We start from the raw sequence: 72,089 nt of genomic DNA, 5'->3' as shown, positions 1-72,089 counted from the left end.
CGAAGAGCCTCACTTTCAAAGAGAATGTTATACGTGGTAAGGAGCAAGAAGGTGTACGCGTGCAAGATGAATTATGCATAATGATGCAAGACAAGGGGAATGAAAGAAATGTGCGGGTAGATGCATGAAGTGTGAGGCGTTGCCCATCTTTAAATGGATGGATGGGGGACACAGAACATGCATTATAAGATGTTTTTCATGAAATAGATAGGGGACATGAATAGTTGGGTAGAACCTGAAACACTGCCTACCTCCGAGAGGATGAGTAGCAAATACGAATGAGATGTAGACTAGATATGTCGATGATTGAGGAAATAATCTTGTGCATGATACATTACCTAACTTTTGATAGATGGGTATGGGACACGGATAATCATAATATCGTGGAAGGGGTAAGACTTAACACATGTAATATGAAGCATTGCCAATCAATCTTCAAGAGGATTGATGGGGGATGCGGATGAATGACTATGAGATGTTTTTCGTGACAAAAATTTCATGACATGAGGGTATGCGAGAAATGATGAGAGATGACATGAGATAATCTAAAGAATGTTAAGGGCATTTTCGACTCCCACTGTAATACCCCATACTTTTATGGTCCTTGTAGGGCTGACACTTATTGAGTATATATATCCATTTTAGCTAGTAGACAAGTTTTAATAGTCAAATTTGCGGTTCAAAAATATTAGAATTAACATCAAGTGATTCAGGGTGGATTATAAGTGTTCGAGATTCATTTTGGAGTGTTAAAATTACTTAGAAATGAATTTAGATCGATTAGGATACGTTTTAGCAAAAAAAGTATAGGCGATAGGGCACTGGGCCTATCGATCGACATTCATCACTGGAGTTCTCTTAGTGCCATGCCGATCGATCGGCTCCCCTGGACGATCAATTGACCATAGAATAGAGGCACGGGCAAGTTCTTAAGAAAGACATCGTTTCATTTCCTTTGTATCCTTTCACCCAACTTCGATCTAAACACTCTCCAAACTTCATTTTTTCTCGAAATCTTTATCCCCATCATCCAATGTTCATTATCTAAGGTAAGATTATTCAAATTTGAGTTGTTTTCAAGTTCTATTTTGAATTCTTTCTAGATTGCATGTTTTCAAGTTCTCTCTTTTGTCAAATTTTCAAGGTCGGAATCCAAACTCTAATCCTTGAGTTTTTGTATCTTTAGAGGCCTAAAGTAAACTTGAATCTCTTTTTTTTTTATTTCTACACCCTTGAGAAGTCTGTTAAACCTAAAAGCTTGTAATTGGAGATTTGAGTTTTAGGGTTCATAGGTATTTTCGGAATTTTTGGTTTGAATCAATTATTTTATGTCGTTAATGATAAATTGTGTTGTCTTTATGGGTATTGACTTAATGGATAGCACTCGAAATGTACATTAGAGAATTATTTTTATTCTTTTTATTAGTCCTGTCAACAATATATCCATTGACAAGATCTCAAGTAGCTTCTATATATGTTGCAACTGTAGTCGTTGAACTCACTTGAAATTTGAATGAATACAAATTTCTTTCTCAACCATCTTCTTCTTCATCTAATTCTCTTCCGCAGGCACTTTGAATAATCAAAGTTTGACGGATTTAAGGTCAAATATAATTTTGAGGGAACTCTAGAAAGATATAAAGTTAGGTTAATAGCTCAATGTTTCAACCAAAATGAAAGATTTGATTATAAAAATACTTTTGCCCTTATGGTAAAGATTACTACAGTGAGATTATTTCTAGCCCTAGCTAGCATGTTTAAATGGCATATTCAACATTTATATCTTCACAATGCTTTTTTGAATGGAGATCTAGAAGAAGTTTACATGAACGTCCCACTTGATTATGATAAACAAGATTCTAAACTAGTATGTAAACTTAATATGTCTATATATAGACTTAAACAAGCTTCTAGACAATGAAATATTAGGGGTCTGATGATGTCTAAAACAGGTTTACCCTATCAGACAAATCAGCCAAGTCAGACTGAGCTGGAATAACTAATTTCTCCTTTGCTGGTACGTGATCTCTTCCTTCCTTCCTGCACAAGGAGCGAACGTAAGCTTCGGTAGGGCCCCGAGGGTGTACTCGGGGGGACCTCTCCGACGCTCAAGTCAGTACGGTACTAAACTTGGGAGGATGGCTCGTTGCTTCGAGCGTTGCCTCTTGCTCAGTAAGTATTTTAGAGTGTAGGAGTTAGATAGCTTATCTGAGGGCAGAGGTTCCCCTTTTATATGAGTTTGAAGTGTTTGAGTTGTAGTAGGAGTCAGACTCTCTCTCATTGGTTTTCCAGAGGGTTTCTCGGATGGTAAATTCCATCCGTATACCTTTCCAAAGGGGAGTAAGACTCTGTCTAGAATTGGCGTCCTATGAGGACTCTCCATCAGTTGGACTTCGTGCGTACATGCTTCTGTAGTAAGGTTATCGAAGTGTGGTCTTCGGTCTGATAGTGCAGAAGTATACACTTCGGTCGAGTACCGAAGTGTACCCTTCGGTACGTCACCCGTATTGTCCTCACCGGAACTTATTCTGCCACGTGGCCTTCTCCCATTAGTGGGGGTATTTTGGGAATATCAGTTGCCCCCCACACTCGTACCGAGGTATCTTAATGATGAACTGAGTATGAGTGTAATAATGTTTGTTCGACGGTTCATCTTTGCGGACAAGATCGAAGGATGCAGAGCGTCTCAACCTACGCACCGTTAGATCAGATCTTCCTCCTATATAAATAGGTGGCCTGCAGTTCTCTTCGATTTTTACTCGCCTCATTTTTACTATTTAGAGCGTTTAATCTGACTGACCGACCGAAGCCTTCCTTTGCAAAACCGAACATACTTCAATCTCTAGTTCTCTCAGTTTCCATACCATAAGGTCAGTCTTTACTTCCTTCTATTGTTTTTGTTTTTATTATGTCTCTAAGTTCCTCCACTTCATCTTCCTCTTCGGGGAACGCGTCCTCTTCCTCTACTTCGAGTGAACGGACTGCGTCTGACTCTGAAGTGAATATCATCGATTCTCCTACCCCCGGCCTTAACGAGGCTTCAGTCCTTCAGTTCTCTTATCCCGAAGTTGCTGATCGAAGTGAGCTTCCCCCAAATCAACAAGCGGGGGGAGACGAGGTTGATTCCGAACCGACATGTTTATCCGGTTCAGGATTGGATGATCATGGGGTGTCAAATATCAAGAGGGACTTCGGTATCCCCTGGGCATGCCGTCGTATACCTTCAGACGAACACCCCCTTCATCCAAAGGAAGGGGAATTCGCCGTCTCGCTCCATTCCATAAAATACGGTGCCAGGATTCCATATCCTCCTGCATTGACAAGTTTTTTCCGTATCTTCAATATTTGTCCCGCACTTCTAGCCCCGAACTCCTGGCTCTTCCTTAATACCGTTCTTAACCTTTGTGTCAAATATACTATACCCTTCAATTCTTTTATCATCCAACACGTTCTCAGATTAAGTCGCCATGGTAGGGAGGTCGGTCTATACTACTTCCAGTTTCGGCCACCCATTGAGTCTCCTCGTTATCAGGCTTCAATCAGGGATTGGAAGAAGGGTTACTTCTTTGTGAAGGCGCCTCTTCAACCTGGAGAACACCTCCCTTTTCGAACTGAGTTCGGCATTCCACACATCTTTCATTTCAATAACCCTCGCGAGCTAAGGCATGAGACAGATAGGGATTTACTGGACCGACTAAAATCCTACCTTCCTCCCAACCCTTCGGTCAACCTATCTTTTAGTAAGATTGACTCTACGTATACCTACTCTTCGGTCATTCTTCAGAGAGGTGTGCTTCGGTTGGTCTTTTTAGACTTAGAGAAATTCACTTGTCTATATTACTTCTTTATTAACATGTTCGGTCATCCCTTGTGCAGATATGGCGAGCATGGAGGACTACGTCAACATGTTCAGCGCTGGGGCTTCGAAGGGCAAGAAGCACGGCATTGGTAAGGGAAACAGGAGGAAGCCGAACCCGAAGCGTTCGAGGAAGAATACAACGGGAGAGACTTCTGCTGCAGCCAACGTGCTCAACGCTCCCACAACTATTCACAGTTCGGTCAGGGTGACTCAACTGAGCTCGAACCCCTCTCGGACTTCAGATTATGTCAACATCCCTCTTCCAGTGACCCAACCTCCACGAAGGATGGATATTGAAGATCTCACTGTTCATACCCCGAACTGGGATGTTCTGGTGAGTGATTCTGCCAATAACCCAACCATTGCGGGTAGGATGGTTGCGAAGGCTCCAACTCCGGCTGACTTCAGTCGATACGAAGCGCTTGCTTTGTCAGACAAGGTGTCAGAGCTGAACGTTGCAGCTATGAAGGTATAATAATTTTATTTAACTTCGGTTCTCCTTTTTGGACTTGGTATTTTTACAGATGAAATTGGTCCCGAAGTACTGAAGTTTATTATGCCTATGAAGGTTGTCTCTGTTCTTGCTACACTTCCTGGAGGCATAGCGAACATGGCTCACAATGAAACGGCAGCAATTGAAAGGGCCGAAGCAGCTGCCATGGCGAAGGCGAAAGCTGAAGCTGAGCTAGAGACATTTCGGGCCGAACTGACTGAGAGGACCGAAGCTCTAAATGCTGCTAACGCCAGGGAGCTCAAATACCGTAAGGAAAAATCCAGGCTGGAGGCTGAGGTTACTAGGCTTTCAAAAGCTGCTGAAGTTGACCGAGTGAAGGCGATTGCTGAAGGCAAGGCCCTGGGGGTCCGGGAGTTCAAAGCTTCAGAGGAGTTCAAATTGACTCTTCGTCAAGAAGGCTACTTTGGTGGTCGTGGTGCCTTCAAGATGGCTAGGAAGGCTTTGATTGATGCTGGGCAGGATCCAAGTATTCTTGACAAGCTTTGCCCCGTTCTTGTTGGGAAGGATGGACTGGAGGAATCAAAGGAAGACATATATGCTGAACTTGCTAGGGCTGAGGATGAAGTACGTGGCCAGGCTGAAGATGAGGAGGACTCTGAAGAAGATTTCGAGGAGGGGGATGAACTCCCTTCAACTGTTGACCTTACCGCAGTCACATTCGATGAAGATCCTCCTCGTGTCATCCCTGCTGAAGGTGATTCTCCTATTCAAGCAACTGAGCCAGGTGAAGTTCGTGCCTTTACTCTTGAGGATGTTCCTCCTTCAAATCCTCCTGATCTTATCCAGCCTGAAGCTAGCCTGCATGAGCCTTCAGAGACTGAGCTGCCTCCTTCAGTTGAAGATATTTAGCTCCCTTTTTTTTTTTTTTTTTTTTTTTTTGTGTAAACGATTAAGTATCTTTTGGTAATGATATCTTTCTCTTTTCATATTCAGTTCGCTCTACTTTGTTGTGAATGCTTGAAGTGTACTTCGTGCGTGAAGTACTTGTCGTGGCCGAAGGGTTGGCTTCGGATGAAGTATACACTTCAAGACCGAAGGGTCTAAGGGCCGAAGTGGCATAAATTTGAGACTTAGAAAATTTTTCTAAGTTTTGGGCCGAAGGGCCTGTTTGGACCGAAGGGTCTTATGTGGACCGAAGGTCTTATTTGGACCGAAGGGTCTAAGGGCCGAAGTGGCCTAATTTTGAGACTTAGAAAATTTTTCTAAGTTTTGGGCCGAAGGGCCTGTTTGGACCGAAGGGTCTTATGTGGACCGAAGGTCTTGTTTGGACCGAAGGGTCTAAGGGCCGAAGTGGCCTAATTTTGAGACTTAGAAAATTTTTCTAAGTTTTGGGCCGAAGGGCCTGTTTGGACCGAAGGGTCTTATGTGGACCGAAGGTCTTGTTTGGACCGAAGGGTCTAAGGGCCGAAGTGGCCTAATTTTGAGACTTAGAAAATTTTTCTAAGTTTTGGGCCGAAGGGCCTGTTTGGACCGAAGGGTCTTATGTGGACCGAAGGTCTTGTTTGGACCGAAGGGTCTGAGGGCCGAAGTGGCCTAATTTTGAGACTTAGAAAATTTTTCTAAGTTTTGGGCCGAAGGGCCTGCTTGGACCGAAGGGCCTTATGTGGACCGAAGGTCTTGTTTGGACCGAAGGGTCTGAGGGCCGAAGTGGCCTAATTTTGAGACTTAGAAAATTTTTCTAAGTTTTGGGCCGAAGGGCCTGTTTGGACCGAAGGGTCTTATTTTGGGATGAAGAGATTATGCAACAACTTCTTAACTGTTGTTTTATTAAGCTGATTAACAAGTAACAACTTATTGAAAAAAATTTTGTTCAACTAAACAAAATATCTGCGTAAATTATCAGCATTCCAAGGACGCATCTTCTTCCCAGGGTTTTCTGGGTCTTCAATCCTGTAGGTTCCTTCCTTGAATGCTTCAATTACTTTGAAAGGTCCATCCCACGTCTCCCCTAACTTTCCGGGGTGTTGTCCTGCGGCCTCCTTCTTTCTTAAGACAAGGTCCCCTGGGTTGAACTTTCTTTCTTTGACCCTTCGGTTGTAATACCGGGCCGTCCTCTGCTTGTACGCAGCAGTTCTGATTCGAGCCTCTTCTCTAACTTCCTCCACCAAGTCTAAATTATTCAGAAGTGCTTCATTATTCTCTTGGATATTGAAGTTAATGATCCTTGTAGATGGGATTCCAATTTCTACAGGTATCACGGCTTCGGAGCCAAATGCCAGGGAGAAGGGTGTTTCTCCAGTAGAAGTCCGTGCTGTTGTTCGGTAGGACCATAGCACACTCGGTAGTTCTTCCACCCATCTTCCTTTGGCGCTATCCAGTCTGGTTTTCAAACCTTGGAGGATCACTCGGTTTGTCACTTCGGCTTGCCCATTAGCTTGTGGGTGACTGACCGAAGTGACTCTGAGATCAACCCCCAATTCTTCACATAACTTCTTCATCTTTCCTCCAACAAATTGTCTACCGTTATCAACAATAAGGGCTCTTGGTATCCCATATCTACAGACAATGGTTCTCCAGATGAAGTCTATTACCTTATTCTCAGAAATAGTGGCAAGTGGCTCCACTTCTACCCACTTAGTGAAGTAGTCCACGGCTACTATAAGATATGTCCTTTGACCCGATGCTGGTGGGAATGGTCCTAGAAGGTCCATACCCCACTGAGCAAATGGACAGGGACTCTGAATGGGCACCATCTGACTAGGAGGAAGGTGGGGTACGTGAGAATGCCTTTGACATTTATCACACTTTTGAACAAGCTTTTTGGCGTCCGACACCATTGTAGGCCAGTAATATCCACAACGTAGCACCTGATAACTTAATGTTCTTCCCCCTATGTGACTTCCACAAATTCCTTCATGCACTTCCCTTAGGGCATAATCGGCCTCTCTTGGCGCCAAACATCGCAGGTATGGAAGTGTGAAGGATCTTCTGTATAATTCTCCATCAATCAGAGTATATCTTGCTGCCCTTTTCCGGAGACTCCTTGCTTCATTCTTGTCTTCAGGAAGTTTCCCTTCAAGCAGGAATTCTCTGATTGGGTCCTTCCAACTTGGTTCAGCTTCAACCGGAGCAACTTCTAGTTCAGCCGAAATACTTGGTTGAGGAAGTACTTCAATTCTGACCGAAGTAGGTCCTTTGGCTGAACAGGCTGAAGCTAATCGAGCAAGGACATCTGCTTTTGCATTTTCCTCCCTAGGTATTCGATTGATCTCTACCTTGGGAATCTTGGCCAGTAATTTCTTAACCGCAGCTAAGTACTTGACCATATTTGAGCCTCTCGCCTCATAGTCTCCCTTCATTTGTTCAGTTACTAGCTGAGAGTCACTGTTGATCAACAAATACTTAACTTCAAGTTCGACAACAAGTCTCAATCCAGCTAGTACCGCTTCGTATTCTGCTTCATTGTTTGACGCTTTGAAGTGAAAATGAAGTGCATGTTCAATACATATGCCCCCCGGACCGAAGAGGAGTACTCCGGCTCCGCTACCCTCTTGGTTAGAAGAACCATCAACGTAAAGGTTCCATTTTGGGTAGTCCTCTTCGGTTAGTGTCACTAAGGTTGGGCGACGACATTCAACAACAAAATCTGCTAAGGCTTGAGCCTTAATCGCATGTCTTGGTTTATATTGAATGTCGAACTCACTCAACTCAATGGACCACTTTATCAATCTTCCTGATGTGTCCGGCTTCTGCAGTATGTTCTTCAATGGTTGGTCAGTAAGAACTACTACAGTATGGGCTTGGAAGTAGGGTCCTAATTTTCGAGCCGCAGTAACCAATGCTAAAGCAAATTTCTCTGCCTCGGTATAACGAGTCTCAGCATCTATCATGACCTTACTGACATAATACACTGGCTTCTGAATTTTATCTTCTTCCCGGATAAGGACTGCACTTACTGCTTGATCTGTCGTAGCAAGGTACAAGTACAATACCTCTCCATCTTTTGGACATGTTAGTAGAGGAGGATGTCCGAGGTATTCCTTTAAACCCTCAAATGCCTTCTGACACTCTTCAGTCCATTGAAATTCCTTGGCCTTTTTTAAGGCCTGGAAGAAGGGTCTACACTTATCACCCGACCTAGCAAGGAATCTCCCAAGTGCCGCTGCTCTTCCCGTTAATCTCTGAACCTCTTTCGGAGACTTCGGAGGTTCCATCTGAAGAATGGCTTCAACCTTCTCTGGGTTTGCTTCGATTCCTCTACTAGTGACAAGGAAGCCCAGGAATTTTCCTGAGCTTACTCCAAAAGCGCATTTGTCTGGGTTCAACTTCATTTGAAACTTATCTAAAGTGTTAAACACTTTTTGAAGATCTGAAGGATGATCTTCCGCCCTTCTACTCTTCACGACCATATCATCTACATATGCTTCTACTGATTTTCCTATCTGATCAGCAAAGACATGGTTTATCAACCTTTGATAAGTGGCACCAGCATTCTTAAGTCCGAAGGGCATAACCTTATAGCAATATGTCCCTTCTGGAGTTATGAATGAGGTGTTCTCCTCATCTCTTGGGTTCATCTTGATCTGGTGGTACCCCGAATAAGCATCCAAGAAGCTAAGGAGTTCGTGGCCTGAAGTTGCATCCACTAATTGATCAATCTTAGGAAGAGGATAGCAGTCCTTAGGACAAGCTTTGTTTAGATCCGTGAAGTCAACGCACATACGCCACTTTCCATTTGCCTTCTTTACCATGACCACATTGGCCAACCAATCTGGATACCGCACCTCTCGGATGAAACCGGCTTCAAGTAACTTCCCCACTTCTTCTTTGATAGCAGCTTGTCTCTCTAGGGCGAAGTTACGCTTTTTCTGTTTGACCGGTTTAGTCCCCGGTATGATGCTCAAACTGTGGGAGATGACTTCCCTACTAATTCCTGGCATCTCATGCGCACTCCATGCGAAGTTCTTTATGTTAGAGAGGAGGAGCTTGGTTACCTCCTCAGCTAACTTATTATTTAACAGAGACCCTAGAAATAACTTCTTTTCAGTTCCTTTCTCCACAGTTATTGGAAGAAGTGCTTCAACCGGTGTTGGCTTCAGTATCTTCTCTTCTTCCCGAACATCTAAGCTTCCAACTGATATGGAGGTCTTCTTCTTGTCCTTCAAGTCCGTATAGTACATCATTCGAGCTAACTTCTGATCCCCACTCACTTCTCCTACCCCATTAGAAGTTGGAAACTTCATTTTGAGGTGGTAAGTAGAGACCACCGCCCGAACCTTGTGCAGCAATGGTCTGCCAATGATGGCATTGTAGGGGGATTGAACATCTACTACAAGAAGATCGATCATATGCATAACCGTCCTTGGATAGGTTCCCAGAGTAACAGGTAGGGATATGACTCCCTTGGGAACTATGGATTCCCCTGCGAACCCATATAAAGGAACCGAAAAGTTCTTCAATTTTTCTTCTGAGATCTTCATCTCTTTGAAGGCGTGATAGAACAAGATATCTGCTGCACTTCCATTATCCACCAGAACCTTTTTCACTGTGAAATTTGCGATGACTGCTTCTATCACTAGGGCATCATCATGTGGATCCTGGATACCTTCAGCATCTTTTTCTGAGAAAATAATTTTTTCTTCATCCCTTCTCAGCTTCTTTCTTTCCTTACTTACTGCATTTATTCGAGCATAAGCCCTTCTAGCGGAGGAGCTTTCTCCTCCTGCGGCCAGACCTCCTACAATAACTCCGATTGTCCCAGCAGTCCCCCTTTGGTGACGAGGAGACCTATCCCTTCTTCTTTGTCTCCTTCGGTCGTTATCCCTATCATCACCATCGGTTCTTCTTCTCTTTTCTTCTCTATCTGAAGTGAACTGCTTCAGGTAGCCTCGCCTTATGAGGCCTTCAATCTCATCCTTGAGATGCCTACATTCTTCAGTGTCATGACCATGATCCCTATGGAACAGGCAATACTTATCTGAAGTACGCTTTTCTGCCGGGGCCCTCATTTTCTTAGGCCACTTCAGTATATCCCTGTTACTTATTTCAAGAAGGATATTATGCAATGAATTATTAAGAGGAGTATAGGAACTATACCGAGGGACTGGACCCTGGTCAGTCTTCCTACTAGATTGATCATCCTTCCTTTTGTCATTCTTTCCTTCTACTCTTCCTTGCTTCTTGCTTGGAGGGGGTAAGTCTTTCTCCGTCTTTCCCAGGGCGCTCGAGCCTTTTTTGGCAGGGGCCGAGGAAGAAGAGAACTGAGAAACTTTCATCATGTCCTCTGACTGCATGAACTTATCTCCTCTAGCGTAGAGTTCTCCCATAGTCTTCGGGCGTTTTTTCGTTAATGAGCGTACATACGCTTCATCCCTTACTGTCCTTACCAGGGCCGAAATAGCTACTTCTACCTGGACATGTGGGATTTCCAAGCATGCTCTATTGAACCTTGCAAGAAATGATCGAAGTGATTCTCCATGCTCATGGTCAAGATTCATCAAATCCAAACTAGTCTTTGCCGTCCTTCGTGCGGCGGAGAAGTGAAGCGCAAGTTTCTCGGACAAGTCTCCAAAACTAGTCACACTGTGTCTCGGTAATCGATTGAACCAAGTTCTTGCTGGTCCAAAAAGGGTTGATGGGAATATCTTACACATTATCAGGGCATTTGCCCCCCGACACTCCATTATTGATTTGAAACCCTGGATATGATCACAGGGGTCAGTTAACCCTTCATACTTCTCCAGCTTTGGAACAATAAGGTGACGCGGCATTTCAGCTTCAAGTATTTCAGGAGCTAAAGGGGTCAACGTACTGTCCCACACTCCCTCCATTGGGGACACTCCCTGTAGTGCTGCAATCTTCTTGTTCATCTCATCTAGGTGTCGACCGACATCTTCATTGTAGGTAGTTCCCCTTTTAGTACTTTCTCCAATGGTACCATCGGGATTCACCCTTCGGCTTGGTTCTCTAGACCTACCTGAGTGTGAACTTCGCACCTCCTCATTGTGCGGGATTTCTTGGTTCACTTGTGTCTGTTGGTTCATGATTAGTTCAGTCAACATTTGCACCTGCTGGGAAAGTTGTTGGAATTCTTCCTGAGTGCAAGGTACTTGGGACGGTCCAGCGTCCTGGTTATGCTGGTTGGTTCGGTCAGCAACATCCCCCTGGTGTTCTACCTCCTCATGATGGGGGTGTTCACCCTGCCCCCGGTCGGGAGCACTAGGGTCATTAACTCGACGGCTTGTTTCTGAAGTAGAAGCGACATTCTTTCTCAATCTGACCATGGTGAGTTTCTTTAGGGAAGTGTACTTCTTTCCCACAGACGGCGCCAAACTGATGATGTCTAAAACAGGTTTACCCTATCAGACAAATCAGCCAAGTCAGACTGAGCTGGAATAACTAATTTCTCCTTTGCTGGTACGTGATCTCTTCCTTCCTTCCTGCACAAGGAGCGAACGTAAGCTTCGGTAGGGCCCCGAGGGTGTACTCGGGGGGACCTCTCCGACGCTCAAGTCAGTACGGTACTAAACTTGGGAGGATGGCTCGTTGCTTCGAGCGTTGCCTCTTGCTCAGTAAGTATTTTAGAGTGTAGGAGTTAGATAGCTTATCTGAGGGCAGAGGTTCCCCTTTTATATGAGTTTGAAGTGTTTGAGTTGTAGTAGGAGTCAGACTCTCTCTCATTGGTTTTCCAGAGGGTTTCTCGGATGGTAAATTCCATCCGTATACCTTTCCAAAGGGGAGTAAGACTCTGTCTAGAATTGGCGTCCTATGAGGACTCTCCATCAGTTGGACTTCGTGCGTACATGCTTCTGTAGTAAGGTTATCGAAGTGTGGTCTTCGGTCTGATAGTGCAGAAGTATACACTTCGGTCGAGTACCGAAGTGTACCCTTCGGTACGTCACCCGTATTGTCCTCACCGGAACTTATTCTGCCACGTGGCCTTCTCCCATTAGTGGGGGTATTTTGGGAATATCAGGGTCGTTTGGTGTATAATTTTAACAGTAGCATATATAGCAAATAATAAATGGTTGTAATAAATGGTTACAGATATGATTCCTGAAATGTTGATAGGTGTTTGATGCTCCTTTTGCTGGTAACTTAGATGGTGTTAAAATTATTGTGTAAATTACATGAAGGGGCATTATTGATTTAAGTTCTAACATATTTAAATAAATAGCAAAATAAATTATACACAATTTATAAAACTAATAATAACATTATTTAATAAATTATAAATATTATGAATATAATATAAATTATTGTTAAGTATAAATTATAATACAAATTTTTTGTGAAATAATAATATAAATTATTTTTTAATTAAATTACGTGGGACTAGGTCAGTTTATTTCTTAAGAAAATAAACAATTGATAAAGTTTGCAATTATTATGTAGGACCCACGTAAGTTTTTTTGAAAAAAAATAAATAAACGTGTTTCCCCTCACGAGAAGTAAATGGAAGGCGAGGATCTTTTTGGTCCCGAAATTGAATAGTTGAGGGTATTTAAGTAAATGGAAGGTAAAATGGTTTTGAAATGGTTCAATTCTTCACAATTTGGAAATGGACAATAAAATGTCAGAAAAATGCTTCGGTTTTTGAACCCCCGAATTACCGTTTGGTAGATGTTTGCCATATACTGTCTTAGAACAATAAATTGTGGATAAAAATTATTCACCAAATGGGGTGTAAATGTAGAAAAACTTTACTAAATTTCGTCTTTACTCATTGTAAAGCTGATTACTCCCTTTTCTTTTATTCCACTGGTAACAATATGATCATATTACTATCATATGTAGATGAGTAAATTGATTACTCCCTTTTCTTTTATTCCACTGGTAACAATATGATCATACTACTATTATACGTAGATGATATGAAATGATTTTCAATTAATTTAGAAATTTAAATACTATATAAAATATTTCTTAGGTTTGGAGATTGAAAGGACAGATTCTAGTATAGTTTTAAGTCCAAGAAAAGATATAATGGATCTTATTGAAGACATGGACTTTTTAGAAGCTAAAATTTATAATAGTCCTATAGAAGTTAATCTCAAATTATCCAAATACATTGGTCAACCATTAGAAAATCCTTTACAATACAGAAGACTTATAGGAAGACTTATGTACTTAACACTTACTAGACCTGACACAAACTACTCAGTAAACATACTTAGTCAGTTCATGAAAACACCTACATATCAACACTTAACAGCAACACAAAAATCATAATATATTTAAGGGGTGCCATAGGTAAAGGCGTATTCTATCCTAGTACTAACATTTTGTAGATTCAAGCATATTGTGATGCGGACTGAGCATCTTGTATAGTAGATACAAGAAGATCAGTCACAAGAATTTGTGTTAAGCTAGGAGATTCACTCATCTCCTAAAAATCAAAGACACAAACCACGGTTTCTAGGTTATCTATCGAAGCAGAGTACAGGGCAATAGTCGCTACAACAAGTGAACTGAGTTGGTTATCCAATTTACTCAGAGAACTACAATTTTCGCCCAACTATTCAATGATATTACATTGTGATAATCAGGCAGTGATTCACATCGCAAACAACTTTGTTTTCCATGAACGGCCTAAGCATATTGAATTCGATTTACATTTCATCAGAGAAAAGATTCAACAAGGCACAGTTCAACTTAAGTACATGAAATCTGAGGAACAACTAGGTGACCTCGTAAGCAAGGTGTTATCTACTCATCATCTTCGTCATCTAATCTCCAAGTTGAATATGATGAATTATCATCTTCAACTTGCCGGGGGTTTTAAAGATTGACTCCTTCGTAGATATCTTTCCTTCTTGAAGATTCTTCAGTGCCCTAGCTTCCTCTGAAGAATGGTTCGTGGGTTGATCAGTCAAATGTTGGGCTTAATATCAGTAACTTTAATATACATTACAGAATTATTTTTATTATTTTTATTCGTCATGTCAACAACATATCCGTTGACAGGATCTCAATTCTCAAGTAGCTTATATATAAGTTGCCATTGTAGCCGTTCTACTCACTTGAAATTTGAATGAATACAAATTTCTTTCTCAACCTCTCTTCTTCATCTAATTCTCTTCCACAAGCACTTTGTTATCTCCTGCTTGATGTATGTTCTTGATTTCTTCAATGGAAGAAAGCAGTACATGCATTCATTGTAATGGCCCATCCCGCAGGATCCAGCCGGGCCCATGGACCGCTACCCCCAACCCATCACCAGCTGGACCAGCCGCACTGAAATCCCCCAGACTGTTAGGTTGTTGTGCGACTCGAACACAAGACCGCACCTTTAACATGGATCCTATTACAAGGCTTCACATGCTACCAACTAAGCCATGTTGTTACGGGGACGGGGATGGGGACGGGGACAGGGACGGGGACGGGGAAGGGTTCGGGGAAGGGGATGGGGACGGGAATAGCATACCCGCCCCCGCCCCGCCCCGCCCTCCCCGCCCCGTTGTCATCCCTAGTTCTGAGCAAAGGATCACTCTTACAGCACCATCTGAATAACGTATCTACATATTATGCGGTGTAAGACTCTGTATATCTTATGCATCCCGAACCCACCCACAGCCGAAGGCTTATCAAGTGAGTATTTTTTTTTCAGGTGAATGGAAATCAAATTGTACTGCGAAGTACCACTTTACATTTCAAAATGAATTTGGAAACTATAGGGGTCTAGAACAAAATTCAGCGTCGCAAGAAACCACGACCTGGTGTATTGAAGTCACATCAGCACCCTTTCCATATTAGTAAGTGGTTTCTTTGCAATCTTGAAATTGCCAGAGAAGGCATTGTTAGTTTTCAAAACATATTCCCTGATAAAAAACTCAACCCCACTACGAAGAGTTTCGAGTTCAGGAGCAGCAGCTACACGAGTGAATATGTTTGTTCCATATGAGCTTGTCAGTGTAGTTAAAGATGGTCTCGAAGATCATCCGAAAATGCATGATCCTTTTTGGAGTAAGAATCTTGGGATCAATCAAGTCTACGGTTTTCAGGACCGCAAGAGAGTGGGTGAAAGAGCCAACCATTTCTACTACAAGCTTTGCTAGATGCATTAATCTTAAAAGTTGCATGGACTCCAGCTCTTTAAAGTGATCCCAGACGCAGTACTGCAAAACCGCACCACATGAATAGAATCAAATAAACTTAAAAGTTGCAAACATTAAATAAGGGGGGCAAAAAAACCACCTCAGTTTTGATTTCTTAATAGAATGAGCATCTCAATCTATGAAACAAACGAAAAATGATACCCTACTAAAAACAATAATAGAAAATGAAAGAATATAAGAGAGAGAATTCAACGATTATGGGCACAATCCCACCCCAGTTGTTTTGCACCAAATGATATATAGAAACAATAAGCATTGGTGCAATTTTTATGTCTATCGAAGGAAAAGACTTTTCCTTCCAAAAAAATTCTTCGGTACGTCACTATGAGTTTGTCATCACAACATACGAAACAGATAAAACATTTTCATTCAAAAAGTCCACCAGCAAATGAAATTGAATCTCCAATTATCAACAATCCATATGGAAAGAACGTAAAACCAGAATTTTGTTTTGGTGCAAATGGAGTTCCATTCCACTTAAGCGTACAATTGGTCAATACACGTAATTAACAGAATCTTAGTGTGACTGATAACGTACCCAGACAGAAAAAGTACTAAACAACAAGCATTGCTCAGAAACTCATAGTTAGGACCATCAGTGCGATAGTCATAAGAGAATACTTTTATTGCACCTTCAAATGAATGAAATAACCATTCTTTTCTCTGTGATGTCAGAGAAACCTTAAAATTGTGTCTATCTAACCTTAAAATTGTATCTATCTAGTAATATGTAGACCAAGTTCAATGAAGATAGTTTCAGCAACACAACTACAATCCTTCAACGTAAAGCCAAAGGTCATACACTACTGCTTGCAACCTTTTCCATGTGAACACTCAACACCCCCAATTCCCCAAAAAGAAAAAAAAAATCTTCCTTTCGCACCGACAGTCTAAAAATAGGTGAATACTTTGTTCTGCTATATGCACATAACTTGTGATTCTACCAGAGATAACTTTCATACTGATAGTTTCATCTAGTTAACCCAAAATGGAGAAAAAGGAATACCTGTAAGGTAAACTTGTGGTTTTTATTATGTTCACACAACTTGGAAGCCAAAACTGTGTAATACTTGTTAAAGAAAAAAAAAATTAAAAAATTAAAAAATTAAAAAATTAAAAAATTAAAAAATTAAAAATAGAAAAAATTAAAAAAAATTAAAAAATACAATATTAATAATAATAATTCAAAAGCCCGTTCTGGAGCCTGTAAGCTCACAAAAAAATTCAAAGTCTATTTCTTGGACCCACAAGCATGCAAAAAATCCTAAAGCCTATTTCTTGGACCGTAAGCCCATAAAAATTTTAACCCAAACCCAATATAACTAAACCCTAGAAAATATCTAAAAAATAGGAAAATTAAATAAATAATAAAGAAAATCCTTAAGAGGGAAAGGTGGTTCCTTTATTAGGGTTTCACAAAAGTAGGGAAAATACAAGAATGTTAGTCTTGAGGGTTTTTAAGAAAGGAGAGGAAAATAGGGTTTAAAGGGCAATGTTGACATTAAAAAGAAAATCCAAGTTAAAGAAAGGGGGGCCGTCGCACAAGAAAAGAGAGAGGGCAAGATAGCAAAAAAAGAGGAGAAAAGGAGGCGGCACAACTAAAAAGGGGGGAAGGATTATTTTCTAGAAAAAAAAGGAGGAGCCGCCGTGAGAGAAAACAGGGGAGAAGAAAAGAAGAAAAAGGAAGAGCAGGGAGGAGATTTTGGGGAGAATAATCGCAGCCGCCGCACACTAGTAGAAAATAAGTTTTGAGAAGTGGATTCACGGCTGTTAGGAAAGAAATCGGGAGGAGAAAGCCAAAGAGAAATAGCAGAAAAATCGGGAGGAGAAAACCAAGGAGAAATAGCAGAAAAATCGGGAGAAGGTAATGATCCATTCATACTTTAATCCCTGGTATATCTCCTTGCTTCTTTTTCTTGATCCCATTTCTATATTGTTCGGGTCCCATTTCGGTTTTGCTTCCTTCTACTACGTCTGATCTTGATCTATGAGACTCTGTTAGCATAATGGTGATGCCGGTTTTCTCTTGATTTTAAGGTTTGATCTGCATGTATTTGTTTGCATGCTGTGTTCATATTTGTCTTTCGTCTATATTTGATTTTAAAACCTGCATTGATACCCGGTTTTGGCATTAGTATTCATTCTTTGGTTCTGATTTTTTTGGTTTGGATCTGTTTGATGCCTGGCTTCTAATATAAAAACTTTAATACTTGATTTGGATATTTGGCTTTAAAGATACCGATTACTTACTTTGTTGAAAGCTGATATTGATATTTGATTATGATTTTCCCGGTTTGGGTCTTATTCGCTTATGATACTGAAATCTGGACTTACATATTTGCTGAAATGCCCGGTTATAATGTTGGGGTTTTGATGGCTGGCGTGTGATACTAGATCTTGAAATCTGGTTTAGATAAAATTATGCTGATAATGATGAATGGTTAAGCTGTTAAAGATTGAGGTTAGGTTCATATTTATATTGACTTTATGGGTTTAAATCTTTGTTGGATCGTGCTTCGGGTGCTTCTGTGTGTGTATATATATACGGTGTACATGTATATGTGGTGTGTGAATGTGTGTGTTGTGCGTGTATATATATACAGTGGGTGTATGCACGTATATGTATAGTGTATTGTGTTTGTATATGTATATGTACCAGCTTGTGGATGTGTTTATATATGTATATGTGCATACATGATATGGTTGTGTATGATATTGTATATGTTTATATGTGTATATGAATCTTTAAATATGGAAGTAATTTGATATTATATTTGAATATCTATTTGACCTTCCTCTTGTTGAATTTTGAATGTGGATCGGGGTCGACTCCGCTCGGGCCGGACTTGACTTCATTTGGGTCGGAACATATATTTTGAGATTGGATTGGGCTTAAGTAATGGACCGGACTCCGTGGTCATATTTGTATTTGTAATTTTTATTATTTATATATTGTTATCTTGTTTTCATTTGTATATATCTTTGTAAATGTAAGCCATGTAATAGGATAGTGGAAAAATAATGGAAGTAGTGTAGAGTAGTGTAATTTATATTTATGTATGTTAGGGGTTGTTAGTTTAGAATACATGTTTAGAATGTATATTAAAATTGTATGCGTAGATCATTTTCCGCAAATCCGTCAATTCAACAACCGCGTCTTTACCAAATTTTCACATAAACAAATTAATGGATACTACATTAAAGTCAATTAGGAGGAGAACTTGATGACATTCAGCTCCTGCCTAGACTTTAATTTTGCTATCCTTATTTAAACAAAATGCATATGGTAATTTAATTTACTAGATACCTAAATTAAAGTTCATTAGGAGGAGGACTTGATGACATTGAGCTCCTGCCTAGGATTTAATTATGTTATATTTTCAAATTAAAGTGTCATTTGTATTTCTAAACACAATGATAAATTAATTTACTAGATACCTAAATTAAAGTTCATTAGGAGGAGGACTTGATGACATTCAGCTCCTGCCTAGGCTTTAATTTTGTTATCTCTTCAAATTAAGATATCATTTGTACTCAAAAAAATAATGGTAACTAAATTGAAGATAATAGGAGGAGGACTTGATGACATTCAGCTCCTGGCTATGCTTTAATTACGTTATCTTTTCAAATCAAAATATCATTTATATTGGACAAAAAAATTTTCAAGAAAAAGCACATAGATCAATCTAGGTAACCTTTTAGGGAGTTGTGGGGTGCCTAACACCTTCCCCACACTCAATAGACCCCTTACCCATTTTCTGGTTCGTAGACCATTTTTTAGTGTCCAATTGCACTTAAATCAATTGGTGGCGACTCTAAATCATTTTTCATCCTTTCATCGCCGGTTCGCGTCGTGACCCTGGTTGTGACAACACCTTTTCCTGTAAACAGCACTCTACAAGGAGCCGCATGATTTCCCTGTCCTGTAAACATGTAGAAATAATCAATGACACAAAAGATTGAACCAGAAATATGCACATGTGCTTGGGTAGTATATAATGAAAGCAGTTGACAGAAAAATCAGCACACGCCTACCTGTTTCCCAGGCAAATCCTGTTAAGCCTGATGCCTCTGTTAAAATCTATTTTAGTTCTATATTACAGGTTGTATACACGACACCGTTTAGTTCTCACTATAAGAAGTCGTTCTCATTTAGGTTCTTGCCCGTTGCCTTGATGTAACAGGTGATTGGACTTGTCTCTTTTCAAATCCTTGTAACGTTCTTCTTCTTTGCACAGCTCTTATAAGAGCTTGTATCTGGCTTGTCTTAGGCAAGCAATCTGTATATCTTATTCTTCAAAATCTATGAAACCTTTTTCTTCTTAAGCTTTCACACTTGCTTCCTAATTTTATTTCACGGTATCAGAGGCCACAAATGGATCCTCTAGAAACTACTGAAACTCCAGATGTTGATGCCATGCGTATAGAGGCTACAAATTATATGAAGGGTGTTTCGTCAATCTCTCAAAGTGGTGCAGTCACACCACAAATTTCTTCTCAAATCACCCAGCCATCAAACCCTTTTCGAAATCCATACTATCTTACCCATTCGGATTTCAGTTCAAATTTGATAAACCTACCCCTCACAGGGAGCAACTTCCACTTATGGAGTAACCAGATCGAAACAGCGCTCAAAGCAGGGAATAAGATGTGTTTCATTGATGGTTCTTTGTTGGCGCCAGTCGAAAATCATCCAAATTCCCCAGATTGGATTCAATGCGACAGCCTTGTTCGAACTTGGATTTCCAACTGCTTGACTCCGGATATCTTAATCAGTTTCTCGACAGCCAAGACGGCAAGGGAGCTTTGGATCGATATGAGGAATGGGTATTCATCTGAGAATGCAACAAGGGATTTTGTGATCACCATATCAATCTCAACTATTAAGCAGAGTGGTAAACCCATCTTAGAGTATTATGCAAAAATTAAATTGCTATGGGATGAACTTGCTCAAACCAAAGAAGTTCTCAATTGCAAATGTGGAAAGTGCACTTGTGGGATATCAAAGGCTGCGTTCACTCAACAAAAAAAAGTAAAAGTTCTTCAATTTCTCATGGCACTCGATGAGTGCTTTGAACATGTCATTAATCAAATCCTGATTATGGATCCTCTTCCAGATATCAACAAAGTTCTTGCTCAAGTTAGTCAAGTGGAGAGGAAAGGAATGGTCTGCCAAAACAAGAAGAAATCAGTTTCTACAGAAATAACTACTCCTCAAGTGCCTATGGCGATGCAAGTCTCTGATAGGAATTCTCTTCCACCTAACAGAAATGGGAGGAAAGAAAGAGAAAAACTATTTTGTAAGTACTACAGGAAGACCAACCACACAATCGATAAATGTTTCAAATTGGTGGGGTTTCCTGCAGAAAATGAAAATCAAGCAAAAAGGCAGAAGCAAAGCCATGGCAATTTCAATGACAAGAGAAATGTGAACCTGGTGGAGGCTAATACTCAAAATTAAGGCTCTTCCATGACTTTATCAGGAGACCAATGCCAACAATTACTTGCATACATAAAGGCAAATGTGACTCCTTCAAACACTGGTAACCACACTGCATCTGTCTCTGCAGTGAGAGGTAAAACAATTTTAAACCTTGACTGGTTAATTGATTTTGGAGCTTCTGCTCATATAGTTTGCATGCGTGATTATCTTCATACATCACATAAAGTTCATGATTGTTTTGTAACATTGCCTGATGGTAGGAAACATAGAATTAGTCACATAGGTGATGCAAAACTAAGAAATGGAATTGTTCTGAAAGAAGTATTATGTGTAGAAGAATTCAATTTTAATCTTATTTCAGCAAGTAAGCTTGCTAAAGGTCGAAATTATGCATTGGTTTTCACTGAAGATTCTTGTGAATTGTAGGATTTAACCACCTTGAAGAAGAGTGGGATAGGAACCATGCATAATGGCCTATACTTCTTACTTGATGAACTGACACCAGAAGTTGGACATTTTGGAATGATAGGCTTTGTTTTGAAGAATGATTTATGGCATCGAAGATTATGCCACCCATCTATTAGGGTATCCCACATGTTAGGAACTGATTTTGTTCAAACTTGTGAAGATTGTGATGTATGCTTATTATCTAAGATGAAGAGAAAACCCTTCTCTCTTAGTGAAACAAAGTCTTTGGATGTTTTTGAAATTATTCATGTGGACATTTGGGGTCCAAATGGTGTAACTTCTTTTGATGGATATAAATACTTTATGACTTTAGTGGATGATTTTTCAAGAGCAACTTGGATATTTTTGATGAAATCGAAATCTAAAGTTAAGGAACACTTAGTGTACTTTAACAACTATGTCAAAAATCAATTTCAAAGAACTATAAAGATTATAAGATCCGATAATGGTGCTGAGTTTAATATGACAGATTTTTACAAAGAAGAAGGAATAATACATCAAAGAACTTGCCCTTATACCCCTCAACAAAATGGAGTTGTTGAGAGGAAACACCAACACATATGAAATGTAGGAAGGGCTATTAGAATACAAGCTAATATGCCAGAAAATTACTGGAGTTCATGTATATTAACTGCAATCTTTCTCATTAATAGGCTTCCATCTAGAACTCTTGATAAGAAGAGTCCTTACCACATTCTTTATAATCAGACACCTACTTATGAAAATCTAAGAGTGTTTGGATGCTTGTGTTATGCTAAAATTAATAAACCACAAGGTTCAAAATTTGAACCTAAAGCTAAAGCATATGTCTTCCTAGGTTATCCATCTAATGTTAGTGGCTATAAATTATTAGATACAGAGACAGAACAAATTCACATCTCCAGAGATGTTCATTTATTAGAAGATACATATCCTTTTAAGGACTATAATGAAGAAACAACAAACCAGGCAAGAGATATTGTCTCTGAACCTGAGAACAATGTTCCAACTGTCTTAGATAAGACAGTTTCTGTTTCTAAGAGACAGAAAAATTCCAGCATATTTAGATGACTATGACTATAATACTTTGCATGCATCTGCCTCTATTTGTCATTTTGATGTTCATAAGCATTTCTTAGCAACTATAATATCACATCATGAACCTAAAAATTATGTTGAAGCTTCAAAATCAAATAGATGGATTGAAGCTATGAATAATGAAATGGCAGCTTTGAATGCAATCAACACTTGGTCTATTGTGACACCTCCTAAAGGAAGAAAAGCAATTGGATCAAAATGGGTGTATAAAATAACATACAACCCTGATGGAACCATAGAGAGGTACAAAGCTCGTCTTGTAGCTCAAAGTTTTAGTCAAACACTTGGATTTGATTATCAACAGACCTTTGCACATGTAGTGAAAATGGTGACTGTAAGAATTTTTTTTGTTCTGGCTGCTGCATATCGTTGGCACATTCATCACCTAGATGTTCATAATGCATTTTTAAATGGTGACTTAGATGAAGAAGTGTATATGAAAATGCCACCAGGGTATAACACAGACAATATAGATCTTGTTTGTAAATTGAACAAATCCATATATGGCCTCAAGCAAGCCTCACGACAGTGGAATGAAAAGTGTAAGAGTGTTCTACTAAAATTTGGTTTTGTTCAATCTAAATGTGATTATTATATGTTCATTTACACAAGAAACACATCAAAGGTCTTATTGCTTCTATATGTTGATGATATGGCCATTGGTGGAAATGATATTGTATTAATAGAAGAGATCAAGTCTTACATTGCTACTTGTTTCAAAGTCAAAGATCTAGGCATTTCAAAATATTTTCTTGGCTTAGAGGTTGATTATACTGACATGGGACTAACTATGTGTCAAAGAAAATATATTTTGAATCTTCTGTTAGACTCTAATTTCAAGGACTGCACAACCATCAGCTCTCCTATGGATACCAACACAAAACTTTCCATCCATGGAGGAAAATTACTAGAAGATCCACTCGTGTACAGAAGACTGGTAGGAAAGCTGCTATATCTAACTTCAACCAGACTTGACTTATGCTACACAGTTAATACCCTCAGTCAGTTCATGAAGGCACCAACTGATCAACACTTCATAGCAGCACAAAGAGTTCTACGATATCTGAAAAGGACTACAAGCAAAGCTCTATTATTTCCCAAGGAAGTTCCTTCTAGCATCCATGCCTTCTGTGATGCTGATTGGCTTCTTACCTAGATTCAACAAGATCAACAACTGGTTTTAATATTATGATTGGAAAGGCTTTAGTAGCCTGGAAATCAAAGAAGCAGCAAACTGTCTCAAAGTCTTTTGCAGAGGCAGAATATAGGTCCATGGCTTCTATCACTAGTGAGATAACTTGGATCAATGCTCTATTACATGACATGAAGATCCCCATAAAGAAACCAGTCCTCCTGTTTTGTGATAGCAATGCTGCCATCCACATAGCAAATAATCCTATCTTCCACGAACGTACCAAACATATAGAGATCGATTGTCATTTTGCTCATGAGAAGGTGGAAAAGAAACTAAGTTGCTTCACATTCGGACAGCTAATCAACCTGCATACATGTTTACAAAGCCTCTGTCTGTTGCCCAAATTCATCAGATGTTGTCCAAGCTCAACATGATTGACACTCATGTAGATCTTGAGAGGGGGTGTTAAGCCTGATGCCTCTGTTAAAATCTATTTTAGTTCTATATTATAGTTTGTATACACGACACCGTTTAGTTCTCACTATATGATGTCGTTCACATTTAGGTTCTTGCCCATTGCCTTGATGTAACAGGTGATTGGACTTGTCTCTTTTCAAATCCTTGTAACGTTCTTCTTCTTTGCACAGCTCTTATAAGAGCTTGTACTCTGGCTTGTCTTAAGCAAGCAATCTATGTATAATTCTTCAAAATCTATGAAACCTTTTTCTTCTTAAGCTTTCACACTTGCTTCCTAATTTTATTTCAAATCCAACTTCAGAAGCTTCTCAAATGCATCAATGTAGTCCTCTCCACTCATTATAATGCAAAAGATTGCCCTTCTGGCATCTGTGTTCATCCTCTGCGCAGCACAAGCTGAAGCATTTTCTGAGCTTCGAGAACCTCTTTGTCAATTGTGCTGGCAACCACTTCAATATTATTTCTGCTTGCAGCCATATTCCCAGACGACCACCACTGGCCTTTCTTGTTGGGATCAAGCAGCTTGCTCCATTTGCTCCACTTCAACTCTTAACTGGAGCATCAAGAAATCCGTTTATATGTTCACAGTGACTAATAAGAGACACACAAAACCTCACATGCACTAGAATGACAAAGAACTTCATTAAGTAAACATCATCTAACAAGACATTGGTTCCAAATCCCGAAGCAATCAAATATAGACATGTCTCACTTTTTTAGAAAACCAGCGGAAGGTAACGTAGAAAACTGAAGATATTATACCATTCAATGAAACTAAGTTGACAGAATGTTGACTTCTACTACTTCAAAGACCGAAGCAATCAAATATAGACATGTCTCACTTCTTTAGAAAACCAGCGGGAGGTGAAGTAGAAAACTGAAGATATTATACCATTCAATGAAATTAAGTTGACAAGAATGTTGACTAGGACTTTTGGTTTTTTAACACAACTATCAGCAACTCGATCTCCTTAGTAAGCTAAAAACATCTTGTATTTAGTCCGAAAGATATTCTAGACCTGCATGATGCAAGTGATAAAACCTAAGGAAAAGAACATTGAAGAAAAGAATCAACTGACACGACCTAGCTTCTGTAACCATTTTTTAATTCTTGTGTGCTGTACTGTATCCTCCCTAGACCTTTTCTTGTTGTTTTTGATGTCACAAATGGTTTCAAGCATGAATTCCATCTGCAAAAACACAGCATGCTTTAGAATTGTCCATCAGAAGCAAAAACAATATCCAAGTTTTCAAAGCAGAACCCGAACTCAAGCAGCAACTTACTCGTTTGCCATTTATTTTTGTCTGCCCTTCTTCAAAGCATGCCTTCAGCTGATTCACCCTACTCTGAACGGTCTGAATGAAATTTATCATGGCAGCAGGATCATCAACTTTTATTTTCATCCCACAGCCTGCGGTCAGTGATGTCATATTAAACAGACTCAGGTTTCAATAAGTATGTGGGTGGACAATCTTCCAGTTAAATAGTATACAATGATTATGTTTCCTGGCATAATGGGGTAAAAGGTCATCCCAATAACTTTTCACACCAGTTAAGTGTGTCTAACACAGGGGAGTAACTCCATTACCTTCAAAAATGAGGGTAGCTTGTACTCTAGGGTGGGTAGGGTAAAAGGGCTGTAAAACAAATTATAGCCTCGCATAACCCTATCTACCTTTCACTTTCTACACCACCCATTTACAGTTATACCCAGAACCATTTACAGTTGCATTATATCAAATATAGTTTATTCAAAACAGGGTAACAGTTACCCTACGTTATTTTAACATAGTTAACAAGCACTTGATTTCCCCTTAAATGTTACTTGGGTAAATCTTACCCCTATAATCTTATACCACATTATTTTTCATAGAGCTCACAACCAAATACATTAAGATCAAACACCATATAGGTTGAAACAAAGCTTATTACACTGTAAAACTGTCAGGATAGTAGAGACATCAATTTCTGTCAACCGCTTGCTCAACACGATCAGGAAATCGTATATCAAATCGCTGAAAAAATTGCCAAGAAATAAAACTATCAGAAAGGGTATTTAACATATGTAGAAGCAAGCTAAATAAAATCAAAGTTAAGAGATGTCAATGAATGCTTGAGAGACTAATAGCATGATTAATAGAACTCCGTAATATTGTAATATGATTAAAATATTGTCCTAAAGCCACATTAGCGGTTTAACAAATCTTGACTGGTACTTGAATGAAAACAAGTTATATGATGTTTTAGATCTTTTTTTTCTTTGTAGCTACTCTCTGTAGGTTGGGTACCACCCTCTTGGGGCCTTGTCAAGTAACCTTTCATTTTGATAATACAATAGAAAGAAAGGATCCCGTTCTAAAATGAGTTTCAATTTGTGCATTCAAAACTGTTGGTAAATGTTTTTATTTACTTGGGAATCTGATGTGCCGATTATATACATATAATTGTACATCCTTTTACATGTAATCTTGCTTTGTTTGGAGTCGTTTTGAAATTAATTCTACCTAAAGAGTTGTTATTTGCTCATTTTAGGTGTCGGGGAATAAATGGATAGAAAAGGACAAAATTCGGAGTCAGAGCAGAAATCCGATCGATCGGCCCGTAGTCCGATCGATCGAACAACCTTGAAGCTGGAACTGGCCCGAGAGAAATTCTGATCGATCGGTGTCCAAGTCCGATCGATCGGCCAGTCCCAATTCACGATTCTGAAGATTTCTAAATGCCTGAAATTACCCTCAAATCAAGTGGGCCTAATTCAAAATGACACAGACTTGTTAGAAAAATGACATTAGGGTTTTTGGGAGTATAAAAGCATAGATTTTTAGGGTTTGAGAAACTTTTGGACTTTGGAAGCAAAATCAAGGGTTTTGGGAGACTTGTCTACAGGAGCCATTGAAGCTTGAGCAAGGGGATCCAGGGGTTTCTCTTTATTTCTTCCTTGTTCTTGTATTTAATGACTACTATTTTGGATTTTGATTTGTATTCTCGGTTATGAGGAACTAATCCTCTAACTAGGGGTCCTAATGGAACCCCTCTTTGAATATTGAATGAAATTGGTTTATTATTCTTGAATCTCTCTTTTTATTGTTGATTCTCTGTGGATGTGCTTATTGCTTCCAAATGCTTGATCACCATTTGGATGATTTTGAGCCTAGGTTGAGACCGGAAGGATATGCCTATGGTTGCAAGAATCCATAGAGAACATAGGTTGCATGAACCATGAGAATATAGGTTTATGACTTATGCAATCGTTAAATGATTTCCATTATTCTTAATAGGTTTTCAATATATTAATCCGAGTGTTAGGAATAACAGGGATTTATATTGTAAACATTTTCGGTGTATCTAGGAATAGAACATTGAATAGGTTGAGAAATCGATTGTCAACAATTTAATTGAGAATTGGGAATTAATGAATCAATGGAGTTCAGTTAGATAAGAGGTGGTGATATTAGGAACCCTAGTGTTTACTTCTCTTGAAAACTCAATTTCTCTGTCGTTGTTTGGTTATTTACTCAAACTTTCATTTAATTAGTAATCTCTTAATTGCTTGTTTAGCATTAGATAAAATACAACAACAATTCACATTTCCATCTTAGTGCGATAATTACTTGGATAGATATTGAATTGAAATTGCCAATATATCTTCGTGGGAATGATACTCTATTCACTCTTTATTACTTGTGCAACTTGTACGCTTGCGAATAATTCACATCAAGTTTTTGGCGTCGTTGCCGGAAATTGAGGTAATTTTATTTTTATGTCAATTTAGGTCATTTTTGTGCTAATTTGGTTTTAATTTTGTATAGAAATTCTTTCTCTTGTATGAGGTTAGGAAGATGTGCTCTTAGCTCAAATTTGATTGGTTTGGATCCGGAGATTGAGAGGACATTTCGTATGCATAGACGGGAGCAAAATAATAACCCGGTTGAAGGCATGGGAGACAATTTGGAGGGAAGGAATGGTGCGGGGCCCATTGGTGGCAATGGTTTGAATGAGAGAAATGATAATGGTGGAGGTGCTAATAATGCAAATGGTGGAAATGGAGCTAATGAGGTAGATGGGCCACCAAGGCAATTTGACCCTTGTTCTTTGGAGGAATGCGCTCGATCGACTTGGGATACCACTGCTTCTAGTATCCGGTATCCACCTATCAACTCCACTCATTTTGAGATCAAGCCGGCTATTATCACCATGATCTCCAACTCCGTTATGTTCCATGGTTTTCCTCACGAAGAGCCAAATGTGCACATTGCTTCATTCTTGCACATTTGCGCTACATTTGATAATCATGGTGCCTCACGTGATGCAATTCTATTGAGGTTATTTCCATTCTCTTTGAGGGATAAAGCTAAACCATGGTTGATATCACTCCCTCCCAACTCCATCACTACATGGGAGGAGCTCTCGGAGCAATTTCTTTCTAAATTTTTCCCTCCGGCGAAAGCCATTCAAATCCGGAATGATATCATGACTTTTTCCCAATTTGATCTTGAATCTTTCCATGAAGCTTGGGAGAGTTTCAAAGCTATCTTGAAGAGTTGTCCTAATCATGGACCTGCGGAGTGGATTGTTTATCAAGCCTTTTATTCCGGGTTGAGTATGTCGACGAGGCAAATGTTAGATGCAACCACAGGGGTTCTTTTATGACTAAATCTCAAGAGAAGGCTTGAACTTTGCTTGAGAAGGTTGCTAAGAGTCTTGGCCTACGGAGAGGCTACCACAAAGGCGAGGCAATCCAAAATGTGATGACCGCCTTGGCTGCTATGTCTAAAAAGAATGATGCTTTAACGATGAATTCTCCTCAAGGAGTGCATGCTGTTCAAGGAATGCCTATAGTGTCTTGCGATTATTGTGGTGCTAGCCATTAAATCGGAGAATGCTTGATTACTAATGCATCATCTTTTCAAAGTGAGCAAGCTAATGCTATTGGAGGTGGGCACTACCATCGGCCAAGAAATGATCCATACTCAAATTTCTACAATCCAAGGTTTAGGAATCATCCCAACTTTTCTTGGCGTAATAATCAGAATGTGCAAAACCCTCCTCCTCAACAAATTCAACCCCAAGAGAAGAAGAGGGACTTGATGAAATGTTTGCCAAGATGGCCGGAAGTATGGAGGCATTAGCCAATAACACAAACAACTTCATTAGCAAGACCGATTCCGCTTTACAAACTCAAGCATCATTGATTCAGAATCAAGGGGCTTCCATTAGAAATCTTGAGATACAAGTGGGGCAACTAGCTAATGCTTTATCATCTAGAGAAAAAGGGGGACTCCCTAGCTAAACGGAAGTGAATCCGAAAGGGAAAGATCATTGTTATGCTATTCTTCTTCGGAATGGGAATTTAGTGAAAACTGTTGTAGATCTAGATGCTAAAAAAGCGAAAAAACTAAAAAATGCAGAATTGCAGGAAAATACAGTTGAGGAGTCATAGAGCCAAAATCCAATCGATCGAACATCATCCCCGATCGATCGGACCCCCATTCCAACTGAAATTGAAATGGAGACAGAGCAAAAATCCGATCGATCATCCCAAATTTCGATCGATCGGACCAGTGAAGATCAAGCTGAAACTTCTAAAAAATTATAGAAGAGCAGGAATATGCAACCCCGGTATGCAGTTGAGTTGGATTGGCCTGATAGTTCACTGCCAGTACCTCTGGTTAAGGCATATGTACCTCCAATCCCTTCCCACAAAGGTTGAAAAACACCAAGAATGAGTCTCAGTTCTCAAAATTCCTTGAGGTGTTCAAAAAGTTACAGATAAACATACCTTTTGTAGAGGCTTTGGAGAAAATGCGTAGCTACGCTCATTGGTTTGCATGAAATCAGCCCTACTACAATGTCCTTGTCAAGGTGGATAAATTGGTTTTTCCAGTGGATTTCGTTATTCTTGATATGGAGGAGGATTCTAATACTCCAATTATTTTGGGAAATCGTTCTTGCGTATGGGGGAAACTCTCAGTAATGAGGAAAAAGGGACTTCGGTGTTGAGAATTACAGATGAACAAGTCACATTCAAAGTGTTTGAAACCACAAATACCCATAAGACGGAGAATCTTGTTTTCACATAGACACGGTGGATCATATCTTGACTCACACTTATGCCATAACTTCTTGCCAAGACCCTCTTGAGACTTGTTTGGTGAATGAGGATGCTCTAGAGTGTGGTGACGATGATGTGGTGGAGTTTATGCATTGCTTGGAATCTATGAAAGAGTCTAAACCGAGAAGATTCTAAAAATTTGAACATGTTGGTGTCTTGCCTTCTCGACCACAACCAAGTATCATTGAAGCTTCTACACTTACATTGAAACCTCTCCCGTCCCACCTTCGATATGCTTACTTGGGTAGTTCTAATACTCTACCGGTTATTATTTCTTCGAATTTGAATCGGGAGGAAGAGGACAAGCTTTTAAGAGTGTTGAGAGAGCACAAAATGGCTTTGGGTGGACAATAGTGGACATTTGGGGAATTAGCCCCACTATGTGCATGCACCGTATCTTAATGGAGGAGGACTACAAATCTTTGGTGGAACATCAACGCCTACTAAATCCCAATATGAAAGATGTGGTGAAAGCCGAAATTTTAAAACTTCTTGATGCGGGAATTATTTACCCCATTTCGGATAGTTCTTGGGTAAGTCCGGTGTAAGTTGTCCCCAAAAAGGGTGGAATCACGGTGGTGAAAAATTAGAAGAATGAATTGATTCCCACCTGGACTAGTACCGGTTGGAGAGTTTGCATTGACTATAGGAAGCTCAACAATGCCACTAGGAAGGATCACTTTCCTTTGGCCTTTATTGATCAAACGCTAGAGAGGCTTGCGGGGCACTCTTATTATTGCTTCTTGGATGGTTATTCGGGGTACAATCAAATCCTCATTGCTCCAGAAGACCAAGAAAAGACTACCTTCACTTGTCCTTTTGGCACTTTTGCTTATAAAATGATGCCCTTCGGCTTATGCAATGCACTGACCACTTTTCAACGGTGTATGATGAGTATGTTCAGTGATATGGTGGAGCACACAATTGAGGTATTTATGGATGACTTTTTTGTTTTTGGTTTATCATTTGATTCTTGTTTGAAAAATTTATCCATGGTGCTTCAAAGATGTGAAGAAACCAATCTAGTACTTAATTGGGAGAAATGTCATTTCGTGGTGCAAGAAGGGATAGTCTTGGGGCACCGAATTTCACAAAAGAGCATTGAAGTGGATAGAGCTAAAATTGAGACTATTGAGAAACTCCCTCCACCAACTTCGGTCAAAGAGGTGAGAAGTTTTTTCGGGCATGCGGGTTTCTATAGGTGGTTCATCAAGGATTTTTCAAAAGTCACAAAGCCTTTGTGTGAACTATTGTTGAAAGAGGTCAAGTTCCATTTCACCAAGGAATGCTTGGAAGCTTATACTACTCTCAATGAGAGACTTACTACAGCCCCTATCATCACTTCTCTGAATTGGAATACTCCTTTTGAGCTTATGTGTGATGCTAGTGATTATGCTATGGGAGCGATTCTTGGTCAAAGGAAGAATAAAATTCTGCATGTAATCTACTATGCTAGCTGCACTCTCAATGATGCTCAACTTAACTACACAACTACGGAGAAAGAACTCTTGGCAGTTGTCTTTACCCTTGACAAGTTTCGATCATACTTGATTGGTTCCAAAGTGAATGTTTACACCAATCATGCAGCTTTGCATTATTTATTGACGAAAAATGAAGAATTTGACTTGAAAATTCGAGATAAAAAAGGACTCGAGAATGTGGTGGAGGACCATTTGTCTAGATTATTGGAAGGCCGGGAAGAAGCCAAAATTCCTATCAAAGAAACATTCCCGGATGAACAATTGTTTGCTATTCATTCCTCTACAACTCTTTAGTATGCTGATTTTGTGAACTTTTTGGCCAAGGAGATTCTTCCTCCAGATTTATCTCACCATCAATGAAAGAGATTCCTTCATATGGTTCATTTCTATTATTGGGAAGAACCTTTCTTGTGGAAGCAATGTGCTGACCAAGTTATTCAGAGGTGTGTCTCGGGGGAAGAGATGGTTAGTATCTTGAGACATTGCCACTTATTTTCATGTGGTGGTCATTTTTGGGGTACCAAGACCACCGCCAAAGCCTTGCAATCCGGTTTCTATTGGCCTACTTTGTTTAAAGATGCCCATTCCTTTGTTCTTGCATGTGATGAATGTCAACGTACGAGGAACATTTCAAATAGAAATCAAATGCCCTTAACCAACATCCTTGAGGTGGAGCTTTTTGATGTGTAGGGCATAGATTTTATGGGGTCATTCCCTAACTCTTTAGGAAATCACTACATCCTTGTGGCAGTTGACTATGTTTCCAAATGGGTGGATGCCATGGCGTTACCCACTAATGATTCAAAAGGGGTTTTGAAGTTTTTAAAGAAGAACATGTTTACAAGATTTGGCACCCTGAGGGCAATTATTAGTGATGGGGGTACCCATTTTTCCAATCGGCAATTCTATTCTTTGCTTGCCAAATATAGCATTACTCACAAGGTGGCAACTCCTTATCATCCTCAAACAAGTGGCCAAGTGGAGATTTCTAATAGAGAGTTGAAGAAAATTCTTGAAAAAATGGTGAATACGTCAAGGAAGGATTGGTCTTTGAAGCTAGATGGTAGGCTTACCGTACAGCTTTTAAAACTCCCATTGGCATGTCTTCTTTCCGCTTGGTATTTAGGAAAGCTTGTCACCTCCCGGTTGAATTGGAGCACAAAGCCTTTTGGGCTATTAAATTTCTGAATTTTGACATGGCTAGTGCGGGAGAGCAACGTGTTTTGCAATTGAATGAGCTAGATGAAATCTGCCTTGATGCTTATGAGAATGCCAAAATTTAGAAGGAGCGGACCAAGAAATGGCATGATAGTCATATTATTCGGAAGGAGTTCAAGGTGGGGCAACAAGTGTCGTTATTCAATTCAAGACTCCGTCTATTTCCGGGTAAGCTCAAATCAAGATGGTCGGGTCCTTTTCTTGTTACCGCTGTGTTCCCTCACGGAGCCGTTGAGATTAAGCATGCAGCAATGGGGACTTCATTCAAAGTGAACGGGCAAAGATTGAACCCCTACTATGAAGCTGAATTTTCTGGAAGGAAGGTCACTCTTCCTCTCCAAGAGCCACAATAATGAGCGACAAGAGTTGAGCCATCGACTATAAACTAGGCGTTTGTTGGGAGGCAACCCAACCAGGGTAACTTCGTTCCCTACCTTCTTTTAAATTGCTTTATTTTCATGTACATATATGTTTTGTTTGTTCTGAAAACTGTCTGGGTTGGTTGTGAAGTGTTTTGGGTACAGGAAATTCAATTGTGGGAAAACTGACCCAAGGGCAAGAACCGATCGATCGGACTTGAGTCCAATCGATCGGATCAGGTGAGTCAAAAAATGACCCGAGAGCAAGTTCCGATCGATTGGGTTTACATACCGATCGATCGGACTCGCGGACCAAGGTTTTAAAAGAACCCCAGCCCGCGCAGCCGCCCCTCTCCCCCTTCAATTTTTTTTCTTTCTTTCTCCTCTTCTCTCACGCGAGGCAGTCCCTCACCCATTGTCCTCCATTCTTTTTCAATTCCACTTGCATCCACTCAATCTCCTCATTTCGGTTAGCATACACCCTAGGTATAATGCCTTTACTTCTCTTGGATTTTCAATTTTGAGATTGTTGCTTCCTTGGTTGCACTGTTTGGACTGTAGATGGTGTGGGTTGATAAATTCTTACATATAAGGGTATGGATTTCCATTTGGAGTCCCTGGAGTCTCTCTTTGAGCTTTGATTAAGTGCGCACACCAAGTGCTCGATGAAATGCCGAAACCACGCTTGAGTGCTTTGAACTATCACGTTCTATTTCTATTGTGCTCTATTGACTTGTGTGATTGTTTTCTTGTTCAATTGCGCTGTTATATCATTGTTGCCATGTGCCAAGTATTCACTTCATCAAGTGTGCGCACAACATGTTTGATAAAATGCCTCACCCAACTTTCTTGGGTTGAAATTGCAATTTTATGCACCATGCTTGTATGCTCACATCCATATCTCCATGTTATATATATTGATCATGTTGAGTTGGGCAATGCGTGAATTTGGTGCCATTTTGCCAATTTTGACTTTTGCGCAAAATTGTAGCGAAGATTAAGTATGGGGTTGTGTTCTGTGCTGAAAATATTATGGGCTTGGGTGTATATGGGGACTTGATTTTTAGCGTCTTGGTGGTTGATTTGACGATGCTAACTCTATCGGATCTTGTTCTCTTTGTTTCCTCTACCCTTTTGTGCTTTGCTCTCATGTGTCTTCACCTTTTACAGAATGGGACGACGCAAGGCAGCTGAGGCATCTGGCTCGACTACACCACCACCTTCACCCAAGAGAGCGCATGGCGCTAGAAAGAAAACTGTGGCTCCTTCTCGCCCTAGGCCCTCTCAGGATAACTCTGGTTCGGCCCGCATTAAGAGTGATTGGAGGGTAGACTGTGACATTATGAGCCAGTCGCTGAATGCTTGGGCTAAGGCATACTTACGTCGTGCCCGGCTCAATTTTCTATGGAACTACCAATATTTCATGCTTGATGTCTACTCAGCCATAATTCGTGCTTTCTACCATACTTTACGCGAGATTGATCCAGTTGAGGGCGATGACTGTCCTGCCAGCTATACTGTGAGGGTGCCAAAAGTCGACCGGGGGAGCAGTTTCATATACATTCACTACTGTTGATATTTGTACCGCTCTTGGCTATCCAGCTACTTACTCTGAGGATCTTCTCGTAGGCCCTCCCGTAGAGGTTGACCATACTACTATGTTCCAGACCTTCGTACCAGATCCGATGGTCAGTCAGAAGAATAGGCATGCTGCAACTCGAGGCTCTATTCCCTCTCGCCTTTGGGTTATTAACAACATGGTGAAGAAGAATTTATGGCCACATGGCCATAAATCTGAGAGGCGTGGCCCGACCTTGGAGTTACTTTTCTATTTCCACCAGGAGTGTTGGTTTGATGTGGGCGCTTATTTTGTACAAGCCATGCTGCAGTGTGCGACCGAGGTACGCGAGGGGAAGAAGTTGTGGTTATTCTTTCCACGGTTGATCACTCGTCTACTCCGCCATTTGGGCCACCAGCTGCCAGAGACCTGTGATGCTGATCCTCTTGTTTCTGAGCTTTCCCAGGCCGACTGGAATTTGCATACAGGTCATCTTCCTCACACTGATGATACTGATGCTGAGTCGATGGATCCTAGTGCTCCGTCCAGTTCTACTGATCCCCCTCCTACTCGACCTATTGAGGAGCGGTTGGATGCCATTGAGTTGTGTCAGATGGAGACCGATGACCAGCTGGCTGCTATTCGCGCTTAGTAGTCCGAGATGATAGATCTTTTGCGCCAATTGTCCATGCAGTCTACCTTGGCACCGGTTGTTCCTGCACTTGCACCTGCACCTGCTACTTTTGAGCCCACCATTACTCCTCTTCCATCTAGGCGACCTTCTATTTGAGATCACCCAGGTTGTTTTGTTCCTCTCTTCCCTACTTCGTATTTACTGATGACAGTGTTCACATCTAGTGTGGGGGTGGGAAGGAAATTTTTCCTTTTATTGTGTTTTCCTTTTATTTTTTTTTCCTTTAGAACTCTTGAATTTTATGGTAGTGTAAATTTTCTTTTAAAATTCTAGTATTGCTTCCCCTTACTATGATGCTTACTATTGATATGTCCATTGTATTTGAGATGAATTGATGAATTGTGGCTTAGAATTTGGTGTTGCTTTTCAAATCAAACTTGTAGCCAAAGGATCAAATTGAAAACCTTTCGGTAGTTGCACATCCATTACTTAACAAATTGTGGAGACTTGAACCAATGTGAGTTTTTGAGCCATTCGTTTCTCAATGAGTGATGAAAATCAACTCTATTCACTACAAGAAATTCGCGTTTCCGTGACAAGCAATGTGTGACAAGCAAAAAAATTGTCACCAAAAGGGATTTTTTGTGACCAAAAATTTTTGTTGTCACTTATAATTTTATTTAGTGACGATAATATTGTGTCGTCACTAGATAAAACCATTCTGTGACCCCATTTTTCTTAATCATCACTAAATGTTGTAACTGAAATAAAAAATAAATTTTTGACACAAGTTAAAGACAAATTCAATGTGACCACAAGAAATCTTGTCACTAATGATCTATTTTTTGTGACTAAGTTAAAATATTGTAATAAAAGGTCTTAGCAAAAATTTTGCAAAATTTATATAGCGCGAAATACAAGTGCCAATTTATTCCCCTTTAGTTACCATGAAAATTTTGTCATCACATTAAAGTGTTAGTGACAAGGTTAAAATGGAATTTCTTATTAAACATATTTAATTACTTAAAAAATTATAGTAAAAATAAAAAAAGAATTTAGCCTAATTGATCAGAGACCGGCCAGCTCCCCAAAAACACCCAAAACGTTTCCTTCGTCAGATAGTAGTGAGGGAGCCAACGTCGAAGTCTTGCTTTGCGCGTTTGCCATTGAAGGACGATATCATTGGGAGACATTGAAGAACGATATCGTCGGCTGCCATTGAAGAAATGAAATCACCCATAAAGAAATCGCGCTTCTCTTCAGTCAAAATCACTCAAGCCTTAATAGTGGAAACCGTTCTCCTAGATTGCCATTGAAGTTTGGGTATGTTAGCACTGTACGTTTTGTTTGTCCTTCCATGTCCTCTCTCTTGGTGCTCCATGTTTTTGTCTTTGTTTTCAATTTAATTGACCGATTAGGTTGTTAAATGCATACCGATTACGTTGTTTAATGCATACCGATTAGGTTGTTGGTTTTTCTTCTGGTATTCTTTTCTTTGTTGGGTGCTGTAGGTTTTTTATTTTGGAGGATATGTTTTTGGTGTTTCAATAGCCGTGTGGGGAGTGTGGTGAGTCGGTGGTGTGTTGGGGGGTGTGGTGGTGTTGAGTTTGTGGTGAGTTGGGTTCTTCGGTATAAAAGTGGTGTGTTGCTGTTAGTGTTTTAGTGCCTCTAAGCTTTTGTCATGACCTTGGTTTTCTTGTTTGGTTCTGGGTCTGTTTCTCTCATATGTAGTTTTTGGACTTCAATTTTGTTTGATATTGCCAGTTTGCTGAGTGATTGCTGGTGTTTTTTGGTGCAGCTTAATTAGTGGTTGTGTGGTGTTCTTTGCTAGTTTGGGTCAAGTGTTGTTAAAATTATATTTTCATATTGTTAAAATTTATTTTGAACTTTCTGGAGAATGTTAGAATGGTGAAGGAATGAATAAGCTATGGTGATTTTTATGTTCTTGGCAAATAGTTACTCTTGGTAGTGAACATTGAACATTAAACAGAAGAGAGAAAACAAGGTAGAGATTACCCTATGCACTCTCCAATTATCCAAATGGTCATTCCTCAAGACTAACACATAAGCTTTAGTTTCCTTACTCAGATATGGCTAGCTTTCTCATTCTTTTATAATAATAGTTTCTCTCATGTAGTTTTTGGACTTCAATTTTGTCGGATAGTGCCACTTTGCTGCGTGATTGCTGGTGTTTTTTGGGTCAAGTTACGTGTTGTTAAAATTGTATGTTCATATTATAATTTATATAACTTCCCTAAATTCTGTGATTTAATTATAAATGTTTTGTTTTTGATATTGTGAAACTACAGAGGAACAATGTTGAACAAGGAATGGATAAAAAGTGATAATAGAGTCAGTATTGCGTATAGAGAAGGGATTGATGCATTTATTGGTTTTGTATCTAGTCAGGGGGGAGATAATGAAAGAATTAGGTGTCCTTGTAATAAATGTAGAAACACTACATTCAAATCTACAGTTGAAGTAAGGTTGCACTTATTGAGAAATGGATTCAATAAAAGTTATACGACATGGATTCTTCATGGAGAAAAGTTACACGCCTCAACAAAAGCTTCCAATGTTAATTGTGATGAGAATTTGAATGAGGAAGTCCAAATGGATGATGTTGATGATTTAATTGGGCTAGTTCATGATGCATAGGCATTTGAGAATGTGAATACTTCTCAAACTCATGAAGAAATGTTTGGTGAAACCCCAAATGATGAGGCTAGCAAGTTTTACAAGCTACAAAAAGATGCTACTGTGGAACTTTACCCGAGCTCTAAAGTCTCAAAATTATCTTTTATTGTGAAATTCCTAAACTTGAAGACTCTTCACAATTTGACAGTCAATACAACAGATGTTGTGTTAGATTTTTGCAAGGATATTCTACCTGGTAATTCTTTGGTTCCGAATTCATATTATGAGGCATGGGCCATCATTCGAGATTTATGTCTTGACTATGAAAAAATTGATGCTTGCAAGAATGATTGTGTATTGTTTTGGGAAGAACATAAAGATGCAAAGTGTTGTCCAGTTTGCGGTTTATCTAGATGGAAGGTAGTGAATTGTAAACGTAAAATTCCCCATAAGATTTTACGTTATTTTCCACTTAAAGGTAGATTGCAAAAGTTATATATGTCAAAAAAAATTGCAAAGGACATGAGATGGCATGAGCAGGGGCGTGTTGATGATGGGATATTAAGACATCCAACAGATTCTATTGCTTGGAAATCGTTTGATGAGCAAGATAAGTCTTTTTCTGAGGATCCCAGGAACATACGACTTGGTTTAGCAAGTGATGGGTTCAACCCTTATGGGAACATGAACACTTCATATAGCATTTGGCCAGTCGTGCTAGTTCCATATAACTTACCTCCTTGGTTATGCATGAAGCAACCTTACTTCATGATGACACTTCTTATTCCGGGACGTAAATGTCCTGAAAATCACATCGATGTCTACTTATAGCCTTTGATCAAAGAGTTATTGGAGCTTTGGGAGGTTGGGGTTTATACATATGATGCATATGCACAACAAAATTTCCAGTTACGTGCTGCTGTAATGTGGACCATTAATGATTTTTCGGCATATGGTAACTTATCTGGATGGGGGACTAAAGGAAAACTAGCTTGTCCATGTTGCCATAAAGACACTAGCTATCTTTCAATCAAAAGCAAGTTGTGTTATATGGGCCACCGTCGTTTCTTGCCAATTGATCATCCTTGGAGACGTAATAAGGGATCATTCAATGGAGAAATTGAGGATCAGCTTGCACCTCAAATGTTGACAGGAGATGGAGTATTAGACCAATTACGTTTCTTTAAAGGTGTTATATTTGGTAAAGGCCGAAAAAGAAAGCACATTGACTGTGATAATGTCTACAATTGGAAAAAGAAAAGCATTTTCTTTCAACTTCCTTATTGGAAAACCCTTCAATTACGTCATAATCTTGACGTTATGCATATTGAACGTAACATTTCAGATAATGTGCTTGCAACTTTTGTGCTAGCCTTTCAAGCTGAGCAAGTATTTTACATAGAAGATAATGTTGATAATGGAAGACGTTGAGCCTGAGACTTTTAATGTCAATATAGACTTAAATGCCTCTACCATGATGGATCAAAGGACTTTATTGATGACAATATAGACGATGATCACTTTGAGATTGAATTTGATGACAAGTCCAACTCTGATAATTAGTTTTCTGTTAAGCATGTATTTTTGGAGAATACTATTATCATTTATATTTTATGGTATTTCAATTTTCACTAGATACTTTGGAAAAATTGTGAATCCAGAATATGTTTCCCTTTATTTGTTATTGTATTTACTTTGCCAGTCATATATCATGAAAATCGGTGAATAAATTCTGGTTTGTGTAATTACGTTATATTTTAGCCATCACATTTAAGATACAGTTTTTTGAGAGATTTATTCACCTGAGATATTTGATATTTACAGGTTGGTGATGGGATGAATGATGCGCCCTCTTTGGCTCTAGCTGATATCGATATTGCTCTACGGAATGATTTAAGAGAAAATACTGCATCTGATGCTGCATCCATTATTCTTGTAAACAAACTCTTATAAGTATGTTTTGACTTTCCATTCCATTTTATATAACTCCTACATCCAAGGGTTTTTTTTATTGGATTGAAGATTATCAGATTTACTGACTTCCTATTTGATATAACTTTGCATCTTATATGTTATATGGAAATTGTTTTCTATCATTGTTTGGTTTTCCACTGGGAACCCACATTGTGAATATTCATTATTTAGAAAGTTGCAGATTAATGTGTAGTTGTATACATTTTTTTGATGTAGCCTTCCATCTAACTATTGAGGAGTAGATAATGGTATGTACTTGAGGAGCAAGTGTCGTACGAGTTACACGAGGTGAACGTGTAAGATGGTCTCCGAGGGGAATTAATAATAGAGACGTATCCACAAATGAAAATGAAGGAGCTGGAGAACAAATAGTGCAAGATGAGACAAATCAAAGAGTTACATGAGGTGATCGTGTAAGATGGTCTATGAGGAGAATTAATAATAGAGACGTATCTACAAATGAAAATGAAGGAGCTGGAGAACAAATAGTGCAAGATGAGACAAATCAAAGAGTTACACGACGTGAACGTGTAAGATGGTCTCCGAGGAGAATTAATAATAGAGATGTTTCCACAAATGAAAATGAAGGAACTGGAGATCAAGTAGTGCAAGATGAGACACTATGTCCCCAAACACAACCTGAGCCATTGACTCCTAGTAGTGCTGGTAATTATCAAATATTCTTGATCTGTTTATGTGCTTATTCAAAGTCATTATTTTTTGAACTCCTTATATGTATGTCTCAATATGCTAATTACTATAATGCATTAACGATCCTTGCAGCTTCCGCCTCTAATGATGCCATAAAAAGGTTGTACGAGGCAAATATCAATGTTTGAATTTAGATTTGAAAACCAAAGGTGGAAAATTAGAAATTGTTATGCCTGATGACATTCAAAGAGCTGTTGGGAAAAATTCAAGAGATGTTTTCAATTTTTGTGGTTATATTGTTAGAAGCATGGCACCTTTGTTTGTGGAGAAAGAGGGAAAAATGATGGATGCCAAGTGGGAGGACATTCTAGGCACCATAGGGGAACTAATGTGGACCCAAGTGAAGGTAATAATTTGTATCATCTTTAAGTTCATTATATAAATATATTTACTTTAATTTATAGAGATACACATCTCTCAATGATTTTATTTCCTGTTTCTTTCTGTTTGTTATTAGGAGAAGTTTATAGTGGCTGAAGGCAAACACCACAAATTTCAAGCATTTGTTATAGACACCATGTGACGCTTGTATAGAATTTGGAAGCACAAATTACATGAGACTTATAAAAGGTTTCAGACAAATGCAGAAAGGCTTGAAAATGTTCCTAGTGATGTAAAGAGCGAAGATTGGAAGCTTTTGATCGAGTACTTCAGCTCGGAGAAGTTTCAGGTAATATCTATTTTTTTAATAGCTTTTGTTTATTCATTTGTGTGGTGTTACTTATGCTAGATATACTTCAGCATGCTTCATGCAATAAAAATACACATATATGCCTCACATATGTATCATTTTTTGTAGAAAATTAGCCAAAGAAATGCAGCAAATAGAGCTAAGCTTGTGACTAAACATACTTGTGGTACAAGATCATTCACCGAAGTTGAGGAGTCAATGGTAACTGTGATTTTTTTCTCTGTTAATTTCTTTAGTCATTTTAGCTAGTAAACATTGTAAATGACTTGGGTTGTGGCAAAGAGATCCGATCTCTGGAAAAGGCCACCACCAGATGAGATTTGGCTTAAACAACATACAAAGAAAAGTAAAAAAGGGGAATTACAGTGGTCTGATCCGATCTCCAAAGAAGTCCATATAAGTGCATTGATATATTTTTGTATTGCATATGACATGTGAACTTAATTATATATACACTCAGTTTTAGAAATGAATATAAATGACTGAAATATGTGACTCATGTGTAGGAAAAACTTCACGATCTTGTCGTTCAACAAGAAGAAACTCCTCCTGAATCTCAACTTACAAATGACGAGATGTTGCTGTAATTTCTTGGTCAAAAGTCCGGTTATTTTCGAGGTAAAGGTGCTGGAACAAGACCACCAACAAAAAGAACAAGATATCTCGAAAACATGCAAGAAGAAGTACAATAGGCTGTTGACTCGGCTAGGGAATCCATGATTGAATGTTTGCGGGCTGATGTCAGTAACGAACTCAAAGCTGAAATCAGAAAAATAGTGGAAATAGAGCTGAAGAATGATCTTACGGAGCAAATTCAAAGCCAATTTAATGCTATGTTCCAAGCACGAATGGCTACCTTTTTAGGCTCTTCATCACAATCAGATACTTCAGTGCCGACAAGACCTGCAAACCCTCGTAAGTATTTGAAATCACATCATTTATGTTTCGATTGATTTTAGGTTAATGTTGGAAGAAAATGGTAGGGAATCTTGTCATAAAAATATATCTTTATTTGAATGATTGAAGTTGTTTTTATCTAGACATTGAGTTTTGTTGAGGATCATGTTTTCTGAATTTGAGTGTTGATATGTTAAGGATCATGTTTGCGGATACTTTTCTGGAGGGTTATTGTGTTCAAGTGTGTTTTCATTAATTCAAGCATTTGCATCTCTTGATAGCTTTGATCTGATCAGTGCATGTGATCAATTCCTCATTTGCTCTGTTGTTGGTTTCTTTTTGTGCCTCCTATTTTGCTTTCTAGGAGAAGAGTTCTTGCGTTTAGGAATCGAACGACAGTCATTTGATATGCTCTTCCTTTTAATTTTCCTTTTTAGACTCTTTTTTTTTTGTAATTCTTACTTGTATTTAATTTGTCCTTGCTTTGCTATGCTTATCTTGGTTTTATTGGGGAGTGATGCTTATTGAGTTGCATTTATAGATTGCAATAGCAATTTAAAAGCTTATGTTCTGATCAGTGCTCAATTCATTATGTTCGATTCTAATCGCTGTCTTATATTAATTTATGCAGGTTAAAGATTGAGATAGCTAATGAGTTTCAATCAAAACAGATTTAGCTATACATTTGGAGCTTATGAGAAGTTGTTTTTTGTTCTTAACAGTACTACTTATGTTCTAACTAGCTATTAGGTTAACTATGACTGTAGTTATTATTGTTTATGATTTATGGATATATATACACTTGGATATTAAATATATTTTATGTTTATTTATCACTGATTGATCATTATTAATTTATATACTACATATTGAGCAATTTTAGAAAATATTGATTAGGATGACCATATATAAATGAATAGTGACCAAATTACTTGTCACTATAACTATTCCGAGAAAAGTGCATAAAATCTTCTGTTACGTAACTTTTGTCACAAAATATAATTGTTTATCGAATCTATTTTCAATTATAGTGACGACCTTAGCTTGTCACGGAACAAATATATAACCAGTGAACACAAATTAGTCGACAATGAACATATTATGTGATGAGATATACCGTCAAAGAAAAAAAAATTCCTACTTAGCTAATAAATATATTTTCGTTTTAGTTACAATTATAAATTATTTGTGACAAATAAACAGGTCACACATAAAACTTTTAATGACGACTTAGATTGTCACTAAAAGTAGGGATTCAGTGACAAGTTCTTGTTGTCACAATCGAAAAAATTTCTATGACGCATTATGCTCGTCACTGAAACCTTTTTATGACGAGGTTTCCATGTTCAATGACAATTTTGTTTGTCACAGAAACCCGAATTTCTTGTAGTGATTGTTTTTGTTCCTCCCACTATAATATTTGTTTGATCTCATTATTCTTCATTTTGGTTAGTTGCTAAGTATTCATCACATGACATTACATCCTAATCACTTTCTTGTGGGAAATTCAATAGTATTCTTGAAATATGAGAGTAAGGCCATTTTTGGATCGATAAATACCTTTCTCACCCTATCTTATACATGTTATCCATTGCACTCTTATTTGAAGCCAAACACTAGCCTTTTGTTCATAACCATTTTCCTTCTTATTATTATTGTGGAGAAAGAGTTGTTTATCTTAAATGAGAAGTTGGGATAGTATATGCTGAATTTATTGGACATTGAGGGAGTGTGGATGCATGTTGTGGTTCTCTTTTGGAAGAAATTTGGGGTGTTGATCGGTGGGAAATTGGAAATATTAGAAAAAGGAGCATGCAATTGTTCTTGAAAAAAAATCTGATGAGAATGAAATAATAGTGCATTTGCATTTGGTCTTACATTATAAATGTGATTGTGAAGAAAAGGGAATGATGGAGGAATGAAAAGATAGTGAAGTAGTGGGAAAGTTTGAATGATATTTCTAGATATAATGTTTCTCCACTTATTCAAAATTTTGTACACTTTGCCCTTCTCAAAATTATGGTCATTTATATCAGATTTAATCTCTCCAAACTCTTAAACAAGTGCTACATCTTCATAGGCAAAAGTACATCCCACAAAAAATACCTTACTGCTTCATATAGAAAATTTTCTTTGCAGCTACCAGACATCCATTTATGCAAGTTATGTAAGCGGCTTCTCTAAGTAGTGACACCTCCAATCCAATTCTCCCAATTGGGCCATCAAAAGAAATTCATCAAATACTATAATGTTCTCTATATTTTGCATAAGTTCAAACACTCAACAACAGCAGTACTTAGCCTATTCCAATATCACAAACATTTTGCAAATACTTCATGTTAATAGGTAGGTTGGAAATTCCAAAGCATAGAAAACAAACACAAACCATTTAAAGCTCACTTCTGGCGCTCAAACATTTTACAAATACTTCATGTTAATAGGTAGGTTGGAAATTCCAAAGCAAAGGAAACAAACACAAACCATTTAAAGCTCACTTCTGGTGCTTTTTCTATATGAACAACTGACAACTTACAGTCATACACTTATACTAGCCATGGCTCATTTATGTTTACTTGTTTTGTTCATATTCCAGTCAATAAAATTGGCAAACACAAACAATTATAGAATTTATGTAAGGTACTTCAATTTATACTTACCGTGAACTCTTGAAAATAAAGTTCCTTGACATTGCTAGGAACACTCCTACATGTGTTCGCGGGATGCTTGAACTTGCCCTTAATGATTATACTCATTGTCCTGTGAACACTAGATGGCTCAAATCAAACAAATAAAAATAAGAAAATATTAGTGACATATAAGTTTCTATAATTAATGTATAGAAAATAAGATTAAGGAACAATGCACTTACCCAGAGTCTGAATATGGTTGTATCCATGTTTTGTTGCCTTCAGAATTGGTTGATGGAATTTGTTGGGAAGATGAGCCTCCAACAGACTGCGTGTCCATCATCGAGAGGTGGGAGGTGGGGTATTGGGCAAGTGAGGAGTGTTTTGGGTAGTTGGGAAGAGGGGCGATAATGGATCCGGTGCCCACATCTCAGGATATAGCTGAGGAGGTGACATTATGGGTGGCAGCATCGAATTGACAGATGAAGGGGATGAGGTTGTGTTGTGAGGGGATTCTTGACCCGCTGACACTCTACTACCTCCACCACGGATAAGTCGACGACGTCCTTGACCCGATGGAGTAAGATTATGCTCGCTCGAAGGATCACGAGCTTTATTTTTAACTTTTTTCTTTAGGAAGTGGAGGAACCTAGTCTAAAATTTCATTGAAACGTGTCAATAAATATAATAATTTATATTATAAATGGAATATGAATTAAAGAATACCTTTCAAAAGGATACATCCATCTGTATTGCACTGATCCACCCATCCTTGCTTCGAATGGTAGATGTATCAGTAGATGTTCCATCGAGTCAAAGAATGATGGGGGAAATATACACTCCAACTTGCAAAGGATCACAAGAATGTTGTCCTCCATAATGCTCAATTGACTCACTCACAATGTAGTAGAACATATCTCTCTAAAAAAGTGACTCAACTCAGTAAATGTAGCCCAAATGGACTCGGGCAATGCCCGAAATGCAATCTAAAGCAGCCATTGCATGAAAACATGACAGTCGTGACTTTTTATCCCAAACAACTTTCATTCTCTCATATCTACGCACCTGCCTAGATTGGATGCATAACCGTCTGGCAACTTTAAACTGGAAACCCAAGAACAAATAGCTCTTCTTTGCTCCATGTTAAGGCAAAATTGTGCTTTCGGTTTGAAGGAGTTACCGTTGTCATACTCCACCAACTCTAAAGCTCTGCATTTACAATAATGTGAGAGATCTAGATGGGACTTTGCATTATCCTTTGTTTTTCCCTTAACATCCATACACATATTGAAAACATTGTCAAACACGTTCTTCTCAATATGCATGACATCGAAGTTATTTCGTATAATATTATTGCTCCAATAAGGCAGATTCAAGAAGATGCTCTTTTTTGTCCAGTTATGATCTTGGCCATATCCCGGCAATGATAATGGCCCTGTCTCAGTAATCTTTGGAAAGTTCCAAACTCGTGCCAAAACTTCTTCTACAGACAAACGTGGGGGAGGTTGTGATTTCTCCATTCGATTCTTGAAAAATGCATCCTTGTTCCTCCTAAAAGGATGTGTCATAGGCAAAAATTGTCTGTGACAATCAAACCATGAATTTTTCCTACCATTTTTCAACGTAAACGCCTTTGAACACTCCATGCAGTAAGGACATGCTAACTTCCCCTGTGTCGTCCATCTAGACAGCATACCATAGGCAGGAAAATCGTTGATAGTCCACATCAACGCTACTCTCAAAATAAAATTTTCTTTCATAGAAACATCGTATGTTACGATACCTTCCCACCACAACAGATTGAGCTCATCTATCAGGGGTTAAAGATAAACATCGATTCTACTCTTCGGATTATGAGGACCCGGAATGATTATTGTTAAGAACATAAACTCTCTTTTCATACACATCCCAGGCGGTAAATTATAAGGAGTCAAAATGACAGGCCAACATGAATAGTTCTTACCAGATTGTCCAAAAGGAGTGAAACCATCTGCGCACAAACCTAATCTTACACTGCGTGGGTCTGAAGCGAAATCTTGATATGTTCTGTCAAAATTTTTCCATGCTTCTCGATCAGATGGATGACATAGGGTGTCAGACTCGCATTGATGCTCATAATGCCGCCTCATCTCCTTTGCTGTAACTGTTGAACTAAATAGCCTCTGAAGCCTTGGAATTAGTGGTAGGTACCACATAAGTTTAATCGGAATCTCCTTGAAATTTTCACGCCCAGTTCTCCAAGGTTTATAACGGTTTACCCCACAAAATTTACACTGAGTCAAATGTGCATCGTCCTTATAGTATATCATACAATCGTCTGGACAACAATAGATCCGTTGATAACCAAGTCCGAGTTTAGACACTGACTTCTTGGCTTGATAAAAAGTTACAGGCATCCTATTATCTGTAGGCATTGTTTCTTTCATAAGGTGAACAACGTCATCGAAACAACCCTGCGACATGTTGTAGTCAGCTTTAATGCTTAAAAGCCTCACCGCAGCTGGCAACTCTGAATGTGACTCGCATCCATCCCACAATGGAGATTGGGCAGCATACAACATGTCAAAGAAACTTTGCGCCTCGGGATTAGGTTGTTCCGGCACGAACGACTAGTTGTAATTATCTCCTTGTAAGAGCTCCTCCCCAACCGACGGTCCAGCAGCGTCCATTACCATCTGCTCATATGGATTGAAATTAACCCGATCATTGCTTTCCCAGTAATAATTTTCTGCGTCTGCTTGCTCATTGACAGTTGCGACATGGGAAATATTCGCACTCGGCATATCTTCACCATGACTGGTACAGTAGTAATAATTGGGCTGAAAACCTTTTTTGTATAAGTGCATCTTTATATCATCCAACCCTCAAAATTTTGTGCACTTACACCTAATACACGGACACCTTATTGTTTCTGTATTTTGAAATTCTGGCCTTCTTCCACACGCATAAGTAATGAACTCCTCCACCCCATTCAAGAACTCTTCAGTAATTTCCACCCTGTTGAGTCCAACTCTATTGTACATCCACGTACGATGCGCAAGCACTTCCATAGTAAATATAAAATCATATGTGAATGGAAGAAGGAAGGTAGCAAAGAAGATGAAGTAGAGATAAGAGAGAATGATAAAAGAGAGATATAAGAATAAACTACACTTGAGGTACTACGAAATATCGTCATAATAAAAATTTAGTGACGGAATAACAATGTCAGATAGAGGTCATTTCCGAGCCAGTATGTCTGAGTACGACAATTTAGTGACGGAATTAGTGACGGAGTTATTTTTCGTCACTAATTTAAGATGATAAAAAATATTTTCCTATTTTAGGGAGGGAGAACAAAAAAATTTTGTGACGAAATTTAAATTCCGTCACTAAAAATGTCATATAAAGGCTACCGTCGCTAAACCGTCATTGAAATATTTTCCGTCACAAAATTTAGCGACGGTATTGGTTTCCGTCACTAAACCGTCATTGAATTCCATCGCTAATTAACGTGGCATCTCCCGCGTAAAATAGTGACGGAATTGGTGACGAATATATTTTGTGAGGGAATATTTCGTCACTAACTAGCGAAATTTGTTTTTTGACTTTGGCGACGGAAAGTCAAAGATATGCCATCGCAAAATAAAATATTAGCGACGAAGTAATTTCCGTCACTAAAATCCTGTGTTTCTTGTAGTGAATTGCTTCGTTAAGTGACATCCATTCATGAGATCATTTAATTTGTTTCTTAAGCTTCCATTGAATTATTGCATGTGGGAATTCTGATTTCTTGTTTACATTATTCCGCCTACATGCACTTGAGAGAAACACTTAGCCACTTCAGTGCGATTTTGCTTGTGAGTGAATATCTGTGAGGCTTGAAGTTGAAGCTAAGAGATTTGTAATGTGTTATGTTTTCTATTTAAGTTTGATATATGATCCTAAGGCTACTTGGCATTTCATAAACGATTACTGAGCTATAGTTTTGTTGATGATTATCTTTTGTCTTTGAACTACTTTCAGTCCTGATATTGTGGGAAAGTTGTAGGTTAAAATTTCCTTTCTTCTTGATTCTATACTTACTCGAGTACGAGCAAAGATTAAGTGTGGGGTGTTTGATGTGCCAATTATATACATGTAATTATACATCCTGTTTATATACATATATATATATATATATATATATATATGTGTGTATATATATGTATGTAGATATGTACCATATGTACAATGTACATGTACATATGTATATATATACACATATACGTACACACACACATATATATATATATACATACACACAGACACAGTTACACACACACATATATAGACACACACACACATATGCACTTATATATGTATAGATGTATATATATATATACACATATACATACACGCACACATATATATATACACATATACACACACATACATATATATACACATATACACGCGCATACACACACACACACATATATATATATATATATATACACACATACACATATATACACAACGAATATATAAATTGTCAATCATTTAGACAGCCAAAAAAAAAGACGCCAAAATCATTAGTATAAAAAGGACCATATTCTTTTTTGGTGACGCACAAAATATACTATGGATCCAACTTCATTGAGGCACCAGACTGAAATCCTAGTGTCTTTAAAATTGCAACACCACAAGGTCCGAAAATAAAAATAGTGTTGCATGGTATTTGGTTTATTCAAGAATTTACAGTGGATGGGACCGATTGACTTTAAGGACAGTCAAGCCTTGCCAACCCCAGCCCTAAAGTGAGGCGCACAACGAACCATTAACAGGCCATCAGTTAATTCGCCAAAAAGGCATTATTAGGGTATACTAACTCCTTAACTTATTATAAGACTTCAACTATTCAACAAGACATGAAGCTCATGAACCTTACCTCAACCTTGCATACAGGTAAAGGTAAAGACAAAAACTAGAACAAGATGGATTGAAACATGTAGAACTTGTCAAGACAAGTTCAACAGTGTTAGTGGTTAACGGAGAGGTGGCCTATGGTGGCTGAATCGGGCTCCTTTTCGTTGGTCGCAACTTCAAGACGAGATTTCGACAAAATAGGCGGCTATTAGCAGCAAACGAAGGCTGAGGATGAGTCATGGTGATCTAGCGCTTCAGATCGGTAGGTCGGTGGCCCCGATCAATGGTTGGATGGTTGCCAGAAAGAGGAGAGAATGAGGAGAGAGAGTAGAGAAAGAGAAGACGGGAGGGAGAGAGTATTTGTGTTTACTTTTCAAAATTTATCCACATTGGATTGTTGATTGAAATGCCACCTAGGCTTGGGCTGTAATGGGGTATCAAAATCTTGAGCTACTAAAACTTGAGCTAACTAGTACTGTTTAAGTAAACTTAGTTTGATATTATGAGTAAATACTTTACTACTACCACATGATAATTAAGAGAATATTTTAAGCCAAAAATATTTTTAGGTAAACTCGGTGAGTACATCTTGAAAAATCTAAATAAATGTGAATACTTACTCAAAAGCTACCAATTCTTCATTAAAGTAAGTCTTAAATCATTCACATCAGATATTTTTAACAAAAACTCTAAATTTTAGAGTAAAAATACACTTTTTACATATTTATAGTCTCTAATAGTAACACCACATAACAGACACTCTAAACAATACTCTAAATCATTCAAATATTCAATTATACAATCAATTTTTATTAGTTAAACTCAAATTTTCAAAGTTAAATCAATTCACATTAATAATAAACCAATGTTGCACAGAGAATACACAAAGTTTGATTTAAAAGGGCATAATATAATAGAAAAATAAGGAACACATAAGACAAAAGGAGGATATCTCAAAAGTGACCACTAGAAACATAAACCTTTATCAATACAATCACGAAGATATGCTATTTCCCAATAGTAATAACTAATGATTCTCGAATTCAACAAAACAACCAAAACAGATCGAAACAACTGAAGCCCGTTATCGTGAAGAAATCAAAATAGATCGACACAACCAAAGGGCCTTTTCGTGAGAGACTAGAGCTCAGCTTCACAGGAAAGAGAGAGAGCTTAATGGGTTTCGACATTTAGTAATTTAAGAGAGCGAAATGGGAGAAGACGAGAATAAAAAATGATATTTGTTAACATAAATAAAATTATTTTAGTTCCTAATCATCAACAACGCGCTTTTCTGGAGGAAAAAATCTCATAGTAACACTGCAGTTAAGCGTGCTTTTCCTAGAGCACTATTGGGTTGAGTGACCTTCTGGGAAGGCAAAGCCGTGCGGGCCCAATGTATCCATGAAAATCGGACAACCCATTGCAGACAATATTATTAATGTGTATATGGGCTAAAAATTATAATACGGTATCAGAGCTAGCTCCACGCGTTTGGGTCACCTATTGGGCCATCGGATGTCCTTATGGACGGACCACCCAAAAGTAACCCTAACTCATACAATCCACTTGTTGAGTCAAGTATAACTTACCCCGCACTTATTGTTGATGTGTATATGGGCTGAAAATTATAATACGATATCGGAGCCAGTTCCACGTGTTTGGGGCACCTGTTGGGCCATCGAAATGTCCTTATGGATGAACCACCCACAAGTGAGGGGTGATTGTAGAGCCTTTCGAATGTCCAATGGACGGACCACCCACAAGTAACCCGAACTCGTACAATCCACTAGTTGGGTCACGTTTAACTTACCCCACAAGTGCGGGAGAGTGTTAAAATATATAATTAATTTCAGTTCCTAACCATCAATGACATTTCCTGGAGGAAAAAATCTCCAAGTAAATTTGTAGTTAGCGTGTTTCTCCTAGTAGCTCTGTAATTAAACATGCTTCTACTAGAGTATTATTGTGACAATCCAAAGCAGACAATATTGTTGATGTGTATATGGGTTGAAAATTATAATAATATCCAAAATGATATATTAATAAAATAATACATCCAATATGCTACAGTGGACTTGTGAAACTATCATTTCACTGTAGCAGATGCAGTTTTACAGTATTGTTTGCAGTATATGTTGTAGCGTGATTTTTGATCAAAAACTATAAATGATACTTTAAAGTTGTGTTTGGTATCACTTCAAAAAATTTAGAAAACAAAAATAAAAAACAAAAACATAAAACATAAAATGAAAACATAAAATTGAAACTTGTTTGGTTGAACACCTAAAACTGAAAACAAAAGCTGAAAGCATAAAACTGAAAGAAAAAAAAAATGTGTTTATGCTTTTATTTTCATAGTAATTGAATATATCCACACCACTATATTTTTAAAACTGCGGCCTTTCTCGTATTTCACCATGGAAAACATCAACAGAAAGAAAAAAAGATAAGAAATAAAACAATAATCCAAAGTATATTTGATAATTGTCTTCATATCTCTATGCAATTTGCAATCTGAAATCTTAAAGAAAGTGCAATCTATAATAAATGTAACTAGTTCTGTTTCCAAAACTTTTAAAAACATTTTTTCCTTGTTTTCAAAAATTTTGAAAACCTGTTTTTGGTTTTCATAAAAACCAAAACAGAAAATACAACCAAACAATATGTTTTGTTTTTATTTTCTATTTTTTGAAAACTAAAACAAAAACAAGAAACAAAAGTGATAGCAAACAGACCCTAAATTTACAGTAGATTCCAATTTGCAGTATCTGTTGGAGATGGTTAAGATGCAATATGCAGTAAGGATTGCAAACTCAAAATGCAACGATTTGTTCTAATCAACTTTAACTGCACCGCAAAACTGATATGATAATTAGGCATTTATTTTCTGATATTGAATGGCGCTAACAAAATCGTCCAAAGCCTTGATAGATGATCCCATTAATTCTCCATCATCTCTTATTGCTGCTCTTATTTGTCCTCTCATCTCCCACGCTTTCTTCTTCATATTCTGTCCTAATATCCCCATTCTTGTCCATTACCAAATCTATCACTGTCTTCACTTCACCCCCTTCAACAACACCTTCAACTCCTCTTGTTAACTCCACACTCACTCCCATCTCCTCCACCAACATTTTTGAATTATACGCTTGCTCTGCTGCCAATGGCCACCCGATCATCGGCACGCCTTGGCTCAAGCTCTCTAGCACCGAATTCCACCCGCAATGGCTCAAAAATGCACCAGTAGAATTATGAGACAGTATGTCCAATTGGGGTGCCCAGTTTTTAACTTACAATCCTTGTTTACTCTTCTTCGTCCGATCCTCGAACCCTTCCGAGAGCCATTCGGGCTTGATTTCACCTTTTATGTTGAAACCAATTGGTGGTCTAATGACCCAAATGAATGGTTTCTTCACCATCTCCAATCCAATTGCCAACCCCATCATTTGAGATGGACTAATTGTGTTTTGAGAACCAAAAGAAATGTAAACAACATAAGAACTTGAATGTGAATTAAGCCATTCGATACATTCCTTTGCTGATATTCCCAGAATTTTTTCGGCTCGCTGACGGTTTATACTTGATTGTGTAGAACTTGATTCCATGAGAAGTACTGCAGGAGGAAGCAAAGGACCAATACTCCTAATAGGGACCTTGACATAGTCTCTAAGTCGTTGCAACCCAAGAGGCTCAACCTCTTCAACTGTATTACACAACCATCCACAGGACTTCTTAGACATCGATATCTGTGTCTACATATACTTGGATCAAGAATCAGACCCATCTGCATTTCTTATAAAGCGATGCAACTGAGTGATATGAAATCGACAATGATCAGGAAATCCGGGCATGTTGAATTCACAAGAATCATCGATTTTGTGGTAATGAGTGAGGTTCAACCATATTGAACTGTAAGCCAAAGTGCCGTACATGCCACAGGTGGTGAACATAACATTGACAGCCCCAGTTCTTTTGGCAACCTCATTAGCCCATCCAAAGAACACATCTGATATGATACAGAGCGGAGGCTGCCCTTCTTTGTTAGTGATATCTTGTATAAGATTTTGGCAAGGCGTTATTGTAGGTGCCAAAAATGGTATGGCCCCACACGGTCAACTAGTTGGACTATCCGGGTCCACGAACCTAACCATCACGGTTAGGCCCAATCTACAAAGCCCATCTCGAGGCCCATATATAATCTTTACATCATTACTAAGCAACATAACAGTTGTCTGACACTAGGACTGTCCCCTTTTTTGACACTTATTTCCAAAAGTTTTATAGTCTGCTTACTCTACTATATTTACAGTAACTTTTCTTTAAGCAAAGTGGAACCAGGTTTCAAGACAACTATATGAATTGGCGACCGTGTGTAGACGCCAACATAGTAATGGCGCTGGCTCGTACGAGCGCCACTTCATGGGTTATCCCTCCTGTAAAGCAGTTCTTATCAATCTAGTCTACAGCCGATATTTATAGATGTGACAAGCTAACTTCCCTAGGTATGACTTTCTTTCATATATGTATCTGTTCATTAAATATCGCCTACAATCTAACCCACACCTTCATGAACACCTATTTTGATCATTTCATATTGCTACTTTATCCTTTTATCTATCTGTCAACCCTGACGCAACCGGAATAATGGACCTTTCATACATTTTCTTTATACAAGTTGGTCCAATAAAACAAGTGGAACGTACACACAATTCCCGAGGTTGATCGTTATTCTTCTATAAATACCCCCTCCTTCTATATATGGGGGATCAGATTTTTTTTCCAACAAAAGAGAATATAAAAACTGGTTTTACCAACCCTTCACAAAACACACTCAGACAAAACACTTAAACCATAGCTGGTCTTCCATCTCCGACAATGAGCTTTCACGGTTTCACTTGTTGTGATATTTGCAAGATTCAAAGTTACAAACGGACCCCACAGAAATCTAAGTTGACCTTTCAACAATTGTAGAAATTTACCCCTACAATTTGGCGCGCTAGATAGGGGGCCTTTTGCAAGTATTTGGTCTAGAAGATTTCATGACAATTCCCAATTATGGCAGATACCAACGAAGCCATTAACACACAATTGTTGGAACTCATGCAAGCTATGAAAGAAGACATCTCGAGGAACAAAGAGCAGACTAATGCGCGGTTAGAATCAATGGCAAGCGATAACGCAGCGCTCCGTGAAGAGCTGTTACAACTTAGAAGTCAAAGCACTTCCCAAGGCCATGATCCTACTTCAGTCCAGATTCCACCTTTTCCCCGCCTTGAACAAACACCACCTAGAGACCCTTTACCTTACCCTTTAAATACTCAGTTCATCCCCGGGACCACCCCCGGGGGATACGATGCTTCTACCTCGCGAGGTAAAGATCCCGCTACTGAAGAAATTCAGCAAAATGTCAATAGGGATGCTCTTGTAGACTTGACCAATTCTCCGAGAAGCAGACCTCCACAGCCACCGCGTTTTCCTGCTGCACCTTTCACTGGACCCACGATAGCTTCTGTTGCTCAGGCAGTTATGGCCAAGCAGATTATCGAGTTGAGAGGAGATATCGATAAATTGACTAAAGCACCTCCTGCTTTGGCCAAAATTAATGCTAACTGCTATATGGGATCGCCGTTTGTTGACAGTATATACCAAACAGATTTTCCGCACAGGTTCAGTGTGCCAAGTATGAAGTTATACAATGGGACTGATGACCCAGAAGATCATGTGGCCCACTACAAATTAAAGATGGGTGCGATCGTCATACCGTACGGGACGCATGAGTCTTGTATGTGCAAAGGATTCGGATAAACTTTTACAGGTCCTGCTCTGCGTTGGTACATTAACTTACCCAAAGGCAATATTGCTTCCTTCGAGAAGCTAATCGAGACGTTCATGGTACAGTTCTCGAGTAGTCGTAAGATTCATAAGTGCTCTGATGACTTATATCGACTGCCACAGCGAGTGGGGGAAACCTTCTGTGATTTCCTATCAAGGTTCAATACGGAGAAGGTGTATATACCTTATTGTGATCCAGGGACTGCCATTCAAGCACTTCGAAGTTCTTTACTCCCAGATGAGGAGTTTTATGAAAAACTCACGAAGTGTGACGTCAGGAGCTACGAAGAAGCCCTGATTAAAGCCACCATATTTGTTCGATGGGAGGAGGATGCGAGGAGAAAACCATCTAATCCTCCTCAGGAAGAGAAGCGTGAAGATAACCGTCCTAAGAATGAGCAATCCATCATTGGCGAGCCTAGTAATTGGCGCTGCCGCAAGTCTGGAGCATCTGATTATGCGAAAAACTGTCCAGAGTATCCCCTTCGGATGCACTAAGTCGAGGCTGTGCAAGTCCTGAAGAAGATGGGTAATGATGTGAAGTGGCCGCCCAAGAAGGAAACTGAAGGGTGGAAAGACCCTAAGAAGTGGTATGATTTTCACCAGGATATTGGCCACACAACTCCTGACTGCAGAGGCCTTAGGTATGAGGTGGATTACCTACTGAAGAAAGGTCATCTCAGAGAGTTATTATCTGAACGCGGTAGGGCCATCTGGGAAAAGAGGAAAGTCGAAGACCCGGAGGCATTACCGCCACCACCAATTACTCAAACTTATTGTGTAATCTCTACAGGATCAGTGATTAGTGGATTGTCTCATACTTCCGCTAAAAAGCATGAGAAAGAAGCAGTGACCCAGCTGCTAAAACGGCACGGTCTGTAGGGACTTTCACCAACCAAGTGATGGTCTTTGTTGATGATGAAGCAACCCAACTTCTGCATCTGCACCATGATGCTTTGGTACTGACACTTCAGGTTGCAAATATTAATCTGAAGCGAGTCTTGATTGACAACGGGAGTTCAGCCAACGTATTGTTTTTGGATGCATACAAAGGGATGGGTCTGGATGAGACTTTGATATTGCGGAAGTCGAAAGCACTCATTGGGTTCAATGGAGAGGTGAACCATTCATTGAGTGAAGTTGTGTTGCCCATTTATGCCTCAGGGTTAAACAAGCAGACTCGGTTTTCCATTGTCGATTCACCTTCTGCTTACAATGCCATCTTGGGACGCCCTTGGTTGCACGCCATAAGGGCCGTACCCTCTACTTATCACCAAGTCTTGTGCTACCCTACCAATGGTGGTGTTAAGGAAATCTTGTGTGATCAACACTCTTCTAGGAGTTGCTATAAAACCACTATGAGGAGCAAGAATGAGTCTTCACAGCAGCTACAGAACCAGGCACCTGGTCTGGAACCAGATGAGCCAGGGATGGAGAAGCTTGATGAGGTACAAATCCATCCTGACTTTCCATATCATAAAGCCCTGATTGGAGCGCAGCTGCCCGTTCATCTGAGACAAGGATTGATCCAATTCTTATCACGGCATCATGATTGTTTTGCATGGAGTCATGCAGATATGACTGGGATAGATCCTGAGGTCGTGATGCATCAGCTCAAAGTTAATCCTGAGTATCCTCTTGTCAAACAGAAGATAAGGAAATTCGCTCCTGAACGAAACCTGGTGATTAACGAAGAAGTGCAGAAGCTGTTAGATAATGGATCTGTCGTAGAGATACAATACCGTGATTGGCTAGCTAATGTCGTCGTTGTGAGGAAAAAGAATGGCAAGTGGAGGGTCTGTATTGATTTCACGGATTTGAATAAAGCTTCCCGAAAGATCCGTTTCCACTACCACAGATTGACATGATGGTCGATGCAACAGCTGGTCACGAGCTATTGAAGCATCCAGAGGATAAGGAGAAGACGGCCTTCATAACTGAAAGGGGAATTTATTGCTATAAGGTGATGCCCTACGGATTGAAGAATGCCGGAGCCACGTACCAGCGACTAGTGAATAAGATGTTTTCAAAATATCTGGGGGACACTATGGAGGTGTATATCGATGACATGCTTGTAAAGTCCTTGGTTGCTGACCAACATCTGGAACATCTTCAACAAGCATTTGATCTGCTGATCAAGTACAACATGAAGCTTAACCCTACCAAGTGCTCCTTTGGAGTAACATCTGGAAAGTTTATCGGGTACATGGTTACAAAGCGTGGAATTGATGCCAATCCAGATCAGATTTGGTCCATTCTAAACATCCCTTCCCCGACTTGTGTCAAGGACATACAGAGACTTAATAGGAGAGTGGCAGCACTCAGTCGTTTTATCTCCAGATCGTCCGACAAGTGTTGTCATTTTTTCTCCACCTTGAGGAAATCTGTTAGCTATGAATGGACGCCTGAGTGCGAGGACGCTTTGACCCAGTCGAAAGCCTACCTTACATCCCCTCCATTATTGTCTAAACCTAAAACCGGGGAACAACTATATATGTACTTGGTTGTCTCTACAGTAGCAGTAAGTGCAGTTTTGATTAGGGAAGAAGATAAGAAGCAGTTGCCAGTTTACTACGTGAGTAAAATTTTACTGGATGCTGAGACCCGGTATAGTTTGTTGGAGAAGTTGGCTTTAGCTTTAGTGGTTGCAGCCAAGAAGTTGCTACCATATTTTCAGTGTCATTCAATTGCCGTAGTGACCAACTTTCCCTTGAAAAGTATTCTACATAGACCTGAGCTTTCTGGCAGAATAATCAAGTGGGCGGTGGAACTTAGTGAGTATGATATCACCTATCAACCCAGAACAGCGATGAAGTCACAAGTCTTGGCAGATTTCGTAGCTGACTTTGCTTCATCAATACAGGCAGAGGCAGACAAAGAATTACTTTGTATGGTAGATCAAGAACCAAAGGTGTGGACTCTATATGTAGATGGCTCTAGTAATGTCAGAGGCAGTGGTCTGGGAATTGTGTTGATTTCTCCAGAATGGAGTGTGATTCAACGGGCAGTCAGATGCGGTTTCCATGTAACCAATAATGAAGCAGAGTATGAAGCTCTGATCATTGGTCTGATGTTAGCTAAGGAACTTGGAGTAACAAGTTTGAAGGTTCACTCAGATTCGTAGCTGATAGTGAATCAGTTTCTTGGTTCTTACCAGGCTAAGGATCCCACAATGACTTGCTATTTGGTGTTAGTGAAGGAATTGCAGCTGGCGTTCGTGGAGTTTTCTATCACTCAAATTCCACATGCGGAGAATTCATATGCAGACGCTTTAGCTAATCTTGGGTCATCGATCCAAGCAACCCAAGGACAGACAATTGCTCTAGGGTATTTGAAGTGGCCATCGATCAACAGTCAGAAAGAATCAGAGAACCGGGATGACAGCGAAGTCCTTCCAGTTAGCTCGGGCCAGGCATGAATGACTCCATTCGTCCAGTATCTGGTTGATGGTGTTCTGTCAGCAGAAAAGAATGAGTCCAAACGTTTAGTAGTTAAAGCTACCCGGTATACAGTACATGATGGGCAGCTATACAAAAGATATTATTCAGGTCCTTTATTATGGTGTGTAGATTCGGTGTAAGCCCAGTATGTACTCACAGAGTTGCATGAAGGAGAGTGCGGTAACCATTCTGGGGGAAGAAGCTTGACTCATCATGCGTTGACAACTGGGTATTATTGGCCAACGATGAGGTCAGACGCGATTGATTATGTAAAGCGCTGTGACAAATGCCAAAGATTTGCTCAGATTCCTCATATGCCTCCAGAAAGACTCACTCCTATAGTGGCGCCTTGGCCCTTCATGAAATGGGGAATGGATATAGTTGGTCCCCTACCTAAAGCGTCAGGTCAGCGACAATATTTTCTGGCAATGACAGATTACTTCAACGAATGGATAGAGGCTGAGTCTTATTCGTTGATCAAAGATCTGGATGTGAAGAAATTTGTCTAGAAGAACATTATCTGCAGATTCGAAGTGCCCAAGGAGATTGTGACGGATAACGGCCCCCAGTTCGCTAGTCACAAATTTCAGGAATTTTTCACAAATTGGGGAATAAGGGTGGATTTTGCAACGCCAAGACATCCACAATGCAAAGGCCAAGCGGAAGCGTCCAACAAAACTTTGATCAAAACCCTAGAGAAGCGTTTGGAAAAGGCCAAGGGAGCTTGGGCTGATGAATTACCCGGAGTGTTGTGGTCTTACAGGATGACTTCACGGACGCCTATAGGGGAAACTCCTTTTTCTCTTGCCTTTGGATCTGAGGCCGTTATACCAGTTGAAGCTGGACTCCCATCTGCAAGGTTTCAATGGACCAATGAACAGCGAAATTAGCAGAAGCTGAATGATCAGCTGGATACAATTGATGAACTCAGAGACTGGGCACTCACATGAACTGTAATTTATCATGATAAAGTCTCAAGATACTTCAACAAAAATGTTCAAACTCAGACATTTACAGAGGGAGATCGGGTGCTACGTAAGGTTTTTGAGAATACCAGAGAGCTGAATGCCGAGAAGTTGGGTTTAAACTGGGAAGGTCCATATTTGATTGACAGAGTACTAGGAAATGGCGCCTATAAGCTACACAAAGAGAGTAGTGAAGTAGTCTTGCATCCTTGGAACGTCGTTCACCTAAAGTTGTACCATTCCTAAAACACCTGACTTTTTGTCTTTATGCTGTTATCATTTTTTGTATGAAGTTTCTTTAAATATCTTTAAATGTTTAAAACTTTTATAGTTCATAGTAATATGTGTTAATCTACGTGAACTAATTTAAGCATCGGAGTGTCGATGGGAGTCCCATCGACTACTTTTGATTGTTCCTTTGAGCACAGGAACCAAGTAGTGTGAAGTTCTACACTTCAGCTGGGAGTCCAGACGCCAAAGCATGGGGACGCCATCACTACAGATAAGTTGTTGTGATTAATGAATTTTTATTCTTTTTACTTATTAAAGCTTTAATGTTTATCATCTGCGATTTATATTATTTGCGGTACGTAAAAAGAAATAATTATAAATAAATAATATTAAAAGAAATATAATTTTATTAACGGAAGAACCTTATTACACAAAACTCTCAAGACCATAAATCCAAACTTTCATTCATTTTTGTTCTAGTCTCCTTGATCAAGACAGACAGATTGAGGAGAGAGTCTTGTAGTTTTACGGTGTCCTGCTCCATAGCTCGCGTTTCTGCGAGTTCTTCAAGTTGGAGCATGGCACTTCCTGCAGTTTGCATAGCTTTGGTGAACTCTATAATCTGCTCCACGTAGTCATGCATATCTTTGTCCATCTGTTTCAGTTCTTCCTTCAGATCAGTAATGTACTCTGAAGGATTTCGATAATCTGGGGGAAGGAACGAACTCACATCCCTATTATCATCAGAGTCAGAGAGAGAGTTGATAGAGTTTTGTGAGGCAACCATTTCTATGATAAGTAGTAATGGTTATACTTTTCGTAGATTGATTTCTTTGTCAAACCGAGTTGGCCTTTATATAGTGTTACATCTTACCTTTTCATCTTCTCGAAAACCCCCACAATTAAATCTGCAATTAATTCTTCATGGTAATCAAAGGGTAAGGATTAACTTTACAATCGATAAAATCTCTACATAAACATTTAATGTACACAAAGAAGTCTAATGTATTTAAAACTCTAAATCTTCGAATCGAATTAATCTAGAGAATTGTAAAAGGTTCTTAGAACTATCGTTGCCATAGTCAAAACAATAATAAATGCTAGTTCAGATTATCCCAATCAGCGTATGCCATTAAATGCATACGCTGATTGCTTAGTAACTCCCTCCCAGCAGTCCTTAAAGTACTGAGCATCTCTGGTTGCTTGAGTGATTCTTGACTCAAATTGGTTGGCTTTGTATGCATCATCGTGTATTTTCTTCTCCAATACACTCAGTGATTCAGCTGAGTGTAATAGCTGGTCATCTGCTTCTTTCAATTTCTCTTCCAACCTTATGATTTGAGTAGACGTCTCAGAGTTCTTTTTTTTCTCACCAACCAGTTGAAGCTCTAGTTCTTTTTATAAGGTGGTGGCATCAGACAGATTGTCTTCTAATAATTTCACCATGCCTTCTAGCCTCTACTTTTCAGTTCTCTCTTTGGTTAAGCTGTCGATTGCGTTCTCTCCGAACCTCAGTACTCCCTGCAGAGCCTGTCAAAGGAGCAAAGAACGTGAAATTAATCATATGTGACATTTCTGACTAAAATGCCTATCACACTGAGACGTATCTAGACACTTATAGTGAAGCAATGAGCCACGAGTAGTTGAACTAGCTAGGTAGAGGCATAGCATCCAATTTCCTGGCATCCTCAGGGAAGACAAATTTTCTAATACCTACGGGTGGAAGCACAGGAGTAGAAGAAACAGTCAATGATTTGGGGACCCATATGGATATTTCCTCCATTTCACTTCCTGTAACGTCCAATCTGAGCCTGGGCTGAATATCTTCCCCTCTCTATGCAGTATCCTCCACTTCTTGATCACCTAGTGGCGGCAGAGCGGTCCTTGATCCACTCGCCATAATTTCACCCCTAGCCACCTCTGTCTCCATGATTGTTTCAATGTATTCATCAGTTATTGGGTCGAAATCCCCATGATTTTCTGTTGCTAGTGTCCCCACTGGTTCAACAAGATCTACTCTGGCAATTCTTATTTTGGGAAGCCTTCTCACTAAAGGAATTGTGTCTCCTTCACCGTCATCCGAATCATCGTCTAGGACGATTGCAGCCGATGTAGACATGGCAGTTATAGGGGGAGCGCCACCCCGACCTTTTGGTCCTGATATTATGGCGTCGTGAAGGAGTTTTTTGGGAACTTTTGTTCCACCTTCAACAGTAGGAACTGTCGTCTTAGTTATTGATTTTCCCACTGATTTTAGTGATCTTCTTCTTCCCTTTACCAGTGGGGTCCTCTTTCTGTTTTAACCTCCTTTCAGGCATTTCTTCACCTGTTTTCCATTTTTCTCTAACTTTCTTAGCTTTAGATGCCTCTGCAGCGCGTTTAGCTACATCAAATCCTCCGCCCGAGGTTGCTTGATTTTGCTGATGCTACTCGGCATCTTGCATTAACGCTTCATATAAGTCATCTACATCGGTTATATCAGTGAAAACCTTCTCAAACATTTCGTCACCTGCATATACAACATCAGAGAATAAGTTTCTAGTACATATTAATTGTGAGCCATGATTTGTCTATTTACGTATTCATATGTACTTACTAATATATCTCCAGAGAGTCGATTTCTTTAGATTGCGAGTAGTCAAGATATTCTTGCAAGATCTCTTGCGTTCCCCAAGACTGTAGAAATCATCCACTCTTTTGAGCACTTCTGGGCTGGTTTTCCACTAGCTCAGAGGATTCCTTGACGCTACAAAGAAACGGCACATAAGATTTAGTACCAATTGTTAACAAATGTATAAGGAAAGAAACTTACTATTAGCTTTAACCCAATTGGAGTTTAAATCCCCATGAAGCCTATATACCAGGGCGCCCCTAGCAAAAATGTATTTGTCTTTCCAGTCACCAATATGGTCATTGGAGATGGTATCAAGAATCAGGTCTTCTCCGTTTCTCCGCCGTACTAGGCAATATCTCCCTAGACCACTTTCTTTGGCGTAATATACTACTGCTAGTTCTTTGATCCTGAATTCCATATTTTCTTTCTCAGCCAAACACTATACACTCAATAAGATTCTAAGGCTATTTGACATCCATTGGCTTGGGCATATTTTCCATACTCTACAAGCATCTACGAGTAAGTCTGGTATAAAGAATCTTAGCCCTATTTTAAACGATAGCAGGTAAAATGGTGACCATCCAAGGACTCCATGATCAACTCCTTCTGTGTCAGCTCCAGGTCTGATTTCAATGGACGAATGAATCTTGTATTCCCTTCGGAGAAACTCCATATCACTTAACGCCAAGATCGACTTAGGGTTTAAATTCTTCGGAATCAAATGTCCTTCGATATGACCGTTTCTTCCTCAGTCTTTATTCTTATCGATAGTGCTCTTGAATTCGAGTCTGTTGCCACCAGATTCCTGACTTCCCGACCCACTCCATGAGTAGTTGACACTGGTTTCTTTTTCATTTCTGGTTTGCCCAGCGAGAGGCCTACCGCTTCCAGATAGTTCTTCGTTCTCCAATGCTTGATCACCAGATCGAGCAATTCTACCCAGTGTAAATTCAAGGCAATAGGAAATGAGAGTTACCTTCGGTTGATACAGTATGTATGGTGATCGTTTTCCTCTCTTTGCGTCTTCGAGGGATCTGGAACAGTTTCAGTGGATTTTGATTGAGAGCTTTTTATCTTAAGAAATAAAGGTGCGATTTTTGAGTTTCAGAGTTATACGGTTACCCAAACTACCCTTACGTTCATCATGATGCACTTTTTCGAAACGTGCTCTCCAAGGAACGATGGCCGTAACAATTCAAAATTTTACTGTGCACGTCAGATGCACTAAATACCTGTCGTTTCACATTAACACGTGCTACGATGTATTTCTGTTACTAATTCTTTTACAGTTTTACCTCAACGTGATGGGGTCCATACAACATTACGTATTGATATAAACAATCTTTTCTTTAAGATAATTCATATTATGAATTATTCATTAATCAGTATTTCTGTTCATCAAGCTAATTTTTCTTGACCCAACAGCAGGGTTATGCATACTTATATTTGACCAATGAAGTCAGATTCAAATGGAAACATCTGTTGAGTTATCCTTGTTTTCATAAACTGTCGTATTTCATTGAGTATACCTATACTTACGCAGTTGCCATCGAGTATTCTCTTACAGGTATTGAACATTATGCTTGCATTCAGCGTACATACAGCTTCAAGCATACAAGGCTGCGTATGAACGCCTTCGAATACAATTCGGTTTCATCGGATAGCTAACATGCTAGCTCCAACTCAGGCCATAGCAATGACTCCAATCTAGCTTTTACGCTAACACCCATGCTGGCTATGTACAACCTCAAACAAACGAGGTTGTCTACCATACAGCTTCGAACAAAAGAAGTTGTATCTCATCAGCATCAACAGATATCGTTGTACTTGGCTACACACGCCTCTTCAGGATATGCTTCATCAGGATGCATTTCGGATACCTGACACCTCGGTTTGTCTGTGTTATACAATCCATCTTCCAATTATACTTACTCCATCATTTCTTGTTCATTACAGGGATACATCACGTACTACTCTCTAAGATGAATTAGTTTTCATGCTTGGAGAGTGGGGGACAATTGTAGGTGCCAAAAATGGTATGGCCCCACACGATCATATAACGACAAAACTAGTTGGACTATCTGGGTCCACGAACCTAACCATCACTGTTAGGCCCAATCTACAAAGCCTATCTCGAGGCCCATATATAATCTTTACATCATTACTAAGCAACATAACAGTTGTCTGACACTAGGACTGTCCCGTTTTCTGACACTTATTTGTAGGAGTTTTATAGTCTGCTTACTCTACTATATTTACAGTAACTTTTCCTTAAGCAAAGTGGAACCAGGTTTCAAGACAACTATATGAATTAGCGACCGTGTGTAGACGCCAACATAGTACTGGCACTGGCTCGTACAAGCGCCACTTCATGGGTTATCCCTCCTGTAAAGCAGTTCTTATCAATCTAGTCTATGGCCGATATTTATAGATATGACAGGCTCACATCCCTAGGTATGAATTTCTTTCATATACGTATTTGTTCATTAAATACCGCCTACAATCCAACCCACACCTTCATCAACACCTGTTTTGATCATTTCATATTGCTACTTTATCCTTTTATCTATCTGTCAACCCTGACACAACTGGAATAATGGACCTTTCATACATTTTCTTTATACAAGTTGGTCCAATAAAACAATTGGAATGTACACACAATTCCCGAGGTTGATCGTTATTCTTCTATAAATACCCCTCTCCTTCTATATGTGGGGGATCGGATATTTTTTCCAGCAAAAGAGAATATAAAAACTGGTTTTACCAACCTTTCACAAAACACACTCAGACAAAACACTTAAACCATAGCTGGTCTTCCATCTCCGACAAATACTAATTTGATCGTCGGAACCTCCACGACAGGCCAGGGGCGCCCCTGGGGTGGGGTGACACGGGCGGTCGCCTAGGGCCCCCAAATCCCCAGGGCCCCAAATTTTTGAAAAAAATATAGATTTTATATTAATCTAAACACAAAAAATCAATTAAAAACTAACAATTCTCCACATATTAACTAATAAAAGAAAATTTTTTGATTTTAAAATAAATAAAAAAGAAAACACGGGCCCCTTTTCTAGAGCTCGCCCGGGGCCCCTGCAAACTCAAGTACGCCACTGCTACTGGCACCACCCAAACCGGTTAAGGAGCTTTCACGGTTTCGTTTGTTGTGATATTTACAGGATTCAAAGTTGTAAACGAACCCCACAGAAATCGAAGTTGACCTTTCAACAATTATAGAAATTTGCCCCTACAGTTATGAGGCTTATTGATGATTTGAAGAGGTTAATGATCAGATTTAGAGGCAAGTTTTCTGAGTTCTCGGTGTTGGGTGGGAGTCCATGGTCAGTACCAGTGAATGGTAGCTCCACAAGGTGAATGTTGGGTTCAGGGGAGGTGATTGTGGATTGAAGGTATTGGATGTTAAGAGGGGTATTTGCAATGGTGATTGTGAAGCCACTTTTTTGTTGGATTTGTCTTGCCATTGAATGAAATGGTATTAGATGACCATGAGCCATCATTGGGAGCATCACTATGTGCTCTCTTGAGCCCATCTCTCACAATTTTTGGCTCAAACACAAGAAAGAAAGACAAGGAGGATTCTCTCCCTAAAAACTCTTTTACATTTATTTGGTTGTCCTTTTGTGTTTAGACAATTTGAATTTCAAAATTGGGTGGTCATGGAGAATTTGGATCCGCAAGTTTTATGTGTACTAAACTTGACCCCGAAGAAGGGTGATAGTTACTTTATTGATGTTAGGCAGCTTTTATGGCAGCGGTTCATTTGGATCAAAATGAAATGAAAATTCTTGTTTTAAGGAGAGTGGTACTTGTTTTAGGAGCAAAAAAAAGGTACAAGAATTATTGGACTTTCTGTTAGCCGAGTGTTTTTTTTTCTATAATAACAAATAACTTTCGAAAATTTTAAATATAAAAAATAACATAATTTTTTTCAATTATCAATATGGCGTAGAGAACAACGAGTTTGCTCAGATGACACTTATATGTATGATATTTTATAGAAGTCTCAAGTTCAAACCTCCCCATAGTGACAGATCCAGTATCCAAAATCACTGAGGGCACAAATAAGTAGTGTGGGTCTGGGGGTAGCGCTCCGTGAAAAATATATTTGAAGGTTATTTTTATGGCAGGAAGAAAATCATTAATAATAATTTCAAGTAATAAAATATTACATATTCATTAATAATAATTTCAAGAAAAAAAAACCTAATAAAAATTGAGATGGAAAGATAGAGCTAATAAAGGTTGCCAACAAAAATGGGCTGTTAAGTGCTAATAGAGATTGGGCTATTTAGCCAAGTAGCCACTAATATGAACTATTAAGTTTACACTTTCGAAGAGGCACTGGGAGTCATAAAAATTTCCACTGGGAGGCCTTGTCAAAAAATACACTAGAGCCCACTATTGCATCAAAAATTTCACTGGGGTCCCCCACCAATCAAGACAATGTCCATTCTACACCCCCATTCACTTTCCCTATAATCAAAAAATATGATGTAAAAACATGCCAGTAGTGCATTTAATTGTTTTAATTCTTAAATAGAATTTTTAGATATTATACACATTTTCAATAAAATTATATCAAAATTGGCAATATAATGAACCATTTTGAATATTTTCTATATTATTTTATTATTAATATTATCAATTTGTGAATGGTATTAACATGATTATTCTATGATTTAGTTTTAACCATTTTTATTAGAAATTATTTTGATTTTCTAGGGTCAATTAATTTTTATATAATTAGTAATTCAATTAGCTTTTTTATATATTATATAAAATATAAAACTATTAACTATATAATAATTAACATGATTATTTCTTTTTTCCTTTGCAAATCCCGAGAGAGGATTTATTTAGGTTTTATTTTGATTTAAAACCCTCATGTTTCCCTAAATCATATTTTCTCCCGTGAAGATTTATGCACTACAAATTTAGTCTTCGATTTAATATTTTTCAATTCCATCCTTTGGGTTATTTTGTACCTTGAAATTTAGTGGTTTGCTCGCTATTTTTTGCGTTGGGTAGGATATGTCAAGATTCCAAAACTTAAGGGATAGAGGTGTTTAGGTTATGGATAGTATGTGCGTTCACGTGTGTCAGGATTTGTTGTCAGTCCAAATATTTTTGATAAAGGGTTGCACCAAATTTGACATGCTCACCAAATGAGTTGTGTGTAATCTGAAAATATAAAACTATTGATTCGAGATTGTCTTCAGAGAAAAGACTTATTCTGGAATGAAAGAACTTTTATTGAAATGAAATTAAATTGTTAAAATACATCAAGAATTTCATTCATGAAAGCTGGTGGTACGACATATATGGTGGGTGTGACAACCAAATGTTAGGTACAGAAATGGTTGTATCACCATTAGTGCATTCTACCTACCAGCTTTAATTTTTCAAGCTTGCAAGCAATTGCAATGGTGAATGACCAATTGGCCCCGCAAATTTCTTTGGGAATTGTAAACATGACAATAGGAATATGTGTATGCATACAACGGTGCATTTTTATTTGCTTAATTTTTGGTGTTATTTGCTTCTTTTTTTTTTTTTGTTTTTTTGTTTTAGGGAAGTATGCTTTGTATTTTTGTATAAAGCAAAGCAAGTATGGGGCCAAGCAAACCCATGCTCCCTTAGTTGCCCCATGAAAATAAGGTCAATAAATAAATTGACACCATTATACCTCATAAGTTCTCATGGTCCAATGAAAAGGACACTACAATTCATCCATGTCCCCCTAAATGAGTACCATTGTGATTTCTTTAGGGTATGGCGTTTGGCGTTGGTGAGAGCAGTATTTAAATTTGTACACTCTTGTTCAGGTTTAATTGGACTTTGTTTTATTGGACCACGTCAGTTTGTTGATAAGACTTGATTCCACACAACCCCACTATATATATAAAAACAAGAATTGATTGGGCAACAGGCACTGTCCTCATTAATATGCTTATCTCAACGGTCAAAATCTTGAATACTTAATTATTAAAAAATTTTAAAAATATTTTATATGTTAAAAATGAGAAATTGGACACTTCCTAATCTCACTTTTTACACGCACTTAAACTACTAGTTGGTGAGACGATGATGATGCGTAAGCATCCATTCACAAAAAGAAGATGTTGTAAACTAATATTGCTCTCGTCAATTATTTTTAAAAGGAGGGTGTTGAATCCTTTATTTTGATACATAATAAATATGAGGTTTTTTTCCACCACTAGATATATAAAATGTATATAACATATCATATTTTTTTTCATAATCAACTTTTCAACATATGATCCAACCAGCAAAATTCTTGCAAACTCCCCCCACCCCCTTGCCCAAATAAAGGCCTTGCCCTGTTGCCCATAAAAAAAAAAATCATCTTGCCTCCGTTTGGTAAAGCGAAAAGTTTGATTTTCAATGATAACAGAAATGCTGTAGAAAAAAAGCTGAGCTTAAAGCTGTGAGATATGCTGTCAGGTGTTTGGTGAATTAAAAACTGACGCAAGCAGAAAAACGGTTGACTAAAAGTATTATTTTGAATTTAATAATCATTTTTTAATCATTTTTTTCATTTTGTTATTAAAGTTAATTTAATAAACATAATTTATTATTAAAATTAATTTAAGTATATTATAATTTTTTTTATATCATAACTGAAAATTTTAATTAGTCAAATAAATAAAATAATAATTTTTTATATGAAGCTTATTAATGTGTATTTTCTTTATTTTATAAATATTAAATTAATTTTTATAATATTAATTATAAATATTAAATTTATTGACAAAATATTTATAAAACTAAATAATATATTAAATACGTATTATTAAAGTTGTGGGACCCACATTAATTTATGTGTAAAAGTTAAAAACACAATCATACTGTGGGTCTCATATAAAAAAATGAAAAAAAATTAAGAAGACAACAGAAGCGATGAAAGAAATGAATGAGTTCTTATTTGATGAGGGTCTAGGGAAGCTTCTTTCTGGCCAACGGATCCGTTGGCCTTCTTAGCCGTTGCGGCTCCACTTGAGGAGCCGTCCTGTCAAACAGGCTGCTTTTTTCTTTTTGTGATCCATTTTAGCTTTAATACGAGGTTCGAATTTCGAGCAAAAGAGAGTGATTTCTTCAAGGGGATGGTTCATATTGTGAGGAAACACTCTAATACTCAAATAATTCGTAAGGGGTTTGCGTTGGGACAGTGGATTGTTCATGCTCAAAAGTATTACTGGGAATAGAAGTGTTTGAACTTTGATCAAAGAAGAGAAGAATTTCTATCAAGCTTCAAAGCATGGTAATTTGTCTCAGAAAATTTTCAATATGCAGTAAGGAATCGTACCCAAAAATTTTCTCGACTTTGTTTAGAAATTTTAAGTAAATTCGGATTGATATTATGAGTAAACACTTTACTATTAACACATGATAGTTAAGGGAAGATTTTAAGCCAAAAATATTTTTAGCTAAACTCGGTTCCATATTATGAGTAAATCTTGATAAATCTAAATAAATGTGAATACTTACTTGCTCAAAAGCTACCAGTTATCCATAAAAGTAAGTCTTAAAATGCAATATGCAGTAAGCATTGCAAACTCAAAATGCACTGCAAAACTGATATGATAATTAGGCATTTATTTTCTGATATTGAATGGCGCTAACAAAATCGTCCAAAGCCTTGATAGATGATCCCTTTAATTCTCCATCATCTCTTACTGCTGCTCTTATTTGTCCTCTCATCTCCCACGCTTTCTTCTTCATATTCTGTCCTAATATCCCATTCTTGTCCATTACCAAATCTATCACTGTCTTCACTTCACCCCCTTCAACAACACCTTCAACTCCTCTTGTTAACTCCACACTCACTCCCATCTCCTCCACCAACATTTTTGAATTATACGCTTGCTCTGCTGCCAATGGCCACCCAATCATCGGCACGCCTTGGCTCAAGCTCTCTAGCACCGAATTCCACCCACAATGGCTCAAAAATGCACCGGTAGAATTATGAGACAGTATGTCCAATTGGGGTGCCCAGTTTTTAACTAACAATCCTTGTTTACTCTTCTTCATCCGATCCTCGAACCCTTCCGGGAGCCATTCGGGCTTGATTTCACCTTTTATGTTGAAACCAATTGGTGGTCTAATGACCCAAATGAATGGTTTCTTCGCCATCTCCAATCCAATTGCCAACCCCATCATTTGAGATGGACTAATTGTGTTTTGAGAACCAAAAGAAATGTAAACAACAGAAGAACTTGAATGTGAATTAAGCCATTCGATACATTCCTCTGTTGATATTCCCGGAATTTTTCCGGCTCGCTGACGGTTTATACTTGATTGTGTAGAACTTGATTCCATGAGAAGTACTGCAGGAGGAAGCAGAGGACCAATACTCCAAATAGGGACCTTGACATGGTCTCTAAGTCGTTGCAACCCAAGAGGCTCAACCTCTTCAACTGTATTACACAACCATCCACAAGACTTCATAGACATCGATATCTGTGTCTGCATATACTTGGACCAAGAATCAGACCCATCTGCATTTCTTATAAAGCGATGCAACTGAGTGACATGAAATCGACAATGATCAGGAAATCCGGGCACGTTGAATTCACCAGAATCATCGATTTTGTGGCGATGAGGGAGGTTCAACCATATTGAACTGTAAGCCAAAGTGCCATACGCGCCGCAGGTGGTGAACGTAACATTGACAGTCCCAGTTCTCTTGGCAACCTCATTAGCCCATCCAAAGAACACATCTGATATGATACAGAGTGGAGGCTGCCCTTCTTTGTCAATGATATCTTGTATAAGATTTTGGCAAGGCGTTATGAGGCTTATTGATGATTTGAAGAGGTTAATGATCAGATTTAGAGGCAAATTTTCTGAGTTCTCGGTGTTGGGTGGGAGTCCATGGTCAGTACCAGTGAATGGTAGCTCCACAAGGTGAATGTTGGGTTCAGGGGAGGTGATTGTGGATTGAAGGTATTGGATGTTGAGAGGGGTATTTGCAATGGTGATTGTGAAGCCACTTCTTTGTTGGATTTGTCTTGCCAGTGAAAGAAATGGTATTAGATGACCATGAGCCATCAATGGGAGCATGACTACGTGCTTTCTTGAGCCCATCTCTGTCAAATTTGGCTCAACATCAACAATAGAACACCAAGAAGGGACCCATCTCTGAGAA

The 72,089-nt window shown here is 38.8% G+C and overlaps 3 protein-coding genes, 1 non-coding gene and 1 pseudogene across 4 annotated transcripts in view; all 5 read right to left on the bottom strand.

Moving 5' to 3' along the window:
• Positions 1 to 15,042: 15,042 nt before the first annotated feature.
• On the bottom strand, positions 15,043 to 26,924 carry LOC120005977 (nucleolar MIF4G domain-containing protein 1-like). The gene is given in 15 exon segments (XM_038855855.1): positions 15,043 to 15,207; positions 15,209 to 15,430; positions 16,437 to 16,510; positions 19,305 to 19,353; positions 19,466 to 19,483; positions 23,385 to 23,388; positions 24,327 to 24,423; positions 24,426 to 24,576; positions 24,945 to 24,961; positions 25,115 to 25,220; positions 25,315 to 25,442; positions 25,964 to 26,046; positions 26,320 to 26,386; positions 26,655 to 26,754; positions 26,877 to 26,924. Coding segments are annotated over 15 exon segments (1,329 nt in total).
• Positions 26,925 to 28,484: 1,560 nt separating this feature from the next.
• Positions 28,485 to 28,591, bottom strand: LOC120006744. Its single transcript, XR_005470087.1, has one exon. It is a non-coding gene; the product is annotated as a small nucleolar RNA R71 (small nucleolar RNA).
• Positions 28,592 to 45,973: 17,382 nt separating this feature from the next.
• LOC120005976 lies at positions 45,974 to 47,491 on the bottom strand. The gene is made up of 2 exons (XM_038855854.1): positions 46,834 to 47,491; positions 45,974 to 46,713 (listed from the first exon to the last, which is right to left on the bottom strand). Exons 1-2 carry the CDS (start codon positions 47,489 to 47,491, stop codon positions 45,974 to 45,976), a joined length of 1,398 nt encoding a protein of 465 aa, XP_038711782.1.
• Positions 47,492 to 52,692: 5,201 nt separating this feature from the next.
• LOC120006632 lies at positions 52,693 to 66,450 on the bottom strand (annotated as a pseudogene).
• Positions 66,451 to 70,429: 3,979 nt separating this feature from the next.
• The window catches only part of LOC120004974 (UDP-glycosyltransferase 92A1-like), a 2,083-nt gene continuing 423 nt past the window's right edge, over positions 70,430 to 72,089 (bottom strand). The window contains exon 1 of the mRNA XM_038854374.1: positions 70,430 to 72,089. This exon is cut by the window's right edge and continues 423 nt beyond it. Coding sequence (XP_038710302.1) covers positions 70,529 to 72,028 — 1,500 coding nt within the window. The 5' untranslated portion in view covers positions 72,029 to 72,089 and the 3' untranslated portion in view covers positions 70,430 to 70,528.

Source organism: Tripterygium wilfordii, chromosome 9, assembly GCF_013401445.1.
Source record: "Tripterygium wilfordii isolate XIE 37 chromosome 9, ASM1340144v1, whole genome shotgun sequence".
NCBI lineage: Eukaryota > Viridiplantae > Streptophyta > Magnoliopsida > Celastrales > Celastraceae > Tripterygium > Tripterygium wilfordii.
This window is presented reverse-complemented; position numbering and strand designations above follow the sequence as displayed.

What these genes read in the sequence shown, in the direction of transcription:
- LOC120005976 (XM_038855854.1), bottom strand. Translation starts at nt 47,491, where the DNA reads ATGTTGTATGCTGCCCAATCTCCATTGTGGGATGGATGCGAGTCACAT. An exon ending in TAATTTACCGCCTGGGATGT is followed by an intron (nt 46,714 to 46,833) that starts GTATGAAAAGAG and finishes TGTGGTGGGAAG; the next exon opens with GTATCGTAACATACGATGTT.